The 60,485-nt window shown below is 39.3% G+C and overlaps 4 protein-coding genes across 4 annotated transcripts in view; 2 read left to right on the forward strand and 2 right to left on the reverse strand.

Moving 5' to 3' along the window:
• Window positions 1-1,242, reverse strand: part of LOC139720075 (protein FAM210A-like) — a 1,711-nt gene extending 469 nt beyond the window's left edge. Inside the window, exon 1 of the mRNA XM_071631445.1 lies at window positions 731-1,242. Coding sequence (XP_071487546.1) covers window positions 731-1,242 — 512 coding nt within the window. The remainder of the gene's footprint in view (window positions 1-730) is intronic.
• A 22,800-nt stretch (window positions 1,243-24,042) lies between these two features.
• LOC139720039 (uncharacterized protein C20orf96-like) lies at window positions 24,043-34,240 on the forward strand. The gene is made up of 10 exons (XM_071631414.1): window positions 24,043-24,095; window positions 27,111-27,309; window positions 27,679-27,898; window positions 28,529-28,583; window positions 29,251-29,295; window positions 29,845-29,944; window positions 31,094-31,251; window positions 31,807-31,974; window positions 33,475-33,617; window positions 34,180-34,240. The coding sequence occupies exons 2-10, from the start codon at window positions 27,126-27,128 to the stop codon at window positions 34,238-34,240; spliced, it is 1,134 nt and encodes a 377-aa protein (XP_071487515.1). The 5' UTR covers window positions 24,043-24,095; window positions 27,111-27,125.
• Window positions 34,241-40,989: 6,749 nt separating this feature from the next.
• LOC139720040 (cytochrome c oxidase subunit 4 isoform 1, mitochondrial-like) lies at window positions 40,990-48,381 on the reverse strand. Its single transcript, XM_071631415.1, has 4 exons — window positions 48,330-48,381; window positions 43,204-43,434; window positions 42,510-42,641; window positions 40,990-41,806 (listed from the first exon to the last, which is right to left on the reverse strand). The coding sequence occupies exons 2-4, from the start codon at window positions 43,424-43,426 to the stop codon at window positions 41,670-41,672; spliced, it is 492 nt and encodes a 163-aa protein (XP_071487516.1). The 5' UTR covers window positions 43,427-43,434; window positions 48,330-48,381; the 3' UTR covers window positions 40,990-41,669.
• A 7,783-nt stretch (window positions 48,382-56,164) lies between these two features.
• Window positions 56,165-58,172, forward strand: LOC139720041 (protein SYS1 homolog). Its single transcript, XM_071631416.1, has 3 exons — window positions 56,165-56,341; window positions 57,108-57,175; window positions 57,554-58,172. The coding sequence occupies exons 1-3, from the start codon at window positions 56,180-56,182 to the stop codon at window positions 57,789-57,791; spliced, it is 468 nt and encodes a 155-aa protein (XP_071487517.1). The 5' UTR covers window positions 56,165-56,179; the 3' UTR covers window positions 57,792-58,172.
• The last annotated feature ends 2,313 nt before the right edge of the window (window positions 58,173-60,485 follow it).

A 60,485-nucleotide genomic window follows, 5' to 3' on the forward strand; every position in this document is an offset into this window, starting at 1 on the left:
AGGGTATTGTAGTGTGTGGTATCTACTCATTAAAAAATAAATTTTGCTCAAACCATTTTGTAACAGGCTTAAGGGGTATTACACTTGTGAAGCAGTTCTTCTGAAGTCTGAATGTAATATGCACGTAAAATAATCTCCAATTATTTTTCATTGCTACTGATTGACAAATTGCCCCACATCAACGTAAATAAATTAATTTGAATAAGACTCTAAACTTTGGGTTTTGTTTCACATTACTTGACATACAATCACCAAGTTCGGGTGAAAATAATGACCAAGTAATGCACTTCTGCCACTTTGACATTTTTTTTTTCACAAATGATTTTTGCAGACACATGGGACAGCAAATGATGGCCGACAGCTTATGTGGAAATGAGAAAGTGAAATTGTACATAAATATGGGTCAGGTCTTGCTAGTTCTTTTATCTAATCATTACCTTGGTATCTGGCAGCTATGCTGTATTCATTTCATATTGCAATCACTTTGTTACTGTACCTCTATATCCAGCATCCTTCAAAGCAACCTGAATAATGTACCATCTTTCTTGTTTCATCATCTAATATCTATCATCAACTACCTTTTTTTTTTTAGCTGTTCGATTTTGGTAGCAGGGATTATGTAGCTTTAAAAAATATATTCAAATATCAAGTGGGAACTGGGCTGATACATTCCTGTGCATCTACTTTTACTTCCACACAACTTTTGATCAGCTCTGAGCACTGAACTCACATTTTAATAGTGTAGTAGAAGGCTCCGAACCAGATTGGTGCTATCACCCAGTGCACGGGAATGATGACGTATCCGTATGTCTTCATCATGATCTTCATTCGGCTCCAGTTGCTAAGCGGCTGGCCCTTCTCATCCGTCGTTGGGATGATGGACTCATCCTCGTCAACCTCAACCTTTTCTGTCTCCATCTTCATCTCAGAGCTCTCCTTGGCACTGCCTCCTCCACTTCCTGCATCCTCCGGAGTCGCTGAGCTAGTCGCTTGCTCTTTGGCCTGTGTTGTTGAGGCGGACCACCGCGAGAAGAAGCTTTTGTGGCAGACGTGAATGTTGTTGCCACCAACAGAGGCGATGCCAAGAGCTTTGCCAGGGTGTGGTAAGGCGTGAGGTGATTTGGGAAGGATCGTGCAGCAGAGCACTGGAGGGCGGCCACTGGGGAAGTGAGCAGCCTTGAGGTGCGGGGCTAGTCTACCTGGAGCACAGCAAATTCTCTTCACTGAATAGCTGAACGCCATGATGCCAAAGACTGTGAACTGTAGTTTGCAGAATGGTGATCGATGCAATTGGCGCTAAAGGCTCAGAGACTGCAATCATCAAGAGAAGAAAAGAAAATCTTATTTCTACATTTAATCATTCCTTTCGTCATGTGAAACTTCCTTTTAACATTATTTTTTTTAAACACATTCAAATCAAAAGCATTGTATATTCAATGCCAGACTTAAGTATACATTTACATAATAACAAAGATGGGATTATCAGAGGAAATAAAGAGAAAGAAGCTTATCCAACTTCAGAAACTGTCGAGTACCAAGATAATTCAGTTGATATGCACTTGTAGAAAAGATAACAATTGATAACATGTAACTTTGTGAGATTTGATGTGCTTGATCTTTTAATCGTCTAATGTTGAAATGTTACATCTAGCATTGTTACAATCAATGCAACCAATCTATAAAAAAAAAGCAAGCAAAAACCACACATAACAACCAAAACTCACATTTGATGATGATGATGATGATGATGATAATTATTATTATCATTATTATTCTAATCTGAGAAAGCCAAAATATTATGTTTAGTCTTGTAGATCTATATAATTTAAAATCAGATATCATGTCACTGCCAGACGGGGACACACCCCTTCCACACCCTAACAGGTTAGTGAGTGTTTCTGATTCAGATCCCCACCCTACCTACCCCACGTCCACCTCGCAGCACCACACAAAATCTCACATCTACAAGTGTAGATTCTGTTTCTACACTTTGTGCATCTCTGCTAAATTGCCTATTGCTATGGGAAAATTTTGTTGATACAGGAAATGAACAAGTAGGGCCTACTAGTAGAGAGACGAAGGCACGGGACAGGCGCAGGCAGGCCTTGAACTATACACAGCTCAGTCCGATCCAGTCGTTGTATAAAAGTAGCGACAGCGTCTGGTCGGCATGGTCGGGCTTGCCTTGAAATTGCATAAAATCCAACAATGATTAGCATATCGTACAACTGCGAAACTGCAAAGCCAGTGGTAACCCATATCATCAACACTTGGCATTTTGCGCCTGGCATTTGCTCGTATTGCTTGGTATGGATATGGATGGTCACCGGTCAATTTAGGCTGTAGAAAATTCTTGAATTTTTCTGACTCGCGCGTGCGACAGCGTATACCGTCGGCCTCGCCTGGCGCCTCTGCCTGTTCATACCTGGGCTGTGCTTCCGAGGCCAGGGGCCGCATGTGGTGATCTTGGTCTGCTCAGTAGATGAAGGCATGAATAAAGCCAAATGTTATGTTCTCTTGCAGCAATTTACGACAACATGGGACAAAGTCGTGTTCTTGTCGTCCTTCGCTACCTTACTAGACCACAACTACACAAGCATGACTTGTTTCGGCTCACGTAACTTCATTCGAAATTGCGTCTCTAGCTCTGGCGTCTGATCCCCGCAAGCACGTGAGGCATGACTACTGCTGCCATAAATGCCAGCTGCAGCATGCATGTACTGTACACGCAGAGCTGTCGCGGCTATGCGCTGCAGTGCAGCGTGCATGCAGACTGTCACGTACATTGTATTGGTGGTTGCTGTGTGGTACTGTATTGGGCCAGGGAGGTGACTTCGTCAACACAAACACAACCATGCTGTTGTGCAAAACGTAATAAACATTTGAAGAGTCTAGTCTACATACCCCAGACTTCAATGTCCACAATGACTGAAATCAGAAATCAGTTCGCCCACGTGTACTGCCATATAAAATGCTGGTTCTCTTAACCTGCTGGGGTACTAAGTAGTTTCTACGTACAGTGTGCTCTCCGACTAGACAGAAAGATCCGTCTGTCCGGAGGACTCTTATTTTGCCATTAACGCTGTCTTCCGTAGACAGAAGACAGACGCAGTCTCCGCGGAACATTCCCCGACGGACAGATACAGACCGATCTTTCGGTCAACTCTCCGACATACTTTTTGGTTGGTTGATGTCAAACGCATTTGTGAATTCAATTAATACAGAAATATCAGAAGAACAGATTGGGAAGTTTAAGGAAAACTCAGACAATCCGTTCCAAAGTCCTGCATTCTGATTTTTGTTTTCCTTTTTTCATTTATTTAAAAGTTATCAATGTACCGTCATTGCTGGATAAAAATAAATGAGGCCACAACAGTCCATGATGTATGATGTCACAATAGTGAACAATACAATATGATTGTTACATCAACAACAACTTATAAAGGACTTCATTTATTTTTTTTTCTGTATTACAAGGATCCCCCTACTATCTTGTTAGGAGTCAAGTCAATGAAGTGTTCGATCATTATGCCTGGAAATTCTTTTATGTAAATTTATATGAGGAAAATCAAGAGGAGAAAGCGCAGAAGAAAAAGGACAAAGAAATATCCGTCTCGCAATGTTGGCTTCCGAGGATGTATTTGCATCAATTTAGCTGGGCAAAATGACAAAATAACAATAACGACAGTGGAATCAGTACAGCCATGCAGAGTTTCCTACCGTCGAAATTCACGACCCACAACACTCTTTACAAATGTAGATCTACAGGTGCATCACATATTATTGGCTGGCAAACGCAAAAAGAAAATGTGTGTCCCACTTTATCAGGACCATTTTGTTTTACTTTGTTTTTTGATCAGGACCATTTGTTTTTTACTTTGCTTTTGGATATCTCAGCCATTTCAAAGCCGATTGTCGTGAAATAAACTTTGAATACCTCTTCGAATTGTATACTCTTTGAGATTTTTTGGTCTCTGATTATCGCGCAAAAAAGTTCAAACCTGAATCCTCATCTCAACCGGGAGCCGCGGGCCTCGAACCTCGGTACTAAGTTTGCCTTTTCCTCCCCTCGCAACCAGCGGTGCACCTATATGCTAGTTACCACAATCTTAAATAGGCTATCATGTAATATAATTTTCTGTTTGTATTATGTTGAATTGCCAAATAATCAAATAAAAAACCAATCGATAATAATAGTAATAATGATAAAAATGATAACAATAATAACCAAAACTATACCATCCCTTTAAAAAAAACCCAAAAACAACAACAACAACCAAAAATACTTCCTTCAACCCTGGGCCCCGTTTCATAAAACTTGCTATCAGTGACAATTTTTCATAGTTGTCACAGAAATATTGTGGCAGTTGTCACTGATAACAAGTTTTATGAAAAATGATGAAACGGGACCCATATCAACCATCCAATAATTCTGATCAGAAAAGGGGCGGCTTGTTACAATCACTGATTGGCTGCTCTCAACATCGTATCTATCTAGCAGAGAGGTTTAACATCCATCTATATCTGTTTGGAGTATAGACATAAGTATACAACAACGTTGTAGAAACAGGGAGGTGAATCGTCTCATCATTCTGTAACCCTGAAACAGAAATGAGGAATCTACCAACAAAAATCATGTAGGGTTGGCACTTTAGCATTATCTTGCTTTTTCCAACATGTTGGCAGTGTAAAGGAAACCAAAACCAAAGAGAAATGTGGATTGAGTGAAAGCAGCAACATTAGTAGTGCACATCTGTGAAAGTTTGAGTAAAATCGGACAATCGATGCAAAAGTTATGAATTTTAAAGGTTTTGGTGTTGAACTTACTGAATAAGGAGACTACTTGAGTTTATGACATCATGTGTGGACAAAAATTATAAAGAAAAATATAAAGAAAATTCAACATAACGCATGCTTTCACTTTTCTATCGTAATAAAAGAGCACTTGACTAACCGCTTTCAGAAAGCAGGGGGAATGATTTATTATTACCCTTAACATAATGTCAGTATCAAGTTGATGGAAAGTGTAATTTTCATGAAAAATGAATTTTCGTGGAATTCTCTTTATATTTTCTTCATATTGTTGTCCACACATAATGACATCATGAACTCAAGTAGTCTCCTTTTCTAGTCTTACAACGCCAAAACTTTAAAAATCAATAACTTTTGCATCGATTGTCCGATTTTCCTCAAACTTTCTTCTACTAATATTGCTGCTTTCACTCAATCTACATTGCTCTTTGGGTTTTGGTTTCCTATTAACGACCACTCACACTCACTGCTCACTCCGCTGGGAGTAGATAGGGCGAGGTGACTATTCTGGTACAAAATTGACCCTGTATGCATCTTACTACCTTTTATATGAGAACATGCAGGTGTTTGTTGTTGAGACTATCAGCATGTCGTAACAGAGACCTACATCATGCTCATATCATATATTTGCATTATTTAATTGTTTTCCATTTTTAGAATGATTACATAGTTTTATTTGTGTTTATGGTCAGCTTTTACGCTTTTCACTTAGTATTGAGTTTTACGATCTCTGTACTGTTAGTGTCTCGGTGACTGTTCACGTATGTCTTGTAAGCATTTGTGTTGTAAAAGTATGTGCACATAAGCGTATTAATCATTGCCTGTGTTTTATGCACGATATTTCAACGAAATATCTGGCTATAACTGAACAAATCATTCTATGGAAGTACCCAAACATGATGACTTCCATGAACTATACCAGCTGATGATGTGATGTGATGCGAACAATACAGGACAAGATGTCAATCATAATTATGTAATACAGAGTGTGGAGGAAGAAGCTAAGGCCATTAACCTATCAAGGCTTCTCCCAAGTAAAATGAAACAATTTATGGCACAATACAAAAACAAAACAAAAAAAAAATCAAATCAAAACAAAAACAAAACGAAAACTAGCATCAATGATAAGGGGATTATTGCGGGAAGGCACGAGAATTTCTTTTAAAATGGCGCTTAACCCGTTGTGGGTCAAACAATAACATCACGCCCTCATCGCTCACACCCTCAACTAACCAAATTTATATTTTGCAACTTTAACAATTTCCAGATTCTGACACCGTTATATAGTTTCTTATTTCAGTGCATTTTATTGAAAATATATAGCAATGTCTGCATGTTCCACGTGATAAATATAATTTTAGTATAAAAGTGTCAATAGCATTTGTATCGATGAGTTCATAGCGTGTTAGCAATAAATAGATACGATTATTAGAATGACATCAAAAATGATTTAAAATCTTTAAGGTTACTTCAATGACAGCTCACATTTCGTTGGTCTACTCCTTACACTGTCATCTGTTACGCATTTATTTAAAAAATACAGATAACAATAACATGAATGAAATTATTGACAAATATATTAAAGGGTGACAAGAATTACGATTATCTGCATTGACAGGATATCATCCTTCTTTGTTAGGACGACGGTCATATAAAGAGAGTTGAAGTTAAGTTTTTATCTGCTCTTTCTGTTAGCTGTAGTTTTTATCCTGCTTCTAGTGGCTGTCATCAATAAATCAATCTTTGGAAATAGCGCAAGATTATCTCACTTTGAGTTCTTTCTATACATCCTCATTATGATTGCCTTATAATGAATATCATTATCATGTAGCTTGATCCTTGGTCCACAAGACAGTTTCTAAAGCACATGGACAGTTCATTACTTTACGTCTCTTCCATGCATGATTCGAAGTCCCATACAGTATTTTCCCCATTGTATAAGATAAGGTGCTCCTCTGAATCAAGTGAAGTTTTGGTCATGTTCAACATCTCTCATCAGCTCTAATGAACCCTTTGTGTGCTATACAAGTACCGCTTGGCACACCAAACCCCATGGCGTTGTACAAATTGCCCAAAGTCCGCGGCACAGAAAGGGTTTATGACAGTCGTTGCTGGTTTTTGTTGAGGCGTGTACATTCGACAAGCTTGGTTGATGACGATAACTGGTTATAGGAAGCTGCTTGTGTCTGCCGCCATTCATGTAGCCTATAGAGTCTCTTCTGTTTTGCGCTTGAAGTCCATCATGATGCGTGATGATCTCAGCTACTGCCATACACATTATCATTTTCTGCTTGCGTTGTCGGTACTACTTTTGGCATGCCAAATGTTTCTGCCATTCTCGATATTTCTCACAAACTGTTGCTGCAGGGTTTCCACTTACAGCTGTATGCTCATTTTCTCTCGCTTCCACTTGTTGTTACTATAGTTGTTGCACTTGATTCGTTCATTATTTCTGCCAGTATTTTGTTGCTCCTGGTGACGTACATGCCCACTGTTTCTAGCTGGTGGTAGCATGCTTGTTATAATTCCCGCACCACTTAGTTGTTTACTGGTTCCTGACAAGGCGTCATGATATAAGGATGCTGTTTTTTTTTTTTTTTTTTTTTGGGGGGGGGGGGGGTCGATTTCCATTTCTTTCTGGTACATCTGTCTCCTGCAAGGCATTACTGTTTTCTGCCAGCGGCATGCTAATTTTTCCTTTCTTGTATCCATGTAGTCGTAACTGGTTTCATATGCGGCATCCCCATCCAGTACATGCTAAGATCATGGTAGTGATTGATATTCTGTTTTTCGCAATTTGTTTCTGCCGAATTCGTTGGATGCTAGCTGATCTCCTATTTTGGCTTGCTCTTAGCCGTTTGTGCGACCATCTCGTAATTACTGCTTTCCCCGTGTAGATTCGTTGTATTTGCCTAATTTGCCGTCTTCGTTGCTTTAAAGTTCATTAGTTCATTATCACTTTCGCCTTGTGTGCTGGTTTCTGCTATACTGCATGGTTTCTTCTTTTCTGCAGCTTTAGTCCAAGATTTTCTTTGAAGCATTGTTGGCATCTTCGCGTGAACATGTTGTCATTGTCGTTACCTGCTATTTCTTGTATAGCATGCTCATCACCTCTGCCTCAAATCTGTCGTTTGCCTGATGCTCCTTTCCCGTTCCTTGAATGTTCTTCATTTAGGCAGTATGATACCAATAGTCAGATTATTCAGTTTTATATACTTCATTTCTGCATTTGATGGCGGGCCCGTCGCATTTCTGCCACGATCGATTTGTTGCCGGCGTCTGCATGTGACATTTTTGATATTTTCTGCCACCTATAGTAGTCTTTGCTGTTATCAGTTCGTGGCGGGCTCACTCGTTTTGCACAGTAACTCTCAATGATTGCTGCTTGTAGCTTGCTGATGACTTATTTCTGCCTTCTAATACGGCGTCCTCTTTAATTTTGCAGCCAAATGTTTGTTAACAGTTTCTTTTTGTTGTACTTTTTTATTATTGCCTCCATTCCGTTGTTGCTCCGGCGATGCTTTGACATAACAATTATTTTGCCTTAGCATTTGTTTATATCTCTTATTGGAAAAAGATTTGTTTCGGTTTGGGCTGCGTATTTCATACTAGTGGGTCAATGTTGCTAGCCGTAGTTCAATCTCCGTGTACTGAAGTAATAATTGCTGCTTTTCCCGAGAACCATTGCATTTGCCTTAATTTGACGTTCTCGTTGCTTTTTAAGGCATGATCAGTATAACTTGTGCCTCCATCCCATGTGTGCTGCCGGTTTTGCTGCTGGTTTCTTCATCATTTCTGCAGCTTTAGTCCAAGATTTTCCTTGCAACATCGTTGGCATTGTTCATGTAAACATGTTGCCATTTTCTTTACCGGCTATTTCTTGTAGCATGTTCATTACCCTTCCTTAAATTTGCCGGGCTGCTGCTTTCCCGTTCTTTAAGTGTCCTTCATTTAGGCAGTTTTATAATAGTCAGATTTTTCAATTTTTTCTAATTGATTTCTGCGTTGACGTGCCCGTCATTTCTGTCACGATGGATTTGTTGCCAGTGTCTGCATGTGACATTCTTGTTATTTTCTGCCACGTGGTAGTCTTTGCTGTTATCAGTTCGTTTCGCCATAGTAAGTCTCAGTGATTGCTGCTTGATAGCTTGCTGATGACTGTACCTCTGCCTATTAATACGGCGTCCTCTTTAATTCTACACCGCCACTTGTTTGTTGACAGTTTCATTTTGTTGCGTTTTTGCTGCCTCCATCCCGTTGCTGCTCTTGTAATGCTTTGGCATAACAATATTCTGCCTTTGCCTTTGTTCATATCTCTGATTGCAAAAAGGTTTGTTTCGGTTTAGGCTGCGTATTCCATAATAGTTGGTTAAAGTTGTTAAAAGTTGTACTTCAATCTCCTTGTACTTGTAATTGCTGCGTTCCCCTTGTAGATACGTTGCATTTGCCTTAATTTGCCGTTCTCGTTGCTTTTAAAGGCATGATCATCATGATCATTGTAACTGTGCTTCCATGCCGTGTATGCTGGTTTCTGCTGATTTCTTCATTATTTCTGCAGATTTAGTCCAAGATTTTCGTTGTACCATCATGGGCATTGTTCGTGTGAACATATTGCCATTGTCTTTACCAGCTATTTTTTTTTTTAGCATGCTCATCGCCTCTGCCTCATATCTGTTATTTTGCCGGGATGCTGCTTGCCCGTTCTTTGAATGTCCTTCATTTAGGCAGTAGTCACATTGTTCAGTTTTCCTACTTAATTCTGCATTTGGCGTAACCCTAATTTTCCCACGATGGACTTGTTGCCGGCGTCTACATGTGGCATGCTTGTTATTTTTGCCACCTGTCACCTGCCTGTATATAGTAGTATCCTCTATTATCAGTTCCACTCGTTTTGCCATAGTAAGTGTCATTGATTGCTGCTTTTGACAATGTTTGTAGCTTGCTGAAGACCGTACTTCTGCCTATACGGCGTGCACTTTCAATCTTCCCCCAGTTGTTTGGTAATATTTTCTGCTAGTTGATCTTTTTTTTCATGTACTGCCTCCATTCTGTTGTTGCTCCTGTGAGTCTTTGATATACCAATCATTCTGCCTTTTGTTGTTTATATCCGTTGTGGCAAAGTAATTTGTTTCGATTTAGGCTGCGGATTCCACAGTAGTTGGCTGAAGTTGCTGGACGCAGTTTAATCTTCCTGTACTTATAAGTTTATCATCTTCTAAGCGTCGTTAATCAACGTCCTGGCATGTGCTCACTTATTGCATTGATCTTATTCATACAATGTCCGATCAATTCTTTAGTGACTGCCATCTTTCAAAATGTGGTAGTGCGTCGCTATATCCCACCGTGAAAGGATTTTGCAGCAAGCGTTGATTTAGAGGACTTATATGTCAGTTGTTGACATAATTTTGCATACAACACAAATCTTTGTGTCTGGATAAGTTGTTGTACTTTTTCTCTGTCAATGGCAAAATCATCCTCTGTTCTTCGGCGGGATGACACGACCCATGTCTCATAGCAACAGAGTTTTTTCATTCCTTTCCAGACATGGTAGTGCTGTGATGGTGTATAGCTCCTGACTAATCATCTCCAATACTATGCAGATGTCATCATCGCTCACCGGTCACGTTTGAATGATGTCTGATACTTGATTACCATGTATTGTAGTATCAGAATGACTGTAAGACCATCTGCCTGATGTTAAATGGTTTCCTCACTGTACAGTGGTCTATAAATTTATTTCTTGATAGTGTCTCTATCTCTGTATATACGTTCCTGCGTGTGTGATGTCACATTACGACTTTACTCCGCCTCCATTACCCTCAGCTCCACTGCAGGATGATGTCATTGTCACTATCCGACAAGGCGACATCAAAATGGTTTTGCTGTCTGTGGTATCATCAGAGGCTGGATTGATGGTGCCAATGGAGAAACTCTGTTTTTCTGGTGGCTGTAGTACTCCTCATGTCGCAAGTCTGATGTTATACTTTACTTTATCGGCTTCGGGAAGGGGAGGAGGACTGTAAGTATGCTGCTGAGTTGTTGATGACAATAAGAGACACCTGCCACGCAGCATGCTTTACCCTTCCCTAGCCGGCGCCGATTAGATGGAAGACCGGATGTTCTCGATCTTCTGCAAAATCTCGCTCATGGTGTGCGGCCTCTTCAGCGGATTGGCGTCTCGGCACGTCAGGGCGAGCTCCGTGAGGTCGTGAAGATCCCTCCTGTCCACGATGGTCTCGAACAGGATGCCCAGGGAGAAGATGTCGGAGAGTACGGAGTAACGCTCGCCCTTGAGCACGACTTCGGGGGCGAGGAAGAAAAGGCCGCGTCCCGCTTTGTACTCGCTCTTGGCACGAGACCCGAAGTCTCTTTGACTCGAGTAGGACGTGGCGCTGCAAAGACCGAAGTCGATGATGACACCGTGCCAGCGCTGGGAGCGTTTCTCGAGCAGGACGTTATTACACTTGACATCGTTATGCAGCAGTCCGTGCTTATGAAGCTCCATGAGTCCCCTGATGATATCCTCACACACGTGGAGCATGGACTTCGACGAGAGCTTTGGTTTTGGTCCTTTGCGTGAGAGGGCTGAGTAAAGGGGAAATGCCTTTCCGGTACGCTTGTTCCCAACGAACTCCGACACAGTGCAGGGGATACCTTCCAGGATGACGACGCCTATCATCTTTGGGAAGTAGGGCGAGCCCGATACCAGCTGCTGCACGGTGGATTCCTTCAGAACCACGCCCTTTATCCAGCGCTTCTCCTCAATCCTATTGCACTTCACAGTGGGGAGCTCGCGCTGGAGCTGTTTGATGGCAACGGGCTCGGCTGTTGGCGCGTAGCGACCGAGGAACACCTTTCCGTATGTTCCCTTTCCCAGCACCTTCAACTTGCGGAGTTGACCCGCCTGCCCTCGGCCCTTGAAAGGGATGATGTCCATTGTCGAGATTTTCTTGCATTGAACACTACTGGGCACGGTGGCGATGGTTACGTGATCCACGGTGTTGGTGATGCGGAACGAAGCGATTGCCTTCTGGTCCACGCAATTCGTCTTCAGGCTGAGTAAATGAAAAAAATGGTACAATGTGATAAGAGGCTGTTTAGTGATGGCATTGCGATATTTTGCATTAAAAAAAAATTATCTCATGATAACGGTCTGAATATGGATTGAGTGAACAGAGAATCCAATGGTCAGTAGTTTATCGACAAGACGTCATTTTTGTTTTCTGTCATTTTCTGTCATTTTGTCATTTTCTGGTAAACTCTACTACTTGCAAAGCATTATCAGCTTAGCAATGGAGAGGAATCCATTTCGGCTTTTCCATAGTTTTTCTTGTCAAACTTATCAAGTGATTCGTCCAGTATGATACTCAACTCCCTTGCTGCAGTCAAATGAGTAATGTGTGGTTGACTATATTAATATAGGCAATCACATCCTGAGTATCTACGTGTACTTGTATAATGGCTGTTTAGAATTGTCACCCAACGCCTGACACTCAAACGTTCTGAAAGTTAATGTGAAAGCAATTTATTTCTAGGGGAGTTTTAGTTCTTCTTCTTCTTCTGATTAAGTCTTCCTCCTTCAATAAGCTGAAGATTCTTGCAAACAGTTCTTATTACTACTTAACTCTGTCCAATTTATGCTGCTGATGTTAAACACACTTCTGTCGACGATCATTTAGGAATGCCAGACCATTAACGTCGTGTTTGGTATTCACGCTACTTATCAAAATAATATGCAAACTCCATTTTACACATGAATTATCTCACAATACATGTGAACCATGGAGCGTGTAGCTCAATATGTGTTAGCTATAGATCATACGCACATTTTGATTCGGCTCCCAAATTCACGTAAAGAAATTTGATGTTTTCCATTAGGAGAAAACCTTGAGTATTTTCGTAGTCATGGATAATGAGTAAGGTTTTTAGTGTGTTTGTTGAGGATGCATAGCTGTCCATTGTAATGACTAATATTAAAGAGCGTGAGTGTTTTGCGTAACTGGCCTGCCCGTTGACCACCATTTTCAAACATGAATTTTCATTGCGTTAATACCGGAATATGACGGACCTCTCTTAAAAAGAAAGGCATAAATATAGTTTAAAGTCTATTAGGATATGTTTTTAAACCAGCACGGCAACTACCAGTCCAGGACAAGCAATTTCAGGTTTAGCTGGTAACACTGGGTTGTCTCTTAATTGCCAGGTGGAGATTGAGCATGTGAATCGCATGCAGGAATGTTTTAGTATACTTACACATTTACGAGGTCCCTGAGATCTTGGATTAGCCGCTCCTTCCTCGTGTTGTCAAACTCGAGGCGTTTAATCTGATCCCGCAGTCCATTCCGGGACTTCTCCACCTGATCCAGTCTGTCCCGGACCTTCTCTCCCGCCTTCTCCACCACCTTAAGGTCTTCTGCCATTCCAGTCATCTGTCCTTCCAGAAGACTGCAGATATCCCGATAGCAATCACAATGATGATTACGATTAATGACACTGGATGACGACAGTCATAATAGTTACTGGTATAGTAATGGATATACATGACACATGTTTGCTATGACGATTATCAATAATAATGAAGTTATCACTGCTTCAGTGATCATCATGGTAATGATAATGAGAGTATGATTAAGAAAAAAAAAATTATGAGAGGATAACCCTGACAACTGAATGACTGACTGTGATTAATCATAGATTGATGATTGCAGTGATACAGTTTAGTAATGTTGTATAACAGAATGGTAATTTACTGAACTACACGGCTATCTTTCTGTGGTCTCCCTTCATTGCGAATTTCGCAGTTACTTTATGACCACTGTTAACCAATGCTGAGAGTGCCCCCCCCCCCCCGAGTGCATTTTCTGCCCGTGAAGATATATCAGTAAACGTTATGATATAATGGTTAATGATTTGGCCTAGATTACGTTAGTGATAATGACCTGATCTTGGCGTTCTTCCGGACGAGGTCATCTTGTAGCTTGGAGACGTCTACAGGCTGTTATAAAATAAAAGGACGAATAGGAGGAAAATGAATCAATCTCAAATATGTTAAAGGAAGTTTAATTTTGTTGTTGTGTTACCCACATCATCAGGCGTCATGCAGTCAGAATTGGTCAGTGGCGTATCGGGGGGGGGGGGGGGGCAAGGGGGCACGTGCCCCGGGCGTCACTCTTTGGGGCGCCCCCCCCCCCCCCAAAAAAAAAAAAAAAAAACATCGGAAAAATGAAGAAGAAAAAACAAACAAACAAACAAACAAACCTCGCCCCGGGGGGGGGGGGGGGGGGGGGGGAGGGGGGAGTGAGCAGGGGAGGGGGAGGGTAGAAAACCAAATCAAACAAGATAAAAACAAAACATGATGATGACGCGGACAAAATGACAATGTTTATTGTGTTCACACAAGAATTCCATGTTTTGTAAGCTAAAATACAAAAATTTTCGGCTCGCTCGCCAGGATTTATATATAAAAAAGAAGATAAGATAACCAAAAAATGACAAGAATTCCATGTTTTGCAAGCTGAAATACAATAATTTTCGGCTCACTCGCTGCGCTCGCTCGCCAACATCTATAAAAAAAAGAGATAAGAACAAAACGTGATGATGACGCGGAAATATACAAATTATGGCTCAATCGCTCGTACTGATTTAGGGTATTTTGTTCAAGTCCTCAGTTTGTTTGTATAAATCGTTATCTATAAGGCCGTCACTATATCTTGATTAGAATTGTTAGATTTAGTCAGCAAAAAATGACAAGAATTGCATGTTTTGTAAGCTGAAATACATAATTTTTCAGCTCGCTCGCTGCGCTCACTCACCAGGATTTATATAAAAAAAGAAGATAAGATAACCAAAAAATGACAATTCCATGTTTTGTAAGCTGAAATACACTAATTTTCGGCTCGCTCGCTGCGCTCGCTCGCCAAAATTTGAGACCCCTTTGAAGTGCTTGAAAAAGCATATATCATGTGGATTTTTTTTTTAAGTCCCTACCGGGATGGGGTTGGGGTTGAACACTTTTTCAGAAATTAGGGGCGTAATTTTCGCGCTTGCCCCGGGCGCCGTTTTCCCTATAGATGCGCCACTGGAATTGGTTGTGTTTTATACGAGCAGTGTAGCTATTGGTTACTATAACCTTTAAATCCTTTGTGGTAACAAAGGAATTACCATATCTCGCTTTCCTTTCGATCGAAAAAGCAGTAAAAAATAACATTCAAAAGACCTATCGCCAGATAGAATCGAAAACTGCTTAAGGTCTCACTGACATTTCAGTCGCATATCAATGGTACATTGCCAACGAATATATTACTGTCTAATTCCTTTTGCATTGCCACGTTGATATTCAAAGTGAAAGCTAGAATAAAGCAGTCGCACACACTTTGAATTAAGGTATAAAACAGAGGTTAAATTGCAGACCAAAACAATAACATAATATATAGGAAATGATTATCATTTCGATCAGTTTTTCTCACGTTGCCAAGCTCAGGATCACAATAAAATTCTTGGTACAGTCATGCACACTCTGAAAGCTTATTTCTTGTCCAGTTATACTTTTATGCAGAGCAACAATGTAAAGTAGCAAAGTGATGAGTGAATAAATCGTTCATTTCTCCTGAGTTACCAAATAGAGGATCCTTATTGTACTGAAAACAGATAAACACAAAACATTACGTTGTTTGAGTCCGAGGTCTTCCGTCGCCAACGGAAGCGCATCCTCCGCCCCTTCTTGATCCGCTTCTTTTCCGAAAGGTCACTCAACTCTTCCAGGGAGGTTGTTAAGGCTTCGACCTTCCTCTTGAGGTCCTGAGACAGCAGCAAACGTGAGATGGTAAATGGGAATTAAGATGGATAGTAAAAAGAGATTAAAAAGGATGGTAAATTGAGATTAAAAATGAATGGTAAATGGGGATTAGAATGATTGGTATATGGGGGTTAAGATAGACAGTAAATTGGGATGAAAATGGATGGTAAATGGTGATTGAATTGGTGGAGATTTAAAGAACATTAATGACTAGAGATGAGGGCACGCAACAGTCCAGGTTAATAAGCAGATAAGCGAAGATTAAGAAAATTAAAGTAAATCTAAAGACCATCACAGAAAGATGTTGATTCGTATAGTTTCCTCCGGTTTGATTATTGCATGTCCTTGTGTCTGTTCTGTTTTAATGCCTTTGATGGTATGTGTCTCATAGCTCTTTCACACAAAATGGGCTAGTTTTTTTGTATCTTCATGGTGGAAGACTGGGAACGAAACCGAAATGCTTTCGAAAGGTCAAACTGTGATAACATAAATATTTTCAGGTCAAACATTCAGCATGGTCCATAGCGCATGATCTGTGATTGTTTCGGTCAATTTTCATCACAGTTAATGATGGTGATGATGATAGTAATAATATAACGGTGATACATGTGTATCATTTTTTGTTATGCTTAGTTACATTTTGAAATACAGAGATGATGATAAAAGATATAATGGTGATCATGTGTATCACTTATGTATGTAGCTATATAACGCTTGTATAGTGTGCATTTGAAACTCCGCATTGATACTGCATGGCAATCGAAATATCCGGTAATTTGTCTTTGCTTTACTGCTATACCTGGATTTCTGCCTCATTCGATGTAATCATGTCGCGAGCCTTGATCCGCTGTTGTTCGCGGGTATCAGCGACTTTCTGGAGGTCGTTGAAGGCGGAGCTGAGCTCACCGACGATGGCCGATGGCTTGATGTTAGGGGAGAGGCGAACGCCAATGTCCGTTGCAAGAGTCTGGATGACATATAAAATGATGTAATAATGATAATAATAATAATGATAATAATGATACAAAAAGCAATAGTAATAACAGTAATAATAATAATAATAGCGCAGTAACTATGTTACTTTGAAGGGGAGCATCGCTGCCATGAGACTAAATCAAGTTTGTCTTATTAATGTCGCTGTGATTACTAGACTGCAACAGAAGTAAAGATGCACTTGGCTAATGTACATATCTGTTCGAATCTTAAAATATTCCTCTACAAGAAAATACAACGTATAGGCCTACAACTTTTTTAGCACAAGTAAATTCGCCGTTTATTTTGTCACCACTCACATGGCTGCCTCCCTTAGATTTGGTAGCAAGGAATACGTCTTAGTAATGGAGCCCTCTGATCATCGTTGTAATTTCCCTCTTTTTCGTTTTCAGCGAGCTATCATATTGAATCTATTCCAATATTCCATAATCTAATTATCAAGTCATATAGTTAACATGAATGCTCAGATGGTTTCCACACTCTTGTATCTTAGGGACATAATACTGCGCCTACAGTCTTCATGTATATCCTATGAAAACAAAGATCCATATACAATCTTCATTTATGAAATGGATGTCCCTCCTTCATTCTTGTTTATTCTCTCTTTGCTCATATTGATAGCAATCTCAACATCTTTCTTACAACGTCTTAGGATATACAATACAACCTTTCCCTTTTGAGTATAGTCCTCTTAGTAATACTTTGTTTGTTCACGTAAAAGTTCGGATTTTGTCGTTATGTTGTTTGAGTACGAATAATTAGCTTTTAGTTGATAATTCTTTTTATCAGCCATAAGTCCACAAACCTTGAGCTCCTGAGTGTGGGCATCAAAGTCCAGTTGCAGGCGCGCCACTTTCTCACAAGCGCCCTGCAATTGTAAGCGGGAAAATTACAAAATGAAACGTTACTTCTCAGCCATAAATAGTTATTAACAATTTAGATATACTGTACATGTGGAAAAGTGGGAGGGCGGGATAAATGCCTTATTAAATAATTAACAACCTTATGCAGTTGAGTGCATCATCGGATAACAATGAATAGATGGAAGTGAAGGAATCAATGAGTTATTAAAAGAAAGGCTCACTATTATACAGTGAGAATCAAAATCATTTATGATGATAGACTACAAACTGATAGCCGGGACATTCGAATCAAAGTACTAAATGAATTCTTATAAAATCATTGAATACAACCGGTATACTGAGTACTCTATATAGTAAGCAAGATTGCAACGTATGTGATACGGAGTCCGGACCACATCTACAATCTCTCTATATATAACTACATCTTTCCATCTACTGATTGTAGATCTATATCTCATAAAACTGACCAAATTCGAGTATAATGTTTATACCTGAACGGCCAGTTCTAAGTCGTCGTTCTCCTTCTGAACTTTGTCCCACGTCTGTTTGAGGTCGTCAGCAAGTTCACACCACTCTCGGTCCGCTCCATTCCCGGTGATCAGCCTGATTGGGTCCGCTAGGGTCTGCCACCAAGAAGGTGCATGAGGTGGAGGAGAGAGAATGAGAGAGAGAGAAAGAGAGAGAGAGATGGAGAGAGAGGGAGAGAGAGGGACGTATCAGAGAGAAATATTTATAAATAGATACAGAGATATGGATAGATAGAGAAATAGATAAATCGGTATTAATAGGTACTCATTTACGTAGACACACAGACATAGACAGATAAATTGATGGATTGATCAGTTCGGTAAGTATACTTATTTGTAATTTTGTACATAATCATGTTTATCACTAGATTCTACAGTGATAATAAACAGATAGGAGATGGATAGATACTAGACCGTGAGATCGACTGACGATTTCGACTTCCAGCTCGGGTAATTATATGTGGATCAGTTTAAGTTATTTTCACATTAATGGATGTACATACTACCCCTAATCGTATATAGACGCGGACACTTTCAAACCTTTAATATTCTTTTTCTCGTGCATGATATATTTTTTTCATTTCATTTCCGACAAAAGTATACGATACAAATTTGCATATGCAAAAAAAAAAGATGAAATAGAGATGTAACTTTTGCATATACAAGAGAAATTGATATTTACAAGTATTACTGCCATTTCTATTCCAATCACTGCTGTTATAACTTCTTTAGCTAAGTTTGTATGATATAATAATTAACCTTAACCAATAAAAACCAACACGACTGCATGAATAAAAATGAATAAGTAATTTTGTGAGGCTCACCTTCAACCTCCCCTGAAGCTCGATCTTCAGCGCCCGGAACTTCGCTCGCCACTTGTCCTTACATTTGGCGTGCCAGGCGTCGATATTGGAGCGGGCCTCCCTCATTTTCTCCACTGTCTCCTCCGGAGTGGATTCCTCCGTAGCATCGCTGACGGTGCTAGCTGCGCCGATCAAGGCCTGAAAGTCATTGCGGACGAATGTAATTATGAGAACGGTGATGCAATAGTAGTACTGAGGTAGCAATATTGAGAATTATGACACTTCAGATAATAACAATATGAGCATAGTGATGATAATGCCTGTAACTGTAGTAGTAAATGCATTATTGGTGATGATACTATTTCAGTTTAATTTGAGTTAAATGCTATTCCACAAATAAGATTACAATCATGGATTTTTTATTTTTTTTTGCACACAAAGAAAAAAAAAACCCCTTAATGATCCATTATGAACATGACAGGGATAATCTTATAAAAGTGGAAGAAAGAAATATATACTGCAATCGAAAGCAAAGGTTGTATGAGTATTTGCCCTTTGTGTTTGATAATGGAGTCTTAACAGAGACGTAATGTCGTTTTAATCAAACAGTAATATCTGTCGCAATCACAAGACTATCAAATCAGGTCATCAAATCAGGTCATCAAATCAGCTCCTCTCTGATTTACTTTTTTTGTGTGTTTAGTCAAGCAAAATATACGGTTTCCAGTTGTGATGATTTGGCAATGATAACTTCCCATAGATAGTAGCTGACTAAACACTGACAATATTAATGTTCATGATCTTCTTACAGACCATACGCGAGTAAGGGAGTTGTCAGGCGATAACATTACATAACCACCTCATATCAAACAAACTACACATGAAATTATGATGCGACTATCACCGATACCCATTTTTCTTGACTATAACTACATGCATTCACAAAATATACACACGTACACATGCACATACATACATACACATATCGGACTACGCGACGTTGATTTTACAACTCTGTAGAAACATGACGATGCGTTGCCATGGTTACCTTGATCTGCGCCTCACTGTGGTTCTGCTCGTTGGAGAGCCGGCTGAGCTCAGCGCGGAGTCGTTCGATCTCCTCCTCCTTTGCCTGCCAGGAGTCGCCGAGTGCCTTCGCCAGATCCTCGGGGGAGCTGTTGGCCGACGCTCCGCTGATGGACCTGGCTGCCTCCACGAGGACTTTGAAGGGCTGAAATATACAGTATAATGATGGACGGTATCATAAATATCAATATGTAAGATTTTAAGTAACACGTATCAATCATCCTTATAACAGAGTACGAAGCATTACATCTTACCTAGCTCTTCTGATATCATTTTCAAATCTAAATTAGTTTCAGACAGTCTCATTACGACACATGCCATTAAGGCATTTGCCAAATCTGACATGTGGAAATATTTGAACATCCCTCGTCTATTAATTCATTATCCATATATTCATTCATAGATTAATTTAGTTGAGGATATACCTTCGTCAGTCCAGTCATCTACTAGTCCATCTATCCATCAATTCCTTCTATGTGGCCTCCATCGATTGAGTCATTCATCCATCTATATTTTGTCTATAGTAATCCAGATATTCATTTATCTAGCCATTCATTCATGTACCAATACGTTCATTAACTCACTACCACCTATCCTACCTCTTGATGGTCAGTGCCCTTGGGTGGTTGTGCAATTTCTGCATCGCCGGATTGTCTCGGCACCTCTGTCGCCTCTTGGTCGGCAGAGGGCAGTGTTATGGTCTCAGCATCACTTTCCAGTCTGTCACAAAAATAATAATTATTATGATGACAATCAACAATTGATCATAAAGCCGTACCAGATCTACGTTTAAAATTATGTTGAAAACCCTAGTAACTCTAAGATGCAAAGCACAATCAAACTAGGACATAATACCCTAACCTCCACATACGTGACATATCTTACTATCTAATTATTTATACATGTACGACACTGGAACACAGCTCATCCAAATAAGTTAAGTGACATTCACACATCACAGTTACTAAAAAGTCAAGAGAACGGTAGGTTTCTTGAATGTGAAAATACAACAACTATTTGACACATCACGAGGTGAGCCACCAATGCACCCTAAATCATTAGATGTAATCCTGACTATCACAAGTCTAGACATTGCTATTGTACGGCTACAATGTATCATTGCAAAAAGACATGTATACACTGACTCTCTAGACTCTATTTAAACAAAATTTCTCGCCACTCACCGAACCGAAGTTGACATGATTAGATCTCCGTCAAGTCAAAAATACTAGAAAAATGATGCCAACTGCAAACACTTTGATTTCAATCCGAATGCTTCCAAATTGCGCTAAAAATAGCCAGAGACTATTCTAATAGCTACTTCTCCTGCCAAACGCCAGGGTAAAAGTGACTTAGTTTGTTTACGTAACTGGGGTGTGATCAGCATGGCCATCCTTGCGTGACGTCATAGAGAAACTTATGACCAATCAGCGCGCTTTCTCTTGACAACGTACTAAGTATTATAGGATGTGCACGCCCCGCGTGTCTTCAATCACACGCGTAAACTAATGTAAAAATCATTATTACGCGCGCACGGTCTATGCGAAGATACATACTAGTAACCAGAGCACACTATTTTCTTCCTTTTAGTGAAGTAAGTGATAACAAATAGTTAAAACAAAGAATTCAATCAAACGATGTTGAGTATTTGAGCTTCCTTCATTTCAGATAATATCCAAAAAGAAAAAAAAAAGTTATCTCTTACGCGTATTTGACCGTCATTCGTATTACATGAGGATATTGCTAGTAATTTAGGTCGACGAATTTATTTCATTTCATGGTCAAAATTGCAAAATAAAACAAATTTTCAACAGACTGTGGACAGCTCCGTGAACCAACTTTCAAAATGGAATTCCGAGAAAGGGAAAACCGAGTTAGTAAACAGGTAAAGGCTTGTCTGAAAAGAAAGAGTAACACTTTCCAAGCACAAACAATGACCATTAAAAATGATTTTGATCATGATACGATGAACATTAAAGGGACATTCCAGACGATTTTCATAATTTCACATCATGTCGTACATAAATCGACAACTCCATGAATAGATTTGTGGAATTTATTGTGGTTCTTGAGCAGAGAAACAATATTTTGAAAAACCTTAAACAAATTACACTGAACAAGGATGATGACATAGGAGGTTCACATATTTCCGAAATGTAGCAGTGTAATTCCATTACAATACCGCTTGTTTGCGAGTTCACCTGTGTTCAATCTGTGCATGCCTTCTTCTTTTGTTCTGCTTCCTTGAGCCCCAACTCATACATTCTAATGGTGACTCTGCCATGTAATCATCCTTATTCATTGCAATTTGTTCTAAATTTTGAAAATATTCTTATTCTTCATCCCAATTATCACAAATTCTGAAACTCTGTCCTTAGTATAACTAATTTATAGTTCTTCAAATGTAAAAATCTGAAAATCATTCGGAGGTCTCCTTTAAAGACATTTTAAAATCTACATTTTAATGATTTAATGATTATCACGAAACAGTTCTTGAATGGTCAATAATCATAGATACTTTATACAAATAGTGAACTGATCATGTCACATTCTCACAACTTGGCATACAGTTTGTACATGACATTTTGAAATTTTCAGTTTTTCATGTCCCAGTCTCAGATCCTGAGATTTCTAACTGATCATTATTTTGAAGTTATTCAACCAGGAATAACAATGTTTTCCACATTTATAGCAGATTCTGTATTTTTTTCTTGTGCACTATCAATGGAAAATAATGTGAGGTGATGACATTACATATCAACTGTTTAGAGAACTAAACTTATTTTGCAAAAATTATCAAATCTTTTAAATTTTATAACTTCCATACTTTTAATCAAACTTTGACAAAATTTCTTGCATTGTTGTGCTTGTCATAATTTCCTCTTTCTTTTTCAAACAACTTTTAACTGGTCAGGAATTCCTCTTGTTATGCATCGTAACATGTGATATCTCCGCTGTTCTCCATAGACTCTTGGACAGTCGTCCGTTTTGGTTAACCTCAAACACTAGGCTGATATCGATATGATACTTGAGGTGTTTCGGTGTTTCGAAACCATTTGAAGTTGTGTCTGTTTTCTTACTTATAATCGAACCATTACAAATAGTGAGTTGTAGAAAACTTCAAACAAGGTGAAAAGTGAGGAGGCTTAACAAGAGAGGGGAAGGTCTTTGTTTCGAGGTACTCACGGAAGAATAATCAGTGAAATGTTTCTCAATGAAATTTGAATTCATCAGAAAACTGGCGAAAACACGGCACGTGTAAAATGATATAACTCATTAATGTAAGGCACTTCATCATATTGTTCTATTCCATGTATCTTAAGAGAAATACAACGTATTTGTGGTATACCCAATGATTCGAGGTTACTAGTAGATTTCCGAGATTCGCATTGTCACTTGTGGTAAAAAGCTTTATACATATACCAATGTCATTTATGGCAAAAAGCTTCTTACATCTACCAACTTAGCGACATGATTATAGACTTTTGCATATTAAAATGCAACTCGAACAAAAGTTCATCACTGAATAAAAAGCGAGGTATCTTCCGTCATTATGCCCAATAATTACCAAGTACATGTATGACTATTGTATCCATGACGAATATCCCTGTTGTGCGTGTAAAGACCGTGTGTGAATGTGTGCATCGGGGTGGGGGAAGGGGAGGAAGGGATCCCGGGAAGGGATGGGGGGGGGGGGGGGGGGAGGGGAGAAGGCGATATAATGTCAAATATTTATTACGGAAAAAACCCAGATGTCCGATTACTAGTACTTGTACTGAGTATCTATCTCTCAGGGTGATTTGCGCATGACTGTTGTACACATTGCAATGCTCGGTCGCTGACAGTGCCGTATATTAATATACGGCACTGCTCGCTGACGGTATCCCTATGCCTAAACATAGCGACTATTTCTTGCATAAATATCTGCTCTACCAGTACATGTACCTATTTTGGTGCATTAAAATGTCTTATTTGTGTTAAGTGTGTTTTCAAGGTATCGGTTGCTTCACTATGATCAGGAGAAGTAGTATTACCACAGCTTTTAAAAAGTAATTGTTTTTATCACGCCACAGGGGAACGATTTTCCTTTTTTTCTTCTTTGCTCTGGTGGGACACTATTATTCTAGCGCTAACTTCAGTTAAATTATGCCCTGCGTCTATTTCATAGCAACAACAATCGGGCGAATGAGACGAAAAGAGTAGGACACAAGCTAAGGTAATGGAATTTTCACATTGTTTCACGAGAACAGTCATGTAGACTGATGCAGATCCCCTAATATAATCAACGTAATCTTTTTGTGTTAACCTTGTCCTTCTATTCAGTCGCCATAATGTTGCTTCGCAACGTCGTTTGTACAAAATAAGTGTAGATAGTCCCATACGTGTAATATTGTGTTATCTTAGCAGTGACCATATCCATGGTAGTTGTACAAATTGCAAATGCAATACAGTTGTAGTCTTATGCATGCATGTATCTTGACCGACAAGTCTGTCTAATTCCGCGAAAAACTTCTCATTTATAATGATGACATTTGCTGAGCGAAAAACTGACCCAGCAAATGTCATTATTAATTATGAATGAGAAGTTTTTCGCGGAATTAGACAGACTAGACTAGATAGTCGGTCAAGCATATCTAGCCTAGACTAGTTCTAGGTCTAGAGTAAAATATCCCGTTTGCGGCAGTTTAAGCATTGTTAAGGGTTTTTCCAACTTGTAAACAAATCAGGCAAATTATTTTCAACCATTTCATATATCATAGACAGGATTATTCATTAACGCGATTGTTTTCATAAAAGAAATTTACCATTGACCAACGCAGTTTTCATGATTTACCAGGGCAAAACCCGGCACAATTTTTGCCGATAAGGGCGATATGCGACGTACTATTTCTGCTTGCGGCACGACGTACAATCCCTATGCAATACGCGCGTGCTCCTCGATCTTTAGCTGAACGCCTTCACATGTCTCGCGAACATTGCGTACGCGCCAATTCCCATTGCGAAAGCACGTGAAAATAGCGGGCGCACATGCATTGGCCGCAAACAAGATCGCAATTCTGGCGATGTTGTTGATGTCTATCTCGTGTTTTTCTGAATTTTTTCGATGGTAACATCCACTTTCCGAACAAAAATGGCGGCCCACATCGGCTCGCGAAAGTTCTATTTTATGTGAGGATATGTTTTCAAAATCCATGAGCATCGGGAAAACGGCAAAAAATCAAGTTTCTTGGACCATTATTTCTTAATTGTTATGTTAAGAAGTACCGAAAATTCTATTTTGGATGCGATATGTTGTCATTTAGGTGAGAAAATTTCACTTTCGTCAGAGATCGTGCCCATTTTATCACTTGGTTTTTGTTGATTGCTAGTGTGTTAGTCTATGTGTAGTGTGCATGTAACAGTGCAATGCTGTGTTTAGCGGTATATTATCGTGTATGTTGTACCTGCCGCGAACGGCTGCACGGCCGCTTACTGCCGCAGTTACTCTATATCATGTGCGATGTGGCTGTGAATGTGGGGTGTGTGACGGAGACTTCACTGCCTTATCACTGATGCCAATTACTGATAGTAATTTAATTCAGTCGCACACCTGATATGCAGTGTAGAGCTATACGTCTTGATTGCCGCATATTTGTCCGTTCGTTAAAGATTTCTGTCTTTCTGAGCTTGAGAGGGCAAAATTAAATTGTGACTAGTGGAGGGTCTAACGCTTGGTGCACTTCTAACCGCAGCAGCGACCCCAACACGTATTACTGGTTACAGCGCCCCGCGCCAGGGTTAGTGCACTCCCTGCTGAAGTTAGTGAGCCTTTCGCCTTAGCATTGTCAAGTGATGCTGGCCTTAAACTGCCATGAACCACAGGACAATGGCAGCTGTTTTGCTCTTGGCAGGTCTTGGTGGTAATTTGTTCACAGGTTTCACCTAAGTTTGTTACTGGTGGATGTAATTACCACCACGACCCGCCAAGAGCAAAACAGCCCCCATTGTCCTGAAACATGTAAAAATACTATTCATGTCATTTGAATGATCAAAGAGTATCGTTTTTGGGGTCATGCCTTCTGCTCCTAAACTCCAAGATTGCCTATAGAGTAGAGACCTAGCTACTACTAGCTTGATACTAATGGGTGGGGGGGGGGGGGGGGAGGGGGAGGGGAGGAGGCGTCGTACTTCACTGGGCTAAGACCTTATTCATTTTTTCCATTTCAATGTATAGTATTTTCCTGTGTTTTATGTACAATTTCAAGCAGTTCATTATTTTACTTCATTTAAAGATTCTGTTCACTTAGTCATGTACATGTACATGCATTCTATTTACCATTGTAATCTGGGGGCTTTACCAGGGATGCCAAGTTCAAAAAATTTTTATGAGTGAGATTTTCGTGACTCAACGTCTTGATGCGCGCGCCAGAGCGAGAGTGTGGGAGGGGATAGTAGGGAGCTTTTTCAATTTTTAGCTCTTAATGGTGTGATCAGGTGCACACTTAAGTGACTATTTTTTAGTTATTTTGAAAGACAAAAGGGAAATATACCTTCAATTGCAACTATCACTTTAATCCAATTGAGCTATGTTCATTATTAATAGGCCCAAGTTGCAGATTTCACCCAATGCGTGAGAAAAATGGGTGCTATGCGTGAGATCGTGAGACAACGGACCCTAAATGCTTGAGTCTCACGCAGAATGCGTGAGACTTGGTAGCTCTGCTTTACACCTTTTCAAGCTATCGCTTTTTGTAGTCCCCGTTCTCCTCATCAATATTTCTTTTTTTTTTGTCATGTTGATCTCACAATGTATTTGTTTTTATGATGATTGAGATGAATAAACGAATTGGATAAACGAATTGAATTGAATTGAATTGAATTGAATTGAATAATGATAGAGTCAGAGTTGCATTGCTGATCAGAGACATGTCTAGACAGAGGCATCTGACCTTACACAGCAGTACTTTGGCAATTTGGTAAACTAGAGTTAAAGAAGATAGAACAGGGTCTAACACTGGATGTAAACTTGCATATAATGTGTACTAACCAAGCCCAACAAGGATATTAAAGTGAAGACAAAATGCCAAAAGTGTCACTGTTTGGAAATTTGCTGCTATAGAAATAGATTATGATATGATTCAGTGACAAGGGTAAAAATATTTAATAAGCATATTTGTAAACGGCCTGTTGGTATTTATGTTATTTTGACATCTGATTTTTATTCCTTCATATATTATCTCTGATGTAAAAGACAACAGAAGAGGTAATGGCAGCGGATTTCCAACATCCAGCCCCACATGGGGATGCAGCGGTATCGATCCCTGACGGCAAGCAGCTGGGGATGAAGCACTCTGATTACGACCAGTGGCAACGCAAGGGGAAGAGTAGGCAGGACACAACCAGGGGCTTCGATGATGGAACAAGCAGTTCAGCAGGCAAAACAGACTCAAGTGAGTCACCTTTCTTTTCATTATGCCTCCGCCAGGAAGTGTAGCTGGAGGCATTATGTTTTTGAATTGTCTGTCTGTAATCAATTTTGTGGACAGCGTAACTAAAAAAACGTTTGAGGTGTTCTAATGAAACTTGGCATGTCTATGTATGAGTGGGTGAAGTTGTGCCTACTGAAGATATTTTTTTCCCCTAAAACCTTAGATAACTTACACAATGAAGCTGTTGAAATTTACACACTGCTGAGGTGTGTACACGAGATATTCTGGATATTCAGTAATAGATACTGCAATGAAGAGAATTATTTCAGTCTTGGCAATAATCTATGGCTCTCAAAAAATCTAAAATCTTATCCTTTCCATCTCATTTAGTCCTGGACTTCTCCAAGCTGTCCATCCAGCTCAAGTCGAGTTCAAAGTTCAACGTAGGGCCAGCGTGCAATCACAAACACGGCAGGGCGAAGAGCGCTGGTCCGGAGGGCGAGGAGGAGAAGCACGCTAGGGAGAGACAGAAGGAGGTCAACGTCCTTGGTCTGCTCATCGTAGCGAGGAAGAAGGCACTGGAGCGATACAAGCTGAGAGAAGAGACACTGTATCCTTTGATAGCTTACTGTCAGAGACTCGTGGCTGGCTCAAGAATTTTCAGAAAAAGCAAAGCAAAGCAAAAAGTAGAGCAAGTTGACAAACATGCCATACTTGTACCACATTCAAACATTAAAAAAGTATGTGGCAGATAATAATAATACTCTTAGCTTATTGCAAACTGTTGCAAAAATTATTTTTGTTTTTAAGGAATATGAGAAAATGCCAGATTAAACTCCATGAATATGAATTGCACATGCACAGGACTGTATAAAAATTATCTTCCACGTGATATTTTTATTAAGTGGATAGATTTTAACATCTGATTACAAAATGAAAATTGTGACCTTTTAGAAGTAGAGAAGCAAAACCTGCATCGCCATGGTAACAGCACATTTTGGCCTCAGGATCACAGAAAATGTTTGCAGATCAAACTACTTTTCAATTTTTTTTTAAAAGATTCAAACAAAATATGGCACATATGTTGAGCTCAACAAATATAACACGGTGACCTTTCTTTTAGCTCTTGTATTCTGAACAGGACATAACAGTAAGGGTAGCTGTATATCTAAAGCAGTTTATGTATTGTATCATGTAATTTATATATTAAATTCCTTAATTGCCTGTTATGCACATCCAGATTGAATGAAAACTCGAAGCTGAGATTAGAGATTGAGAGCAGTGAGAAAGATGTGGTAAGATGTCAGAACTAGATGCCACTAACTATTAATGAAAGTTGTTATGACTTTACGAGATATACTAGTATCTTAGTCTTTCTCACGTTTTTTTGAGTGATAGATCTAATATGACATTTGCCCCACCAAGAATCTATTGATGATAAATGCTTGATTATAAAAGTAAAATATGAATAGAAATCTGCACGGAACTTTAAAAAACTTCAATACTGTATTTGATAATGATTTCTTTGGAAAAAGTCATCGATTTAAAATTCTGTCAAGGAAGTAGTTCTGATGTGTACTCCTAGGCGATCTCAGTCTCAGATACTGATTACTACTTATTTCTAATCTGTACATGAAAATGATTTGGAGGACTTGGCATCTACTAACTTTACTCTAGCGAGAAGTTTGTGAAGTTTATGAACTATACTCATTGATGTTGATTTCTGATGAGATTAACATAATTATGTGTAAGTAATTCTATAATATAGGCAGTTTGAAGTTTGTGTATTCATGGACATCCTCATTCACCCATAAAGTCTTCGTAGGATTAATATGGAGGTGCCAAGTGACGTGTTTGCAAGTATATAGTATAATATCTTTAATGATATGCTTTATATTGCCAATCATGTTGATGATATTTCTGTTGCGATGAAAGCTGTTTTTTTTAATTTGTTTATTGTAGCATAGAGACGTCAAGGATCTTCTTCAGAAGTATGAAAGATACAGGGTAAGTTCTCCAATGTTTCAATAATTTATTTATGGAGATTTCAGTAAAGGGAGATCTTGAATGCTAAATACAAATCGTGTCAAACAAAAATAAAACCAAACCAAAAGAGAGAAGATGATGAAAGAAATATTTTGGAGAGAGGAAAGACTGAAGAATGAAGAAGGTAAGCAGAAATATGGATTGAGAGAAAGGAAGGCAAATATCGTATGACTGGATTACGTGCTACTAGAGAGTTGTGGATATGTACTGATATGCCCGAAAGTAGTAAATGGGAGTGAGATATTGCTTGTATGATTACTTATTTGCTCAGCATGCAGTAGGTATTTCAGGCTCTTTTTTTTTTTCCAAAGGGAATTTTGCTCTAAGAAAAAGTTTCTCTGACTGGAATGAATTAAATCAAATCATATGATCAGCAACTTTAGATACTTGGGATGAGTTTCAGTTGAGTTATATGTCTATAGTTAATGTCTGCAGTGAGTTTGAACTTTTAGTCTGTCAGGTGCAAAGTCGTTTCTCATGCATGCTATGTCAATTCTCTATTTCTTGCAGGGAGCTGTATCGACCTTGACAACAAAATTTGAGAAGCAGAAAGGGATGGCCAAAGGTGCACTCAAGCAAGTGGAAGACAAGATAACAGAAGATTTACAAGGTAATTGTTGACAGCATATATGTTCGAGGAGAGATTACCAACACAGCTATGAAGGATAAGGTTTTCAGTTAACAGGTGGTGGGAGCTTTGTGATCTCTTTCCAAATAGGGTGGGAGCATAGAAGAGAAATTTGAGCATTTTAGATGAGATCGCTTGCTCTTTGCAGTGCGAGGGCTTTAAGGATGTTTAAGCCTCCTGACAAGTGACCTTGCTCTACCAGGCAAGGAAATAGTCTCCAAATATTTCAGATGTTAAAACTCCTTGACTTTCAGAAAAAAAAAAAAGAGAATAAAATCTTTGTTTTGATATTTACATAATACTGTTGGGAAGTTGATATATTCTAATCCCCAAGTTGAATTATCCTTTGGGTTTATGCCAGGTTCAAGTGTGTGCTTGTGCACGTATGTCACACACAGAACAGTGCTTAAGCTTCTGACCATTTGAACATTGAGAATTACGGGTTTATGGGATGAAGACTGAACTTACACTAGGGCTTTCTATAGCTTAGTCGGTAGAGCACCGGGCTAGCTCTGGAGGTCTCGGGTTTGAATCCGGATGGAATCCCATTTTATTTGCTCATTTTTCCACTCATATATATTTTAATGGGATGATACAGTATTGGTGGAGATGATAATTGGGCTTGTAACTTTTTGCGAGATGCCAAGAAAACACTGTTGATATAGTACAGAGCGTACCATTTTAAGAAGAATTCAAAGTTTATTTGATGAAATTCGGGTTTGGAATGACTGAAACATCCAAAAACAAAGTAAAACAAAGCAATTGTAATAAAGTGTGGGTCCCACACTTTATTACAATCGCTCTTTTTTGGATATGTCAGCCATTTCAAAACCAATTTTCATCAAATAAATGTTGCATTCCTCATAGAATTACATGCTCTTTCATATTTCATAAGAGGTTTCTCATTATCTCACCAAAAAATGTTAGAAATCTGAAATTAGGTCTCAACCAAAACTATACGAGCCCTTTAACCTTGTATCAAAACATCATAAAAATGTTCTGGCATTTGAGAAAATGGGAAAAAGAAATCCAATGCCATTACAATATCCTGTTGAGTGGTTTGCTTTAAATGTGCACCCGTGTGTGGAAGACAACCTAACGGTGTGCATCTCTATCTCGCCCAAATGATAGCTCTCCAGAAGCAAGTGGATGATGTGGATGCCCTCCTCAAGGAACAGAAGAAGGAACTGGCAACCTTGACCAGCTACAAGGACAAGGAGTACCCTGTCCGTGCCATGAGGATCCGGGAGTTACAGAAGCAGATTAAGTACTTGGCCAAGGAATTCAAGGTAGGGAGAGAGATAAGGTTGCTGGACAAAGTTCTCTTACCTGTCACTTTCGTTCTTCCTGCAATGCTGTTTTTTTTTTTTTTTTTTTTTTTTTTACTTATTTACAGTAGATAGCAACTTTTGAAACTACATCGTAAAGTTGTTTCACAATTGAGGTTCATAAGCATACGATCATGTGCAAGGATACCAAAGAAAAAATTGTATCCTGAGATATTTCCGTTGCCCAGCAAATGAACTTTGTTGGTTTGACTAAGTTTTGTATTGTGTTGATATGTTTGTTTGTTTGTTTGTTTTTTACTCTGCAAAGAGTTTTTCATACCCCCACCACAAAGTGTCCCCCAAGGCATTATGTTTACAACTGTCTGCCCCTCCGTCTGTCCTTCCGTCCATCCTTCCATCCGTCCTTCCATCCTTCCGTCTGTCCTTCTTTGCATAATCAATTTTGTGGACAGCATAACTAAAAGACCAATTGAGATATCCTAATGAAACTTGGCATATATATTTTTGTGTGTGTGTGTGTGACGTGACTCTCTGTTTCTCATATTCACAATGCAGGCAGAGCAAGAAGAGCTAGAGAAGATCATCCAGGTGGAGACGGACAAGTATTCCAAGCACCGGGACGACCGTCTCCTGGAGATCCGGGCAGAGGCCACGGACAAGGCCCAGGACTTGATGCAGGAGGGTGTGAAGGACATGGCATTGCAGAACATCATTATGAAAAGGGTCAGTGGTCAGTTTGTAGAGGTCATGTGGTTTGGTGGCTTGCCCACTGTGCTTCCTGTGAGAAGATCAAGTGTTTGAACCCAGCTGCGATATTTGGATCCTTGAGCGTGATAGCTAGAAGACTCTTCTGACTTGGCTCATGTATTAGATAGGCGTATTGATAGTTGTGCACTTTGTAATACTGGTAACAGGGCTGTAGTATTAGTATCATATTTAAAACTGAAGAACTGCCCCTCTCTTGGTTTGAAGTAATAAAACCTCTTCTAGAGTAAAAATATCTTATATATTGATAATTTTACTTTGACACAATGGTACCAGCCCAATTGTAGTCTGTTTGGGGCTGGTCCAGGCATACTAGGCTAATGGTTTGACAGGGATATTTGTGATACAGATTATTTAGCTTTGTGTTACATGATAGGGGAAAAGCAAATATGGAGGATGTTTTCGTCCATTGTAGCGATGCTTTTTGTAATATACTGGTTTTTGTAAGAACATAGAACAAAATCTGAGTTAAGTGGTGAATTTATAAATGTATTACTGTGGTCAGGGAAAACCCGGAAGGCAACCAATCAGTAAAGACTATTCTTAGTAATATCAAATACCAAGTAAAAAGGGAGAAAGTAAGGACAAGTTAAAAGTCAGTTATTGGTAGTTATTCAGCATTAGTTCTTCAAAACAGCAGCAGGGTCATACAGTTCTGATGGATCTTGATTAGAAAAACTATTAGACTCAGGTTGTTTTACAACCTTTTATGTTGTCCAGAATGCTCTAAGATAGGAGAAATCAATGTTCTTGATATATTGTCTGCCTTTTGTCTGTGTGCAGATCAAAAAGGAGAAGTAGCCAAGCACTTGTCAAACTGTGCACTCTGGCGTAAGCAACATTACAGGCTGTCAGGGTTAACATAGTTAGGGCCTGTATACTGAAGATTAGAGGAAATTTGTTTCCTTGTTCACAGACAGTTAGTTTCAGTATATGTATGTTGATTTGTGAGAAATGAAAGTCAGGATGTGCCAGCTTACCAATAGAGAATTAGAAGGTCAAATCAAAGTCGTTGATGTTGTCCTTGTTCATGTCGTGTCATATGAGTTATCATGATACAGAAAACTTTCATTGATTGGGGAAAGATATATCATGACAATCCCAGCCTTCCAGCCGTTGCTGGACATGCCATTGACACCTGCCACAACACTGGGTGGGATGATGCCCACACAATATAAATTGACTCGGAAGCCCACTCTTTAGCCAAGAAAAGTCAAAGAAGTGATCTGGATCAGAAAGGCCTATCCTACTTTGAATAAGGAGTCTGGATATGCAGTCACTGTACTCTCATTGTCCATACTTAGTGATCCCAAAGCGTCACCAGAATAGGCGAGGAAGGTGTGACAACAGTCATTTTGGCGCGAGAGTGTTCACAGTAGTGGACGAAAGCTAGCTGGTCAAATATAAATGTCAGTTGAAGCTCAAAGTGATATGTCATGTGTGACGTTTGTGTGGCAGGAAATTGAAGAGCACATTGAGGAAAATGGAGAGCTAGATGTCTACATTAGGGAGTTGGCTGAAAAGGTCCAGGGTCTGAGTGTTGACCCCAAGACGGATGTCAGAAAACAGATGTTTCCCCACCTCTACCGTGAAGTCCCAAAGTGAGTAGCTAGCTACGTCTCGCAGCAACTGTTGCCAAAATATCTCCAGGGATGTTAAACTCTCATTTAGTCCTACATAGTTTCAGAGTCAACTAACACTCCATGTTCAAGTCGGTCCTATGAAAGAAGATTATACTCTAAATAAGTGGAAGGTGGAAAGGTCAAGGTTTCACAAACATTAGACAAGGTATACAAAAGCTGTGGAGTTCTGGACTTAAACAAGTTTTCACAAAACAGTTGTGGCAGTCACAACCATGTATACAAATTGGACAGTCTACGTCATAAAATACAGTCAGATTCAGTCCCTTTTGGCACAGAGATCCATTCTTTGTAAATATAAAGATACCATTACAGTGTCCTATCCAAATGGAGAATGCCTTTGGTCATTGAGGCCATTTCTGGTGTGTGATAAACTTTCTGAAGATTTGGCCAAATGTAATGTTCTTACTTAGTGCTCATTAGGATTTGTTGTCCCAGCTGTTATTGTAAATTGTACCACACCATGACGGCACTGACCAGTATGTTTGTTTGTTTGTTTATTTGTTTCTTTCTTGTCTTCTAGGTGCACTCCTGACATGGACATCGTGTTGGACATTCCCAGACATGATTGGCTACCGATATGACCCTTCTTCTCTCTCTTGTCTCATCTGTCCATAACAAGGGACAATCATCCGTTTGCGCATTATGAACTGTGAACCTACTGTATCCTCACTGTCTGTGATGATGTCGTAATTCAGTTTTAGGACAGTGTGTTTGTATTAGATGGGTATTGTTAGCTACATACATGTTAAGTGTCTGCAGTTGCCCTGTGTATGCAGTCTGTTGGCAGTCGTGTGACAGATGCAAAAGTCGTTCTTGTAGCAATAACCTTTCAACCATCCGTCCATCTTGCATTCAAGAAGTACCTCCAAAGAGACCAAACACATTGGGGAAGAAAATAAAAGATAAACTGCATTCTCTTGTCACAGTTGTGAATACTGCTATCATATTGGATGCTATGTTTAATCCTGATCTTTCCATTAAGCAGAGATGACTATTGGGATGTACATTTAAAAGACGTGCTACTTGTTGTAGATGATAAGCAATAGAAATCGTTATTTGTATCTTTTGTAGCTCAAGATGACTTGCGCTGTCTGAAATACGTATTTCGAGAATGTTGTAGAGCCTTCCTTGGACTAATGTTAGTCAAATTTAGTACATGGAAATAGAAAACCTAGCAAACATTTGCATACCAATTGTGATATTCAGCTATTCTATTCACGCAGAATTATGTTCGTGGGGTTTCCATTCGATTTTTGTGATTAGCAATGGAAGTTTTCTAAACGGGGATGTCTTGTGTTAGGATGTATTCCTGTGATATATCTATCATGCTTACAGGCTATTTTCACAAGCTTCTGAAAACATAGCAATAAAAGATGATGAAATTAGTTTGCTTGACTTAGTAATGTTACTATAAACATGGATGCCACAGGTGCTGACTTCAAGTTTCTGTAAATTTTTCACCTTATCATTGCTAATGTTACAATAGGTGCAGTACTGTAGGTGCACACTGAATGCATTCCACATGCAAAGACTTCAGATATTTCTTTGACACCCCCCTCATGCATGGCTCCCAAATCTGTAGCCATAACTCTTTATTCATCTACAGTTGATTTGGTAATTACACTCTCATACTTCATAGGAATTCTTGCAGTGCCGTAAATGTGTTTAGGCATTAGAGCTGAAATAGATCACAATTTTGAAGTCTATGTATTGAGAGATCCAGGGCGATTCAATCAGTCAGGGAAATATTGAAATCAGTTTCCTTTCATTCTCAATCACTTCTCATCACCTTGAAAGACAAAGAACTCTTCAAACAATCTCTTCAACGTACCATAGTGGCGCACTCTGGTGAGAGAAATCAAAGCCATCTGCCTATCCTTTGTAGCAGCTGAAATGTGTTGTGTCCACTCTTTGTGTGGTCAGAGTGCATTGTTTATTTCAAACATGCCCAAGAGACTACAGTAGCACATCAAGGCTCATGTGTACTGTCACTTTGAGCATAAAGCTCATCCCTTGTTGTCCTGTAGGGAGGCAGAGCCCAAACCTAGCAGCGGTTTCAAGATGCTGCACATTAAACTTGATTCTATTGTACAATCTAGGGATTTTTAAAAGTCTGTAAAATCAAACAAACACTTTCAGTGAACAGTTCATACAAGTCAAATGACTGTATACAAATACTTAAAAAAAAAATGATTTACAGTTCTTTCAGGGGCATGACTTATCTACTCTTTACTCAATACCTCTCTGTGTTTGGGCTGAGATGTTTTCCAGAATTGCCAAGGGAAATGTAAAAGTCATAGTCTAATTCACAATATCTCGCCAAGAAAGAAGAAGAAGAGAGGGAGAGAGAAATAGATGCTGGCAGTCTGGCACCTTTGACTATACTTTATGTCTTTCATCTCTCGACAGTGCCTAACTGCCTCACATTAAGTAATAACAATTCCACGTACATATGTACTTTGTTTCTCTTTTCTTGTCTGTCTCCCTTTTTTTAGAGGGTGGATGTTTCATAATGTTCTATACAGGTAAACACTTTTATTATAAGCTTGCTTACAATGAGATACTGCTTTTTACGAGGTGAATTAGACAGTCCACATTGTCAGTGACTGTATTCAGCTCCTTGTTCAGTGCGTTTACAAGGTACCGCTTAAAGCAAGGCAGTTAAAATCAGTGGTGCCAGTGACCACTTTATTGAAGGGTTTCCTTGTACAGAGTTGGTCTCATGCTAACTATATCTAAGGCACAATAGCATCATGTTTATTCATGCGAATTTATGATTTACCATAGTTTCAGAGAGATGAGGTAGAAGAGCCAAATACTGTATGTGTTGTACAATATGGCATTCTTTTGAGGAATGGCATTTGCAAAAGATTTTGAAGATTTTACAAAGCAATGTTTAAAATATTATGATGTGATTTACACTTGTCAGCTGTTTAGAAATTTTGTCCAGATGTTATCCTTCCAGTTTTAATAATGTTTTGTCTTTCAGATACAAAAATGTTGTATAACTGACATTTTTTTGCCAAGAATTTGTCTCATTGATATATTGCATCAATCCTTCCACTATTTCAAAGTCTGCTACAGTTTTGTTGATAATATTTCATACTTGATATTTGGTTACACTTAACGACCTCTGATCCTATTATTGAACTAGCAGTAAAAAACAGAAAACATTGAAATCTGTTGACCGTGTACACCACAGGTATGGGTATACAGATCAATGCATCCACTGTCAGGGGCGAATACAGGAATTCTGTAAGGGGGGAGGGGGGCGTAAAAAATATTTCTGGTGGTTTAATCGGCTCACAAGCCCCCTCTTATTTTTTTACTGCCCGTAGTTATCTATTTTTTGGGACGATAACAAATAAAGAATACGGTACTTTCAGTTATTCTGTTGCTAGGAGTCTGGTATTTATTTAAAGCAGATTACTTATTCAGACCTCATTCATGCACATGATGACATGTTTGCTTTCTAATGATAGATGGGATTGCAGTTTTTAATATTTCTTTCAATGGTTTCTCAAACTTACACAACAGAGCTTTGGTACTGCATGTGTTCCTCTCACAGTTAAATTTGTAAACAGGTATATTGGATGGAATCACACTGAATAGGGTATATAAATGAAAGCTTACTAGATAATATGTGACACATAGTGTGCTCTTTGTAGTCTTTCGTTACTAGAGTTTTGCTTAATTGAGTTAATGATCACGGTATTTGGTAAGCCCAAGTGGTTGCCACTCAATTGTAGTGCCATTTTGTCAGCTAGTCAAGTTCAAGTGTGAAAAGAGCTCTGTACATTGTAGTTGAGCACTGGTGGCTTGCCAAGGAATTTACCAGTATTTTGAGGATGTTTCAATACTAACCATTGTACATGTGCTCTGGATTTCAAAGGGAAAACTCATTAAATTGCATGAACCTGGAGAAAAAAAAACAACAACAACATTTGAAGACTAAACTTGTACATGTGAATACATGAAATGAAGGTAGACAGATTTTGCCGTAATAAATGCTTATGACCCTGGTTATGTAGCTGACTGCATACATTTCTTCTGGTTCGATTGTTTTATGTAAACCTCCATGTGGTTTAAATTACTGTGTATAAGAATTTCTGCTTTTCTTCCAGATGTACCCATAAAATTCAAATCCATTTGGTGATGTATGATTGTACAAAGCTTTATAATGTATTTAATTTTGATTAACACATAAACAATGTCAAAACTTTTTCTGTCATGAATATTTTCTATATAAGATACATATAGATATATGTAAAAGTCTGTAACTTCAGAAATATAAGGAAAAATTAAAAATGCCATTTTCAGGAAAGAACATTTTTTTTTTTTGGTCTTTATTTTTATATAGCTGTATTGTGTGTTGATGTAATGCTTGATGCCTCTCTAAAGCATGCAGATGCTGGAGGCATCTAGCTGAGAGTCTTTTCTTGTCCATTCATCTACATGTAATTACTTGCATCCCAAAATACACAAATGAAATCTTAAAGGGAGCTTGGACATATATATGTGGATAGCTGAGACACCATGCAAGGCTTGAACTGATCAAAAATTTGGCTGCAAGAAGTAGTGGTTAAATTGAGAAGCCATTCTGTTGAAGTTGGCTTTTGTTAAACAGGGGATAATCTAACAAAGTTGACGTATGGTAAGAAGTTTTCATTAAACTCAAACTTGAAAATGGGAATATAGTGGAATTCTTACACATGTTTTCTTCAAACAGACGATGTAACTCATTGTCACATGTATCAGTAAGGTGAGGTTGTGTCATTTCCTTTGAGTCTACAATGACCTGCACATGATTTTATTTTCAAGAATTCTTCATTTTGATAAAAAAAGAAAAAAAAAATAGATTGTGCCCTTCACAGCACAGTTGTATCTTTGTAATGACTTTAAAGGGGTTGAGGGTTGTAGTTTATGAATAATTAATCAAACATGTTCATATTTTGTACAAACCAATACAACAGATGTGTGAGACTAAGAAATGAGCCCCCCCTATCTGATTTACATGCCAGTATTGAATGCAACTGATCACCACTGTTCATGACAATGTGTCAAAACTTTCTAAGCTCTGTGGGTTTTTTTTATATATAAAATACCATGTCCAATTGTAACAGAACTCTCTCAGTTTGATACTGCTTCATTAAAGCGCACTTGATGGGGGAATTATTTAAAGCTCTTCCCCTTTAGGTCAAATTTCCTGATCCTTCACAGTCCAAAATCCAGTGTTTCTTCATTCTTGCTAGAAAAATGTAAGTATTTTGAGTTCTCTCTATAATTTCTCTATATCATTGTCCATGCATGACATCACAGAATGTTGTAGTCTTCTCATGTAGCGATTATGGCACTGAACTTTAAAAACTCACAAAACTTGAACAAATAATTTGAAATTTTCTAATTTTCTAAAATTTTCTAATTTTCCTCAAATTTTGCTTATGTGGTCTACTGAAGTGTTGCTACATTCACTCAATCCACACTTACATTTGGTTTCATTCTCCTTTTAGGGTCATTTACAAGCCTGTGAAGTTGGCATCAATCAAATTCAAGAATATACATGTATGTGGAAACTAAGTCATGCTTTGTATATTATTACACCGACTATGACCGATCCCTAGCTGTGATATTTATCAGAAATAGTAAGTGAGTGCCGCGCGGTAAGGCAATTCAAGGAGATTGCACTTACAAGCTTGATTTATTGGAAGTAAAGGTTGACAAGTGAAGGTCTGAAGTCCAAGTGCAGAGTGGTGATAGTGAGAATTCCCTGCAGTCAACCTGCATGCTGGCCATCAAGACAGACATGTGCACACCCAGTCACACACACTACGTAATACACATCACAAACTTCACACTGCGAGAAGTATCCTTGTACACATTCTGCCCAATACAGTGGAAACTCGGTACTTGTATAACAAGATCCTTGGGACCAAGACAATTTGTTCTTTATATCAGATATTTTGTTATATCAGTAGTCAATAAACAATACAAAACAAAGGAAATAAATTTGTAGGGAACAGATAAATTAGTTATACGTGTATCAGGTATTTTGTTATATCAGATCCCTTTGTAATCTTGTTTCCACTGTATATTCTCACATGAAGTTTCATGGCTGCCAACCTCTGCAAATGAACAAACATAATTTGAAGATTTAATCATGTGTGTAGGTATGTTCAGATCTGGACAAATTGTGCATGCTTGCATGCATGTTACATGCATGTCACATCAAACTTGAGGAAAAGCACGAGTTTCATACAAGAAAACAATTTCTTATATTTGATGACAAAAATAAAAAGATACAAGGCATACATCCATACCAGTTGGCAGCTCTAAAATCATATTCAGTACTTCTATACAAGTACATGTATTATCTTACTTCAGACGTATCATGTACATTTCCATGAATTTCGCCTCTGCTTTCACTGACAAGGAGTCTTCGTGATATTGATAAAAATTAAGTGACACGACTGAATCATTTTGTGAGCCGAGAAATGTGTATCTCTGATCAGACACACACAGCCCTCGTTGAAAGCTTATGTTCACAGATTCCTCAAACTTGTTTGTACAGAAACGAATGAATACACATGTGTTTTTGCTTGATTTCCCCACCTGTGGCATTTTCCACAATGTGTTTTCAGAGAACTACCCGACCCTACTCACAAAATCTCTCTAAAATTAAGATTATTGTAATAGCCTACACTCATAAGCTTGCAAACACAGTCACACAATTCTAAACACGTCTTCTATCATCACACCCGACTGTGGGCCAACAAATCCCGACTAAGGACCTACTGCCCCAGATTTACAAAGGTACCAGCAGTTTGAATTTAGTCCACTGATGATGCAAATTTTGTCTGTGTATACATGTGATTGACAGATTGTATACACCAACAGACATTAAACAATGGTTATATGAGCATGTAAAAGGCACACTTATTTCACACTTGTTATAGTCTATAAAATAAATTTAAATCATGAATATGACTTAAGTTACCTTCGTAAATTTGGGCCAATGAGTGTACACTACTACATCCAAATGAATACATCACATTGTTCCTGTGTACTTCATATGAGAAGTGACCTAGTACATACAGCACCTCAACTGCAGAACTGTGAAATGTGTTTTGTTGTGTGTGTCTATGGGCAGCTGATGTGTAAAGATCAGGTTTGGATGCACACACACACACACACACACACACACACACGCACACACACACGCACACACACACACACACACACGCACGCACACACACACACACATACACATCAACATCAACATGGGCACAAACACACACAAGGGTAAATGAAACACAAAACTGATGGATAAGAATGAGATTAAAATGGTCTTTATTTCATCTCCATAAATGCCAAGACATATATCCAAGACACATTGTGTATTGGGGAATCTTCTTTTTTCCTCTCCACATTCTCTCCTGAGTGTCTAAGATGCAAGAGAACATGGTCCGAGACTTGACAAAATGAAACACAGCACAACATAGAAACTTTTCACACAAGCCCTCGTCAGCTAATATTTCTATCGAGAAAACAAATTCTCATCAATTCATTGAAAGTTGACATAAAGGAAAAGCCACAATAGTTTGCACCCACGTGGACTTTACGGCAAAACATAATTTCTCTAATCATGTGATGAGTATAACTGGCTTAATCTTTTGCACTTGCTGTTTTGAACACAGAAGAGACGGAGAGTTCACTTTGCATTAAAAAAAAGTGACCAACAAGGACTTGCATTCCGATGACAAGCAAGTCCTTCGTGTGTTTCAGTTTATGTCGCAACATTATCACCGTGAGGAATCAGTTGTGATTCCTTCACAGAAATCATAAATATGTAATGACGGCCAATGACTTGCCTATTTTCCTAATGCACTACACACCACACACATTCAATGCTGTATTGGATCCATGTCCTTGGGGCTTTGCATTCCTATCCATTATAGGCAAATATTTATATCACATATACTCGTACATTTCAAGGGGGTGGACACGAACGCTCTATTTCTTCCATTCATTCTTCTCGTAGTCCCATTTGGAGGAGAGACCGGTGATGGGGCCGTTCCTGATGGCAATGTTGTACCTGAGCTGGGCCTCTTGCCACTCTTTGGACATGGTGTGTGGCAGCGGGGGTGAGACTGTGGTAAAAGGCAAGGCAGGAAATGGAATATATGCAACACATTCTTTTTATCTCAGAAAGTAACAAGAGATTGCAGGCACTCCATTGTAGAGTAAAAGAAAAGCAGAACAAAACAAAATGGCAACCTGTGTTTGTGATGACTTCACAGAAATTTTACCCCCATACATGACAGCAAAAAGTGTACAAGCTCTGCCTGTCCCTCTGTTCAATCCCATCATTTGTCATCTCGCTATGTTCTAATCTCCCCACTTGGTTTGTGAAGTTCTCTTATTTGCTGCACCTGAACTTTTTATCTCTTGACTTTAAATAGTCCATCTCACCCACTGTCCCTCTTTCAGTTCTTGTCAAATTTCTTTCAAATGATTATGGAGTTGCAGAGTAATTTCATGATTTTACAAAGACTTGACCTCACACAAACACAAGGCTCATGATGAACACAAGGAATCACTCTACGGTAGTTACCATCATTACAGGTACCATGACTGAGCATCCAGTCACCTTGAATAGTTCATTCTAGGAACACAACTAATACAGTTTGAACCATATACTTGACATTTCAGGCCAATATGAAAAAAAAAAAAAAAAATTGAGTATGAGACAGTAATCAGACTACACTTCAAATCCCTCATGAGAACAGCGCTCCTCATGACAACAACATGAATTCATTTATGTTCACGATTCATGCCACCATTAATACTTACTATATGCTTTCTGGAAACCATAGAGAATTGCTGAAAAGGAGAGGGCAATACCGATTGCGCCAACGATGTACTTCCATTCTCCGGTGGGGGCCCTCATCTCTGAGTACGTCTTGTTGAAGCTCATCCTGTACACTATCATACAAATAACACACATGCACAAACCAATCAAATCTTGAGAATAACTTAGGACAATAATTTTCAAGTCAGTGCCTTGCCCCCACTTTCAGTCTAGAAGCATCTCTCAGCAGGCTGCTCTACATGTAGGTATAAATTAATAAATCACATCCTCACTATCTTCACTCTTTATTTGTCACGATAAATCAAATGACAGCATCTGTTCGTAACAATCAATGACATGACAACAAAGAACTACAAAATTACCGAACTCACGATAGAAAACAGTTCAGCTGTAAAAAGAAAATGCATATTCAGTCTCTGATCAATGAAAACTACATGTAATTTCAGCAAAGGCCTCGGTACACTATCAAAGCAAGCTAAATCAAACATAAATTCTGTAAATAAGACCATGTTGATGCCAAAACATGTCTTTGCTTCATTTACAGATGTTTAACAAGTTTTCAATAAGCATTTCACATACATGTACTTGTATTCATATGGAAAAGTGAAGATTTTGATAACCAGCAACTGCTTACAGAGAGGAAAAGATTGTCTATTTCTGAACCAAAGCACTTACATGCTTTCTTCTCTTGCACCGTAAGCGCTGACCAGTCCCCCATTTCTTTGGCCTTGAGTGCTTGCATGTCAGCTGTAAGGTCAGCCTCCTTCATGTATCTGCAGTTTGGGGCTGGATAGTCTAACCTGTCAGCGTACAGCTTGTCATGGAAGTTCCTCTTGGGAGTTTTGGAGACATTGGAGGCGAGCCTCCTACTGCCGAACCGTAATAAATTGGCCGCCATTCTGATCTCTGCAAAGTGAAGGAGAAAGGAAGAAAACTAGCATTACAGCCACATGCGTTTTGTTTCTTTTTCAGAGTGCTAACAGTTGTAGTCCCTGGTGGTCATGTTTATAAAGGGAAACCTTGTGATAATGAGGTCACCAGGACTGCCTATTTTTCCTCATTATACCTGGTACATATTGTTGAAAGTGTAGTAAAAAAAAGAGACCAGCTAAGATCACAAGTGTTGCCTATGTACATTTCATACATGCAATTAACAATTTTACCAATGATATGGAGTACACTATGTTCACTGAATTATACCCCCCCCCCCCCCCCCCCCCCGAAAATAAGAGTTGCATGCCTGGTTTAAACTACATCGTACTTTGCACAACCGATTGCCCTCTGTATGACAGTGCGAGCTAACCCCTCGCAAGGCCAGCCGAATGGAGAGCAATCGGTTATGCGACGTACATGTCAACCACGCATGCAACTCATATTTTTGGCGAAGATTTATTTAGTATTTACAAACTCATTTTCAGACAATTTTATGGTATTTGGAAGGTAAGAAAGTGATATGATATTGATGCACTTTGTACGAGTATACTTTGCTGAGCTCGAGTGTGAGATTGATGAGAGTTTATACTGCATTCTGATTGTCGCTGTGCTAGCGTCCTAGAATTCCGTCCCATCATGCCTTGCGACGCAAGACCCGTAAATGCACGTATTTTGTCTGCAATTCACATGCAAATCTTCTTAAATGCCAGTAGAGTCTACCTCGCAGCAGTTTAGACCAATGGTTATCTATCTCAGATAAGAAGCCAACCATAAAACTGAGCACTACGGTTTGCATTCCCACCGTTCATGAGCGATGACGTCATGTTTCGCTCAGCGCACTGCACGCACCATGCCGTCAATTCCTACCATAGCTGACGACGGCAAACTAGTATCGGTTGATGATCGGTTTGCTATCGCTTTCAACCATGAAAGGTTTTCCCTCATTGGTCAGCTTGCTCTCCCACAATGCCTTCCGAAAATGACATCATCGCTTTCTTCCATTCATAAGCTTTACGTTGATACCACGTACACCTCAGTTGCTTATTGGTAAACAATGCAAATTTTTCGTATAATTTTGCCCTATAATATGGAATTTTTCAGCAATCTGTGCCAGGAATATGTCATCAAAGGAGTAGTTTTGGTCATACATGCAATTTTTTTTCATCCTCATGATATTTTTTCATGGATTCTCGAGCGATTTATCTGTGTTTTGATACTACTTTTATCGTGTGCGAGTATGTGCAATGTATGTGCGAGGATGTTTGAAGTGCATAGATCAATGTTTAAAATGTTAGATTTCCGTAGCGAGCGACCTACCCGATACCAGCGGTGCGCTGCGAGAATGTAAGAGTACATACAAACAGGTTACGAGAGCGGGATAGGGTGCAGTGACTACACGCACTGTGCATGCTTGCGATGCAGCAAGCGAGACACGATGCACACAATACACATGGCAAATGCAGTCGTGGCTCAGCCAATCAGCAACGAGGTAAGACCTTGCAAGCGCATCGTGGAGCGGAGAGAGCCCGAGAGAGAAGAGGCCAAGATATTTTTAGCTCTCTCCTTGCTGCGATCGCACAGCCGATAGTCAAGATAACGATATTCTGTAGGCAATCGGGAGTTGAGCGGTGGAGCGGCAGGCATTCTGGGTGGGTTCTGGGGCGACATGAATTATGCATATCGGGGATCTGCGCTTGCGCTTTATTGACTGAGGCGCTGCTTAAACTGTGTACATGGCATACGTCAGTCAAACCGTAGTGCTGAGATACCATCGCCATCATATCGGTCTTATTGTACTTTACTTAGGGTAAAATCTTAGCATTCGGTGATTTTACGCTTTTCTGCAATATTTTTTAAACTAAAATAATACAAACACATCATATCTACAGCAATGTACCAAGGTATGTAAATTTATTAATTTTCATTTTGTTAAATTACTCACAGAATTTCCCACAATCTCAAAATATATCACCTTGAAAATCCCCCAGAATACATACGGTCACCGCGATCAGAATTCAGTAACGCGATATGCGCGTTCAAAGTCAATGCCTGTTCAAGGCAGCTGAAAAATGCGCTGTGCACTACCTTGGTGGCGAAAAATGCGCCGCGCACTACCTTGGTGGTGCAAAATTGCATCCCCGATGTAGCGGCGCCCGTTGGTGACCGAATAATGGGGAATCGGCACTTGCATTCAACCCTTGTTCATTGACTGAGTCACTGCATCGGCACGTACGGAGATTTTGTTTTTCTTTTCACTTTTGCATTTTTGAGGATACCATCACACTCTGAGCTTGCGATTGAAAGCAAAAAAACCCCTCAAGAGAACGGCGAATTTCTCTATTTTTAGCACTCTTTCGGCGACCCGTACTCTTAAAACTGGGTTTAATCCGCATGCACTTTGGGAAAATCGCGCGGATTCTGCACTTTTGATGGTGAAATTAGGGATTTTGGATGGATTTTAGGAGGGGACTTAGGCCTAAGGGATTTTCCTGTTGTGAATGAGTGTACATGTGTCATGTGCAAGTACAGTATGTGAATTGATGTGATTTGCGTGTGTTGCGTTTTGTGTTAAATTGTGACAGTAGAATTTCCTGGCTGGTGATTAGATTAGTGATAAGCGACCAAATTCCGGTAGGTGACCGAATACTGCCTGGTCAGATCGGAGACGGAGTGGTAGTACTAGTGGTACTCTGTCACTATGTCTTACCCTACTGTATTTACCTCGCAGTGCAGTGCAGCTGCTCAGGACAGAGTGGTGCGTGTTGTGGTGGTGGTTCATGGCCATGGCGGATTTCACCTTAGCACACACCAGAGCAGAGAGGACGTGGGTGGGAAGAGATTCTCTTCCCACCTCTGCTCCCTGCACACACGTACACGGGGAATGAGGTACCGTACAACTTATAAAGTTATACATCTATGTAATATAGGGCAGTAAAGTGATTGCCCATATTTTCTTAGGTACGAGATATTATTACTTCAATAAAAAGCGGTCGATGAGTAATGAGGTCCAACCACTGCAATTGTAGCCGGGCCGCGCAGGTGCAGCTGCAGGCAGCAGCCGCAGTGTCGTCAGGGCTCGACACTATCGGTGGCCCGGTGGCCCAGAGCCACCCAAAACGTGCGTCGGGCCACCAAAATTTCAGAAATGAAGATTTTGGTGGCCCAATCGGGCCACCAAAAAGTTGGATAATTGCCTTTACTTTTGTAGATGGACAGCAGTAACAATCGGCTCTGTAAGATGCTAAAATAAATGTCAGATGTTTGTTTTTTATTTTGGAAATGAATAACGGTAATATTCGACTCCGTATGATACTAAAATAAGTGTCGGATGTTTGATTTTGCGTTCGGAAATGAATAAGGATAACATTCGGCTCCAGAAGATGATGAAATAAAATTTATGTGGAATGTTAGCTTTGACATTCGGAAATGAATACTAATAATATTCAACTCCGTACGATGAGAAAATAAATGCCGGATGTTTGCTTTTATGTTGGAAAGTAAATAACAACAACATTCAGCTCCAAATGTCTGCAAATGCTCCCACTCTATCGTTTCAAACGTAAGTTTTGACCACCTAAATAGGCATCAACTTTTATAATAATCTAAAGCCTATTTGCTAAATCTTAGAACTCAGAATAACGGTAAGATGATCGAATTTTCTCTTCATTTATTTTAGACATGGGTACATGTATCAGTACTTCAGTAATACTTAATATTTCATTTTCTATGTTCAGTAGGACCGATTTAGTATTTCTTATGTTTTTCTTGATTTTTTTCGGCCACCAGATTTTACTTTCGGGCCACCAAAATATAAAAATTAATGATTTTGGTGGCCCGGTCGGGCCACCAAAAATAAAAGTTAGTGTCGAGCCCTGGTCGTGTATGCGAGTATGTAAAATGGGTTACAGCTCATTATTCCAAAGGTTCGTTATTCCGAAGGCTCTTTAGTCCGAAGATTCGTGATGTTATTCTGAAGGTTCATTGTTCCAAATTTCATTTTCGGATTTACGAATCTTCGGAATAACGAACCTTCGGAATAACGCCACAAATTTTCGGATTAACAAACCCTTTTTCATTTTCGGATTAACGAGCCTCTAGGTATAGCAGAGCTACCAAGTCTCACGCATTGTGAATGAGACTCAAGCATTAACCGGTTAGGGTCTGTCTCACGATCTCACGCATGACACCCATTTTTCTCACGCATTGGGAGCATAGCCTAAGGATTAAAGTGAGAGTCGCAATTGAAGGCATACTTCCCTTTTGTCTTTCAAAATAAGTAAAAAATAGTCACTTAAGTATGCACCAGCTTGCACCATTAAGAGCTAAAAATTGAAAAAGATCCCTACCGTGGGAGAGCGGACACCCCCCTCCCAATCCACATCCTCCCCTCCCGTCGCGATCGCTCAGTCGCTTCGCTTCCTCGCTCATGCACATGCGCCGACTTGCTGAGTCGTGAAAATCTCACTCATAAAAATTTTTTGAACTTGGCATCTATGGTATAGGGAATTTGTGTGTTTCGAATTAACGACCCTTCGGAAGAACGAACCCTCGGAATAGCGAACCTTCGGAATAACGAACAGCACCTGTAAAATGATGGAAAATGGTACTGTAATGGGCAACCGGCGTTTTTCGCCATTCAGATTCTACAGTGCAGTACAACCCATCACCGATGCGATGCGATGCCTTCTCTGCTGCCTGGTGGAGAGAGAGTGTGATCAACTCACCGAGTAAATCAACGAATACATGGAACATTTGGGCTTAAAACCTTTCCATTAAATTTTTCAAATTACTTAACATTATATGAACAACAATAATAACTGACAAACTCAATCACGTGTCAAATTCCCTTACTTATGAGGCATTTTTACCTTACGTTCAGCTTCTCGATGCGACACAGACTCTGCCGGCAACCGGAACTTGATTCACGCATTGGAATGATGGGTATGCTTTCCAATTTTGTATTCATTTCATAATCAAAATCATCATAATCAATAATATTTTTTTTTACTTTTTAGAAATAAATATATATCTTATTAATTAAATTATTTTATCTATTAAAAAAATCATACTGTTATAATGCAACTTTTCCAAATAAGAAAGCTCAATCAAGTAATCAGTAGACCACTATTTGTAATCAGCTACTGACTCTCGTAGTCTTGCACGTAGGCCGTGATCGCGATACCACGGAGGTGATGCTCTTCACCTGTCCCTGCCTGATCATGGTAGAAGGAGGTGCATGTCGGAACCCTCAGTGGTAGAACCAAGGACCATGGAGGTATGTGTGTCCCCATGTGTGTGTGTGTACAGAACCAAGGAGTTGATGTCAACTGCCATTCTTCTTCTTCTTCTTCTTCTTCTTCTTCTTCTTCTTCTTCTTCTTCTTCTTCTTCTTCTATGTTAACCGCACAGGGGATGCGCCGGTGGTGTTTCTAACGCGGAGAGAGAAGCTTATAAACTATCTGTTGCTTTGCTCTTGATGGATGTGTAGTGGATTATTGCTGATTTGAAGGAATCCTTATTTTTGATGCCGATGAATATCGACTGTCATTATTTTGCGAAGGGGAGGGTTGGGGAGGGGGGGGGGGGGGGTGGGAGCATGGGGGTGGGGGCATGGGGCGGGGGGGGGGGGGGGGGGGGAGGGGAGCCCCGCCCCGGCCGGTTGCGAAAAGTACCTTTTGCAGTTTTCTTTTTTTTTTTTCTTCTTTTTTTTTTTTTGCAGTGAACTGGGCGTGTGTCCCCTGTATTTTTCTTAATTAGAATAAAAGAAACAAAAAAAAAAAAACGAAAGGGGGATGTGTGACCCCCTTTATTTTATTTTTGTTTGTTGTTGTTGTTGTTGTTTTGTTGTTGTTGTGGGGGTGTTGTGTGGGGGTTGGTGTGGGGGGGGGGGGGGGGGCTTACCAGCCGATAAAATCACGGAAGTGGGACGAGAAACGAAAAAAAATTGCACATGAGCCTTTTATATATTGTAACGTGAGACCCCCTCACATCACCATCATCATTCTAGGATGCTGCCACCGCATGTTTTGACCTTTAATGTCTAAGTTGCCTTGGTAACAACTGACCTAGTAGGCCTATACGATAATTCCATATATACCTTCGAACACTCCCCGATCGCCATTCAACCTTCAGTCATCAGTATACTTGTTAACTACTGTCACTCCGCCGTGTTTAACCCGGTGAAGTGGTCCCACCTCACATCCAACTGGACCCCATGGAAGACCAGCTATTGCAGCTGAACATGGGCTTCAGCCATCTCCTCAGATGGAAATGAAACAAACAAACAAACAAACAAACAAACAAACAAACAAACAAACAAAAAGACTGTGGATACCAGGCAAGTTTACCAATAAACACAATGTTTTGACCAGAAGTTATCAGTTTGAGACAATTTTAATTCTGCAGTATCAATTGTAACATAACTTGCCAATTTGTACAATGTCACATTGTAATACTTCTGTTGTAACTTGTGTTGTAACTAGTGTTTTATCTTGCGCACTCTTTGCCTGCGCATACCATTGTCTTAGGGTATGCGCACGCGCGTAACAGTGGGCGCAAACCTGAACACCCATTAGATTACACGGTATTCTGAAAACTGTTTTATCTTCTGTTGTAAGTCATGCCCCGTGCAAATGTATGCTTCTGAGATAAAACAGGGTGGAGGGTGTTATAACTCCGTTGTAACTTTCGTTTTAACTTATGTTAGATAGTGAGATTATTCATCAACTGAATATTGTGGTATGCGAGTTCAAAATAAAAAAGATATACAAAAAATAAAAACAATGTATGTACAGATAGACAAATGATATAGCAGTTTGACAAAATGTAAACTCATTCCACAATACAAAATTTGGTAACAGTAACATTGCAAGTACATACGCGTAGCATAATTATGCACATAGATAAAAACACAAACACATGAACAGAAAGGTTACCGGCACCGTCGGCACTAACTTGTTTTAAGCACTATTCATTTCAAAAATATCTTTCAAAATATTAAATATTTTTTAATATGATTTCACTATCTTCACCAATAAGAATTCATTATCAGTACCTTTGGGTGTTTCAAAATATTTATTGCTGGTGCCGGCGCGAATCCTAAGAAAAGTATTAGAAGTCTAAGTTAACAACAACAATAATAATAATAATAATAATAACATGGCATTGCAAGGGCTTAACTTAATTTAGAAGCGTCTAGTTCCCCATAAACCATGAAATTTGGGTTTCTCTTATGAACGCCAGATATCTTCTTATTTTTTAAACAAATTTCAAACAAAAAGACTTAATCTGAGATAGCTTTGCGAATCCCCTACTGCACCAACTATATATACGTCAAAACCGGTAAGAAGGCATAATGATCCAAGCTTCTGTTGTAACTTTATTTTATCTCTGGCTCTCTTTACCTGCGCATACTATTGTCCTATTTGTGCGCACGCCAAAGAATGAGCGCTTGTTAAAACGCGCAGAGTTAAGCAAGGCGCATTTGCCCAAGGGAGCAATCTTATTGGTTGAAATGTCTTAGATGCTACTTCTAACAATATTTCCTATTGGATATGATTATTGCGATGGGCGTGGTTATCATGACTTACAACACCGTTAAAACAGTTTTCAGAATACCGATTTACAACTGTTTTAGCGGTGTTATAACTCACAGACTTACAACACAAGTTACAACACAAGTTACAACAGAGATAAAACGGTGTTCAGAATACCACCCCAGGTTGTAACATAACTTGCCAATTTGTACAATGTCACATTGTAATACTTTTCGATTTTTATAGTTTATGAGTGCATACTTATACTATAACACACACAATACGGAATGAACTGCTTCCGTACCACTGAAAACCCCATGTCCCGGTGATACTACAAATAAATATCCTTCAGACGTCACTGTAGGCCTATGTCGCATTTCAAGCTGGAAGAATATTGAATCGTTTAAATCATTTTCTATTTCATTTCAGAGCGTTCAATTAAATCATTAGCATAAGATATACCAATATCAAACGATTAACACGAAATGAAATTGATAATTCAAAATTGTGTGTCCCGCCATTTTGCGTCATCTCCGTCACGAACTTTTAGGGCGCCACTACAACGAAAAATGTCGGGTACCCTATAAGTATCAATTTCAGCGTTACATGACAGTGATAGTTACATGCTGAAGTTGAAGAACTTGCCTGATTTTCCCCCTTTAATCAAGAAAGTTTGAAATTTGTGACAAAAGCCTAGTCGTACCTTTATTCAGCGCCATCTCCGAGCGCTTAAGATTACATATCAAATCAAAATTGATTTATAATTTGGTGACATAACGCCATACCCTCTATACCAGTAGGTCGAGGTACACACTGTTCTTACCGCATATGAATTGATAAGGAAGATGATTTCTGATGAGGTCATTATTGTTGGACCCGTCATCTCCATCATCGAGCTCCTTCAAGAAAAGTGACCGAGATGACATTGATGGAAATTAATTTTCTTTAGTACAAAATAACAATACAGTGATATCTAAAATGCATGATGTTAATCACACTGGAAGTACTTTAACCACTGCTTTTTTCGTTTGTTCAGTTGCATTAAATATCTTTCCTTAAATATGTTTATGTTACATTAGATTACAAAATGTCATCTCCGTCACGTCACATTTTGCATTGTTATAGGCTAAAAATAATTATAGGCCTATACTGCATAACAGCACTAAAAATTGAAAGTTAAATGAGGAAACTGTAACACCCCATAAAGATTGCACCCGTATTATAAATCAAGTCAACCTTCATCGTGATTTTCCCACTTTATGAAAGATTTTCCATTTCTGAGACAATTTTTCTTTCAATAATTTATAATGCCAAAAATATACATTTAGCGATGAATGACCTGGGGTGGTATTCTGAGACTGTTTTATCTCTGTTGTAAGTCTGTCGTAACAAATCGGTATTCTGAACACCGTTTTATCTCTGTTGTAACTTCTGTTGTAACTTCTGTTGTAACTTGTGTTTTATCTTGCGCACTCTTTGCCTGCGCATACCATTGTCTTAGGGTATGCTCACGCGCGTAACTTTGGGCGCAAACCTATGCACCCATTAGATTACACGGTATTAGTGAGGTTCACACCTAAGTCCCTTTACCTTAAGGTTTTCTAAACCTCGAGGTTTTGTAAACCACGAGGCACTAAACTACAAGTTAGCGTAGATGTAGACGCATGTAGTTTAGAAAACCACGACAAAACCTTAAGGCGAAGACACCACGACAACACCACAAGATTTCTTAGGGTGTTGTCGTGGTTTAAGCGCGTAGTTTAAGCGCGCTGTGGCAGCGCGCTTATACTATGACAGATGTGAACGGAGTTTTGTTAACCACGACGCTCAGTTTTTTCCACAATAGTGCGCAACCCTATGGGCAAACTAGGCACCCTTTATTTTCTATCGTAGTTATGTTTACCTCGAGGTTTTGCTAACTGCATGTAGGTGTGAACGGCATCGAAGTTTTGTCGTGGTTAGGGGAACGCATTTTTGCGCTCGTAGTTAGTATAACTACAAGTTTTTGGATAGGTGTAGACATGGCTATTCTGAAAACTGTTTTATCTTCTGTTGTAACTCACACCATGCGCAAATTTAGGCTTCTGAGATAAAACAGGGTGGAAGGTGTTTTAACTCTGTTGTAACTTTCGTTTTAACTTCTGTTAGATAATTTGTCAAGTAAATATTGTGGTATGCGAGTTCAAAATAAAAAGAAATACAAATATAAAAACAATGTATACAGAATTGCAAAAGATAAAGCAGTTTTCCAAATGTATACTCATTCCACAATACAAAATTTAACAATAACCTTGGAAGTATACGCGTAGCAATTATGCACATGGGTAAAAACACAAACACATGAACGGAAAGGTTACCAGCACCGCCGGCAGTTTGTGTTAAGCAGTAAAACACATACTCATAAATACAGAATTTCTTATACCCCCCCCCCCCCTACCATGCCAACGATCTTTTTTTAGAAAGTTTCCTCTGAATTTAATATACTTAATTGTTATACATGTATAAAAGTAATAGTCATTTAACTCTATTTATGTACTGCATGTCTATATTATTCATCTTACAAAGTATTAAACTTTTTTTTTTACATGATTTCACTATCTTCACCAATAAGCATTCATTTTCAGACCTTTGGGTGTTTCAAAAATATTTCTAAAATCATTTCTGAGAAATTTCAAAAATCAGACATTCAATACTATTTTTCCAAAATATCAAGAAGTCAATTAATCTTCTGAACACCGTGAGTGCCGTTAACAAACAATGAATAATTAACAAACACAATACTTATGATAATTTCTCATCCCTCTTATAGACAATCCCGTATAAATAGTAATATAAATAATGATAATGATAACAATGATAACATATAAATAGCATTGCAATGCCCTAGTTTGATAAAGAAAAAATAAAAAGACTCCATTTAAGATAGCTTTTCGATTCCCCCTTAATACAGCACCAACTCTACGTCAAAACCTGTAAGAAGGCATATTAATGATCAAGCTTCTGTTCTGACTTTATTTATCTCTGGCTCTCTTTACCTGCGCATGCCATTGTCCTATTTGTGCGCACGCCAGAGAATGAGCGCTTGTTAAAACGCGCAAAGTTAAGCAAAGCGCATTTGCCCAAGGGAGCAATCTTATTGGTTAAAATGTCTTAGATGCTACTTCTAACAATATTTCCAATTGGATATGATTATTTGGGTGGGCGTGGCGTTCACGACTTACAACACCGCTAAAACAGTTCTCAGAATACCGATTTACAACTGTTTTAGCGGCGTTGTAAGTCACGGACTTACAACACAAGTTACAACACAAGTTACAACAGAGATAAAACGGTGTTCAGAATACCACCCCTGTCGTCCACGGACAGGTGAACCGGTGGTGCCCACAGAACTCTACCTGTGGTGGTGCCGCGTGTTTCATGCTCGGCACATGATCTTGACTTTTCCTAGACTCCGTGCCCATCGAGGGGAATGCGTCGTACAGGGTCATACGTACGCAGTGTAGATACTGTATTCAAGACAACAGCTGCATGAGTCTATCAGGGTTTTACGAGACAACACACGGCTTGTTGTGACGTTCGGCGGCGTGACGTGTAGGAATCAGTTGCCTTCTGCTGGTGAATTATATTTATCCGGAGATCAAACAGGACTTCAATGGTTGATAGTGATAATTCTTGATGGTTGATAATTCTTGATGGTTGATAGTGATAAGAGGGTGATAGTGAGCAGAAACTGTTTGATCGCACTGTAAGAATACATCTGACCACAGCTCTCGGCCGTTTCTGCATATCGGCATCACGCCTAGCCTGGCTGGATATGTGCAGTTCTTCTTAGCAAGTTTAGCTTCGTTGCCTTTCGTTGCACTACGAGCGAGCTCCCTATGCGTTGAATGAGGTAAGGAGTGGTTAGTGAGGTGCCCGGTTTGTCGTGAAATAGTGGCTTTTGTCGGCATGCAACAGTAATACATGTAGGACTAGAGTAAGTTGCCTGTTTTTAAAGTTTTACTCCATGCTTCAGCCATGGAGGTGCATGCTTCAGCGCACCAACAGACCGGAGCGGATGTAAGTTAAACGTAGTAAATTACTACATTGTAGTATCAATGACTCGAATGAGTATAGGAAGGAAAGAAAGAGTGTGTGACTGTGTGCTTCGGCGCTTCATCACTATCGACCATCACTGTCACACTAGGTCTACATGCCACTGTATTACTGATCAGTTCATACATACTAATTACTAATACTAGTAACAAGGGGTTAGTCAAGTTGCAGCTTTGTACTAGTACTGCTGCCCTGGTCGTAGTGATGATGGATGTTATGAAGTTAAGGCCTTGATACAATGAATGAATTACAGATGATATTATAAGTTCATTGGGGTATTTACTATTTAGAGAGAGAGAGAGAGAGAGAAAAGAAGAATGATGGTTGGGCCGAGTGCTGATCCTGCATTATGAAGACCCAACAGTGAGTAACAGTGCATGTGATGTGCAACTGCAAGGATGTGACCTTTGCTTTGGCTTTGCAATATGAATTATTTGGAAAATTTCATTTGACGTTAGGCCTATATGCCTAAAACCACAAATAATGCCCTAACTACAAATTCATTCACAATATACCTGCTGCGCACTGTGAAATAGATTTAGTTTATTTTTACTTTGTACATCTAATAGTCGTGCAATCAATAACACAAAGAGATTTTTCTCCTCTCCACCACTAGAGGGCGGACTCTACAATGGAGTCAGTGATTTCATGGGGGCCGCCATTGTTCCACTTCTAAAGGAATGGCGGACTTTGCGTACTAAGTATACATTTGTACAGCGCGTATTACGCGAACTTCTGAACTTTTACGCGAGTACGCACTTGATTTTGGCTGCTCTTCGGCTGCTCGTTTGCTAGCGTGTTAGCACGAGGGGTGAGCCTACTGCCTCGTTGTCATCCAACGCTCCCCTTGCGCTCTCAAAACTACGGTACAGGGCGTATGAAGACCCCGCACTCTAGCAGTCACCGGGGAAAATCTCTTTGCAATAACACCATTGACTTGTTGCTCTTGGTCTTGCGCTTGTTTGCCAATTAATTACAATGTATATCCATTCAAAATTTATTGTCTATTGTTTGTTTACTGTAGATCTATGTGTTGACAGTCAGAAGTTTGTCATTTTTCTTTGTACAGTTGACTCGATGAGATAACCATGGGGGCATCCTTCAGAAGCTATGTGTGGGACCCATTGCTGCTTATCGCCCAGATTCTTGCCATGCAGAGTGTTTTCTATGTCTGCTTTGGTCTGTGGCTAATCCTCGTTGACTACATTCTCGATCATCCCAAGTCCCTAAATCAGATCTTTGGCTATGATGTAAGTAGAGAAGCATTGTTCGATTTCAGCAGTTTGGGGAATATTCTTGCAGGCCCCCCCCCCCCCCCCCCCCCCAAAAAAAAAAGTAAGATATAGATGGAAAGAATGAAGAAAGATAAATAGAATGGTAATGACAATAATATCAATGATTGCTATGATAATGACAGTACATTAGTCATCACCGTCATAGTAATCATGATATCGATGCGCTGCCTGCAAAGTATCTCATAGCATTTAAAAATAGTCTTATTCTCTTGGCTGAAACTCATGTAATTTGTCAGAAATATATTTTGGAGTTTATATGGTCCACTGTTTTAAAGGAATTTATTCTTTATGTCCAGCTAATGACTTCAAGTTGTTGATCTATTCGCACTTAGAGAGGATTGTACACTAGACTTTTGCTTAATGAGCATATACTGTAGGTATAAATCACTCATTTGTACAAAAGTTTAGTCTCTTTCAGCTGTATTTTGTAAGGGTGTACTTGTAAGTCTTTGTTTAAAGCAACAAGAACCTATTTCTGATCTGGATATATTAATGGTCATGTAATTGTCAGCAAGAAATGGGTGCTGCAAAAAAAAAAAAAGATTTTTTGTGTTGTTGCGCTTGACTGGAATCAATCAAAGCTACCAAAAGCTGGGCTAATTACTGTAGAGTTCAGAGCAAGAATACTATTTTCCACACTGAGTGCCAGTGAAAGCAGCAACAGTATAATTTCATTAACTGCACTTTTACATGTCTTCCTTTATATCTGTTCACATTTCAGTGCCTTGATTTCAGCAGTTCCAGAGGAAGAATGACTGCAGCCGTCTACGTGCTGAATGCCCTTACCTGGTACGTTGTCTGAATTTGCGTCATTACAGCAGTCACACATTCAAGATCTGCCAATCCATCAAATAGACAGGCACGAGCATTTTCTCTTAACGTCTTGTGCATACCTAAAGTAAATTTCTGATGATGATAAACCTGAATCATCAGTATGTTAATCCGTTGAAGACGAGTCCGGAGTATTTACACTCGGGCTTGGGTCATGGGAAATGCGTGTTTGTGGCAAAACACAGCTAGTCTTCAATGGGTTAAGATAGAGTCTTCTCGTGAGGATTGTTTTATTTGTATGTGTGTTGTTTGTGTTTAAATTAAGATTATTGGTATTTTTCTCGCTTCTATAACGAAACTTTAACAATAATGGATTTTTCTTTCTTTGTGCTCCAGTGCTGTCGGGCTGTGGTTCATCGTTCAGAGGACAAAGAAATGCACAGACTTTTCCGTCACACTCCACTTCATGCATTTCATCGCGTGCTGGATATACAACAACCAGATCCCAAACTCCATAGCGTGGTGGCTAACGAACATTGGGTGCATAGCGCTGACGACGGTCCTTGGGGAGTACATGTGCATGCGGAGCGAGCTCAGGGACATTCCGCTGTCTGGGGCCCGAGCAGACTTATGACACAGGCCCTGATGCAACGAAGACTGCAGACTCTTTGTACTCTGTCATTGATATGACATACAATTCAGATGTGGGCTATATTCTCTGCAGCAGCGCATCTACATTAATGCCATATGCCGTGGGCACTACTAACAGATTCGCAGTGACAAGACGGGAGAGTGCTGCGGAGGACAGCTTCCACACTCCCTGTCAATCATGCAGTTGGAGAAAGAGGAGGAAGAGATATTTTTATAAAGACAGATGTTTGTATGCATCATTCTGTTGTGGTAATCTGTTGTACTGTACATGTTGCATACGGTGTATTTACTGTATAAGAGTCACATTTTTCCAGTGCACTGTAAAGCTGAAAAAATACACTGTTTGCAGGGCAGGATGTAACATGAATTTGTCCTGCACACCTTACATTGTGTACGTGGTTTGTAAGTTGAATAATGGTTTCCCACATAATATGGTCACTCATGACCAAGTGATGTCATTTCACATCCTTGTCATAAATAATAATAAAAAAATCGAGCCTTTGTATGTTTGTTTGTTTGTTTGTTTTCCTCGAGAGAGTAATCTCAAAACTTGCATTTGGCAGCAAAGGAAGCTGTGGGCTCCTTTGTCTGCAGAGATGCATTATATGTGCCAGGTGCTAATTGTTGTGACAAATTTGTCGTGACAAGATGGGAAAACACTGCTTGGGACAGAATTGGCAATCTAGACGATTATGCCCTGATGAGTGAGAGAGAAGGAACATATTATTTCTACAATACTTTATTTGCATCATCCTGCTTTCAAAATTTGCACATTTTACACAATATAGGTCAGTTGAATAATTACATGATTAAAAAAAAAAGTTGTATAGATATGTATACCACAAGAGAGAATTACAAATCTAAGGAGTCTTAGGCCCACCACACTCTGTACAACTTATGGCTACATGACTGACAGACTTTGGATCTGAAATAAACAAGCATGTTTATTCTGAGGCTATTGTGATTTATTTCGGATCCAAAGTCTGTCAGTCGTGTAGTTGTGAGTCGTGTAGTATGTGGCAGGCTTTACACTCACTAGTGGGGATAGCATGCAAATAAGTGAATGCATATAGTATAGTGCAAGATATCACACAAGAATATAGATGAGATGCCCTATTTAGTGAGGTGAAGCTACAACTGTAAGTCTAATAGTGTCTCACCTTTCATTGAGAGAACATTCTTGTTCCACTACTCTGTTCACTGTTTTTCATATACCACACTTTGGACGTGAACAGAAGTGGTCCAAGCCAGAGCCATCTCTCAGGGCAAAAGCATATGGGAAACTGTTAGTGTCATTAAGAGCATATAACTATGGAGTACTGTAATACATGTGGTTGGTGGAAACTTTGTAAGCTATCCATGACTGCCCAACAGCATTTAAGTGCCCAGTAAAGAAGTGTGCAATAGTATTTTGTAGCAAACATCGTGTGATTAGCATTCAGATCAGTGTTGTAGGTGTTGTATAATGAATACTCATGCATCTTTGATTCAGGCCAGTTATAGCAAGGAGGTACTAGGCAAGCAGCTTGCCTAGTACCTCCTTGGTTATAGTCACTTCATGTCAGTGTTTTAGAGACATATTTTTGTACCTGTACTAGTTACAGCCTGTATCTGTCCCAAAATGCAATATGCAGTTGAGATTAGGGGATAAATACATTGAGATGCAAGGGGATAATTAAAAGGATGGTCAAATTCCATGGCAGAGATTCTTATGGTGTCATGATTGTAAAGCATTTTGGTGTACCAGGGTATGATGTGATTTGATGTAAACCAGAGAATGTCCAAACAGCCCTTTAAAGAAATGCCCATTCCTGTTGGAACCATCTTTCTGCGAGGTTTAAGGGAGGGTACAGTTTTGGTTGAGATGGGGCTACAGGCTACTAGTTAGATGATGATTTTTTGAGATAATGAGAGATCTCTTATGCAATATTAAAGAACATATAATTCTAAGAGGAATTCAAAATTTATTTGATGAAAATTTGCTTTGAAATGGCTGAGATATCCAAAACAATGCAATCCTAATAAAAGGTGGGAACCACCCTTTATTGCAATTGCTTTGTTTTACTTTGTTTTTTGATATCTCAGTCATTTCTAAACCGATTTTCATTAAATGAACTTTGAATTCCTCTTAGAATTGTATGCTCTTTAACATGTCATAAAGTGGTTTCTAAGTATGGTACTGTATCTTGCAAAAAGTTCAAGGCTGAATCCTCACCGAAACGAATACTGTACCATCCCTTTAAGGATGACAGAAACACACTATTTTCAGGGTATGCACTGTTTAATCTATTGTATCATTAAGTGCTTGGCTGTCAAGTGTACAGTATGAGAATCAGCGTATTGTAAAGGCCTGTGCCGTGTACACACGATATTATTTCACAATTACAAGGTACTTGAATTTGTTGTTACGTTTTTCTTGTAATAATACATTTATTACAAGACTGATCTGGTTTATACCATCTGTGATGGCTTTGTTGCGCTACAGGACACTTGGGTGATTTACAAGCTGTACATGTACTGAAGATTACACTGGTGTGATTCGACTTCGAGACATGCAACATTGGTATGTGTTTTACAGTTAAGATACCGATGGTACTTGGCATGTGTGGTATACAGTAAATGCATCACAACAGTGTATCATCTACATGTAGCTTCAGTTATTGTTACCACCCAGTAA

This window comes from Diadema antillarum, unplaced genomic scaffold, assembly GCF_040938485.1.
Source record: "Diadema antillarum isolate AM-2024a unplaced genomic scaffold, OU_Dant_1.0 scf00000120, whole genome shotgun sequence".
NCBI classification, from domain to species: domain Eukaryota; kingdom Metazoa; phylum Echinodermata; class Echinoidea; order Diadematoida; family Diadematidae; genus Diadema; species Diadema antillarum.

Bases quoted from the DNA above. Each gene is read 5' to 3' on its own strand.
- LOC139720039 (XM_071631414.1), top strand. From the start codon at position 27,126: ATGGCAGCGGATTTCCAACATCCAGCCCCACATGGGGATGCAGCGGTA. The intron at 27,899-28,528 runs GTATCCTTTGAT...ATGCACATCCAG, and splicing joins AAGCTGAGAGAAGAGACACT to ATTGAATGAAAACTCGAAGC. The intron at 33,618-34,179 runs GTGAGTAGCTAG...CTTGTCTTCTAG, and splicing joins CTCTACCGTGAAGTCCCAAA to GTGCACTCCTGACATGGACA.
- LOC139720040 (XM_071631415.1), bottom strand. From the start codon at position 43,426: ATGGCGGCCAATTTATTACGGTTCGGCAGTAGGAGGCTCGCCTCCAAT. The intron at 42,642-43,203 runs GTAAGTGCTTTG...TTTGTATGATAG, and splicing joins GGTGCAAGAGAAGAAAGCAT to TGTACAGGATGAGCTTCAAC. The intron at 41,807-42,509 runs GTAAGTATTAAT...CTTTTACCACAG, and splicing joins TGGTTTCCAGAAAGCATATA to TCTCACCCCCGCTGCCACAC.
- LOC139720041 (XM_071631416.1), top strand. From the start codon at position 56,180: ATGGGGGCATCCTTCAGAAGCTATGTGTGGGACCCATTGCTGCTTATC. The intron at 56,342-57,107 runs GTAAGTAGAGAA...TTCACATTTCAG, and splicing joins ATCAGATCTTTGGCTATGAT to TGCCTTGATTTCAGCAGTTC. The intron at 57,176-57,553 runs GTACGTTGTCTG...TTTGTGCTCCAG, and splicing joins GTGCTGAATGCCCTTACCTG to TGCTGTCGGGCTGTGGTTCA.